At 37.6% G+C, this 72089-nt stretch overlaps 2 long non-coding RNA genes across 2 annotated transcripts; one reads left to right on the top strand and one right to left on the bottom strand.

Moving 5' to 3' along the window:
• The first annotated feature begins 45016 nt into the window (after positions 1-45016).
• On the top strand, positions 45017-46637 carry LOC141627430 (uncharacterized). Its single transcript, XR_012536996.1, has 4 exons — positions 45017-45136; positions 45707-45755; positions 46068-46179; positions 46287-46637. It is a non-coding gene; the product is annotated as an uncharacterized LOC141627430 (long non-coding RNA).
• Positions 46638-50204: 3567 nt separating this feature from the next.
• Positions 50205-52047, bottom strand: LOC141626995 (uncharacterized). Its single transcript, XR_012536556.1, has 3 exons — positions 51875-52047; positions 51121-51384; positions 50205-50507 (listed from the first exon to the last, which is right to left on the bottom strand). It is a non-coding gene; the product is annotated as an uncharacterized LOC141626995 (long non-coding RNA).
• Positions 52048-72089: the final 20042 nt, after the last annotated feature.

The raw sequence follows: 72089 nt of genomic DNA, 5'->3' as shown, positions 1-72089 counted from the left end.
TTACAGCCTTTTTGTTGTCCAATTTTGAAAATTGTCTCTCGTTTTCGTTGCCTAGTGACATGTTTGTTATCCTATTTTGAAAATTGGCTCTCGTTTTCGTTGCCTCGTGACATGTTCGTTTTCCAATTTCGAAAATTGTCTCTCTTTTTCGTTGCCTCGTGACATGTTCGTTATCCAAATTTGAAAATTGTCTCTCGTTTTCGTTGCCTCGTGACATGTTCGTTATCCAATTTTGAAAATTGTTTCTCGTTTTCGTTGTCCCGTGACATGTTTTTAGAATTAGTCCAGAAACATGACTTCATGTCTTACACGCCTTACATATTCCAAAATCTAATATGTACTCTCAAGACTTAGTGTACTACATATTCCAGAATAAACTCCACAAGAATCTAATATTCCAGGGTCTACTCCCTTTGTACATCCCTCGACCCAAGGAATCAAATCAAAAAATGGCAGTGTTTTGAATTTTTGATTAGGTCATCTGCCACTCCCTTTGCACATCCCTCAATCAAGTGTTTAGAAAATATCACCTAGTGATAATCCTACAAAAAAACGGGAGGGGGGGGGAATACTGTTACGTAAAAGTCACTCCGAGACAGAATCTAATGAAAAGAAGATTAAAATTAGGCAAAATTTAAATTAGGCATTCAAGGTTCTTTATATTTACCTTTCTCTTGTTTCGCTTCCATTTGATGAGACGTGCAATCATACTCGTACCATATTCATCCAAATCCTACGTAAAAATTTAATTTGACAACAAATATTGAAATGCTTGAAATAAAATATACTGAATAATGTTTACAAAAGTTTGTTGAAAAATTTATACCTCGTAAGAATGCTCATCACTCCATGATGCTTGATCACACAAATTTTCTAGCCACTTTAACAAATAAACTCCACAAGAATACCCATTCTTTTGTTGAGGCACTTGCACAACCTCCCACTGAAAAGTCTTGATCTCCAACAACCTTGTGTATCTTGGAGAGTCTCTTGTGATGATCTCCAAAGCAGGCAGGAGCTATACAAAAACAAGACAGTGAGTGATTGTGATTTTGGTATAAGGCTATTTAATGCACATGCAAGGGTATGTCATGCACATACAATGGGTATTTCATGCACATAAAGATCACCAACATTATTTTCATTCGACAATGCATTTTGGGCAGTCAAAACCTGTTGAGCAGCCTTCCGGATATAATAAGTGAGGAGTAACATGTTTTTGTGCAAAAATTAATAAATCATACCTGTTCAACTAAAAATTTTTGCCTGACTTCACGGCGCCTGGGCAGGTTGGAGTCGAGTATGAAGTTCATCCTTTTCCCAAAGTCAACAACGCATGCAAACCAATGTGATCTCTCCACACAATAAGGAAAGAAAGCCTGAAATATTACAAACTAGTCAAGTAGGATTTATCGACTTCAAATGAAAAAAAAAATGCATTGGAAAAAAATTGCATGGAAAAAAAAAGTAAGAGAATATTTATTTACCAGTTGGGTTGTGTTTAGATTGAGGGGCAAGTAGTCAAGTAGGACGTATTGACTTCGAAACCCCTTTTTACCGACAACTCCCTGAAATTTGAGAACATTTGTCAAAATTCTTTGTCATTTCAAAAACCAAAAACAAGCATTTGACACAATTAGGAATATGAATACCTTTATGATTGTCGGAAAATACACAACACTTGGGTTTTCGATTGTAGTACGAATACCAACAGCATCAATAACCATATCCATTACCCAATTTCCTGGCAGCAAGGTCTGCAACGCGTCTTGGGTAACTTGCAACCAATCGGTTTCTACAACGACCTCACTAATGATGCATATGTTGCAATTAGATTAGAAAACACGGAACAGCAGAGAGTGGACAAAAACTGAAGTTTTTAAAAAGTTGTATGGTCAGTTAGAACTTACTCCTTTTTCTTCTTATTATTCCGAATATAATTGATCAAGTGTGCATCTGTATATGATAAATCATCATGTGGCGCTTGATTACTCAGAAAAGGGGAAAATAAAAGCTCCTTTATTAACATGGAAAAACGGAAAAACGGAAAACAAAGCTACTTAAAATTTCGCATTACCGAATCTGAACGCCATTCTTGTAAGCCTTTGCTGCAGCCGTCACTTGAAGTTTATAAGAGTTGTATCGCCAAGTTAGAATTTCATTGCAAACCCTCACAACATAACGTGTAACATCAACTCTCTGAACAATAACAACAAAAGAAATCAACATCAGTGACTTCATATTTAATGCACATACAAGGAAAAGTTGAATTAAATAATACAGACTTACTCCCTTTACGACCCACCTTTGAACCTAAGCGTCCCTTATCCCCGTTGTACAACTCCATATGACGCATGAGGTAGATTCCAGTATCATGCTCGACATCAACAACAACGTGCGGAATATACAACTTAGGAATCAAAAGCCATGAAGACACCAAGTTTGGAATCTTACTTGAAAGCGTACCCAACAAGTTCTTATGATAAAGGTAAAACAATGACAAGTAAATAATCGCTCACAAAAATTAGACGAAAATCAGGCACTTTATTGCAAAAAGATCTGAAGATATACCACAGGTCTAACATGGCGAGAATAGTCAGTTGACGGAGGCATCAAGTGCATCACTTCTAACAGCTTCTTACTAACATGGTAACAGAAGACAAATGGCAAGGGTGTAACAATAGGAATGAAAACCTGTACGACATTGAAAACAAAGACAATAATGAAAAGAAAGACACTTAGTTGAGAACAGCCATGGAAATATGAAAATCTTGAAGGACTTACCAACTCCACGTCTGCAAATTTGACATCCAATGAGTCTATCTGTTCATTAAATTAGGTGACCCATATTAGAGAATAAAAAGATGCATGTTCAGTGATGTTTAATGCACGTAGATTGGTATTTCGTGCATCTACAAGATTATTTCAAGCATTCGAAAGTCTAATTCAGCCCAAGGTTGAGAACAACCATGGAACACTTACGTCAGTTGTCTCTGTGATAAATAGACGGCAAGGGCATTTACGATTTCTGAATTTGTTGCCCTCATTCAATTAATCACACCACACATAAATGACATCTGTATGAACTCGACGATCAAGAAGCAACCTCTTCATATGACTTCGTGTGAGAGTCTTGCCCGCACAGCTAAATAAAACCTCCCTATACAGTTATGATAACATGAAACTTAGTGTTATACAAAGAAAATATAATACATATATGCCGAATAAAATTAAAATATAGGAGAGTGATACATACTCTTCATCTATGTCCTCTGAAAATGCATAGTCTCCTACCAGTTTTTCCGATAGACTCAAGTCACGAACCATGTCCATGTTTCTGATAAACTAAGGTGACCGGTAAACATTCGCTACCTCAACACACCTCTTAGGGAGCACCCTTCTACCACCCACCTGCCTCTCAATGGCATAATCTGAGGGGGCAGTTGGAGAAGAGGGCTCAATTGGCGATTCATCCAATGATACTTGAGAGGAGATAACTACAGGCGATGGTTGGGATGAGATCAGAATTGGTGATATTGGCGATAAAGGACGAACTACTGGAACAGACGTCGTAGTTGTTGTGCTTGAATGAGGAACACTTGAAGCAGCATGCAACCTGGACTCAAGGAACTCTTGAGAGTTATATGGTGCATCATCACCACTAAAAAGGCTGAAAGACGGTCCTTCCAGAAGCGCCTTATCCCTCTTTTCCTTTTCCTTTTTTTCGTTCCACAAATTTTCATGATGTGAATCAAACACCTTGCCAACATGAGTGTATGCATTATTAAGGATCCCTTCTAATTCAGCCATGACAGTGGGATTGTCTAGAAACACATCATCTGCACAACTCATGTCAACCTCCTCCTTCTTCAACTCCTCCTCCTCCTCCACTTTACCCTCATCCTTCTTCAACTCCTTCTCCACTACCACCTCCTCCTTTCTCTCCTTCAATTCATTCTTATCTTTCTCATTGTCCTTTTCCACTTCATCATCCTCCATCTTCTCCATGGTAGCACCCTCCCTTTCACAATCAGCACCTTCCCTTTCACCTTCTTCTGTACTCTGTTGTGAAAGGGAAAATCTTTCAAATAAACAATCTGCCAACTTTGACATTTGCGTGACAGCCGGGAAAGCGGGAGCCTTACACTTAGCATTTCTAACTGCTTTGGTAAAGTCACTATAAATGTCTGCAAGTCGAATGGTTGTGCTTGCCAAAACCTTGATGGATTCTTTCCTCTCATCAACCCGTTCAGCTTCAAGTTCAGGTTCAGGTTGAGGTTCAGCTTGAGGTTGAGGTTCAATTTGAGGTTGAGGTTCAGGTTCAGGTAAACGTACAGGTTCACGTTCATATTGAGGTACAACATAAGCAAATATGGGTTCAACAGAGCCCTTGCCAAAGCCACCCCCCTTCTGCTTCTCCAACTTAACCCTTTCTCTAATTTTCTCATCCGTCCAATTCGCTAATAAGGGAAATGATCGACGCACCGTTCTCGTCATGAAAACACATCTATCCAAGTAGATAATATGGAAAATCAGAATCGGTCCCTTAAAATAAGTTTTAGGGGAATTAGCTATAGCCGCCTTCCACGACATGACATTGTTGATCATATGGGACCGTGCAAATTTTCACCAATTCATGTTAGGGACATCAGCGAGATTTGAAAGGGAGCTTAATATCCGAGGGCTAGGATGATCACCTACTACCCCCATCAAGAGAACATTGACGATATAGATGAGTAAATTTCTCTTGAAATCGTCTCCACCATCCCGTTGCTCCATCATCTTATCTAAGAGAATCTTTTTCGTAATATCTGTACCAAACCCCTTTTGGATTTGTCCATGCTGAACCGTCGAAGAATCTTATCAACATAAGACTCTTGACTTAGTGCCAATATCCTCTTGGATCTATCTCTATGGATCCGGATACCTAATATGCGTTGTGCCTCTCCTAAATCCTTCATTTGGAAGTGGTTACCTAACAACTTCTTAACAGAAGACAACATTGGAATATCATTTCCAATGAGTAGTATGTCATCGACATACAAGATTAGGAACATAACATTGCTCCCACTGAATTTCATGTATAAACATGGTTCCTCAACACTTCGAGTGAAACCATTTTCTTTTATAACATGATTGAATCGATGATTCCAACTTCTAGATGCTTGCTTAAGACCATAAATGGATCTCTTAAGCTTGCACACTTTGTTAGGATTTTTAGAATCAACAAAACATTCGGGTTGTATCATGTACACCTACTCTTCTAAATGCCCATTTAGAAAAGCGGGTTTGACATCCATTTGCCATATTTTATAATCATGAAATGCGGCGATCTCTAACAAAATCCGTATGGATCTTAGCATGGCTACGGGGGCGAATGTCTCATCATAATGGAGACCTTGGACTTGGGTAAATCCTTTTGCCACTAGCCTAGCTTTGTAGACATCGTCATGTCCTTCTATGCCATTCTTGACTTTGAATATCCATTTGCATTGAAGGGGTCTTGCCCCTTTAGGCAAATCTACCAAGTCCCAAACTTGGTTTTCATGCATAGAATCCATTTCGGACTTCATGGCTTCAAGCCATAAGGAGGAATTTGGACTAGAGATTGCGGCCTTGTAGGTGGCGGGCTCGTCACTTTCCATAAGCAACACATCGAGTGTTCCATCTTCCTCGATAAGTCCCACATATCGATCGGGATGGCGAATCGACTCGTTCTTCTAAGTGGAGGAGGGACAACCGCGTTAGACGACGAAGGAACATCTTCTTGCGTCTCTACCTCGGTTTGTGGCTCTTGAACTTCATCAAGTTCGAAATTTATCCCACTCTGTCTCTTAGAAATAAACTGGCTTTCTAAGAAGACAGCCTCAGAAGACACAAACACTTTGTTATCTTGAGGTTTGTAGAAGTAGTAACCTCGAGAGGTCAAAGGATAACCTACAAAGATGCATTTTTCGGATCTTGGGGCAAGCTTATTGTCGGGTTTAGCCTTGACGTAAGCATCACATCCCCAAATTTTCATGTAGGATAGATTAGGAACTCTTCCTTTCCATGTTTCAAATGGAGTCTTTTCGGTGGCTTTAGTGGGACTATTATTTAAAGATAGAATTGCGCTTTGGATTGCAAATCCCAAAACGAGTTCGGTAACTCGGTTTGACTCATCATGGATCGAACCATATCAAGTAGGGTTCGATTTCTCCTTTCGGCAACACCATTGAGTTGTGGTGTTTCGGGTGGAGAAAGTTGTGATATAATACCACAACCTTTCAAGTGTGAATCGAATTCAAGACTAAGGTATTCTCCACCACGATCGGATCGTAGTGCCTTAATCCTTTTGTTCAATTGGTTCTCTACTTCGTTTTGAAATTCCTTGAATTTCTCAAACGCTTCACTCTTATGTTTCATTAAATAAATATACCCATATCTACTTAAATCATCGGTGAAGGTTATGAAGTAGTCATAATTTCCACGAGCGGTGATAGTCATTGGTTCACACACATCGGTGTGTATGAGTCCCAATAGCTCACTAGCTCGTGTCCCTTTACCACTAAAAGGATTACGAGTCATTTTGCCAAGTAGGCAATATTCGCATGTACCATATGATTGATAATCAAATGGTGTAATCACATTAGTTGAAATTAATCTTTTGATGCGATTCTCGTTTATGTGACCTAATCGACAATGCCAAATGAACGCTTCACTTGGGTCACTTGATTTGAGTTTCTTTGATTGAATGTTATAGATATCATTAGTTGGATTTGAGGTCTCTAAAATGTAAATGCCATTGATAGAGGAAGCTTGGCCTATAACCAAGTCGTTCCTAGAAATAGTACAATGATTGTTCTTAATGACAAAACAAAAACCGTCCATGTCTAGCATAGCGATTGAAATAATGTTTTTAGAGATTGTAGGCACATAAAAACAATTATGTAAATACAACTCAAATCCATTAGGCAAAGCTAAAACATAAGTTCCTTTAGATTCGGCCGCTACCCGAGCTCCATTTCCAAGGCGTAGATCCACATCTCCCTTGCTAAGCCTCTCCACATCTCTTAAACCCTGTAAATGATTACAAAGGTGAGAACCACAACCGGTATCTAGTACCCATGTTGTAGTGGAAGTATAATTTATATCAATAACATAAATTTCTTTAGGAATTTTACCTTTTGGAACGATGATTCCTTCCCTTATATTTCGCAAATATACGGGACAATTCCTAAGCCAATGTCCCATGCCATAGCAATAATGGCACTCATCATTAACTTGCTTGAAGTTTTTGATTTTCTTTCCCTTCTTCTTGAACTTTTTGCCCTTTGAAGCAAGAACTTGATTGCTTGAGCTCCCACTAGTTTTGGCATCTTTATCTTCCAGAGACAAAGACCCTATAGATTGTATGAGGTAGTCTTCCTGAGACGGACTCACACGTGGTCTAGTAGTAGTGGGTGGTTTAGAAGAGGTGATGAAGTTAAGGTTTCCATCCGAACCTATCCCAAAATGAAGTTCTCTAGTGGTGTCGAAATCATTGTTGGAGCAAACGTCGTCAAGAACATTGTGGTAAGACTCAATAGTTATTGGTGCGGTAGCATTTGAAGGATTCATTGTAATGAACAACAAGTATGGAGGAAAAGGAAATATTAACATTTGTCTTTTTAAATCATACTTGCAAAATTTGACAAGATATGAACATTTAAATAGTGACCTCTACCCAACTATTGTAAATGATTCCAAGACCCAAATTCATATCAACTTAGGCACGGGGTAGCCGATGAAACCTTTATCAATATAACTCGGTGGATTAACCTTTTAATCGATTCTACTTTTAGAACTCTTGGTCGATAAAATTACTCTAATATTTATCTATAGCCCAAAACACATCAACAAGGGCACGGGGTAGCCGATGAAACCCTTATCAATAACTTTTATTGAGTTCAATCCAAATTTCGAATAAATGTGTCCATTATCCAAACCCACATTAACTTAGGCACGGGGTAGCCGATGAAACCCTCATCAACATGAATTCGGTGGATTAGACATTTATCACCCACTTCCCCTACGTAACAAGGTTTGTACCCCGGGGTAGCCGAGTGCACTCCCTCGCGAAATAGGTTTTCATGGTTTCTACTATTTGGTAAGGCTATGTCTCAATTGATTGTTTTAGCGAGAGGTCATGTCAATTTATTATCTATCACGTTTTAAGTGAACTAAAGCGGTGAACTACGATAATTTTAATTGACACGGTCGATTAACTCGATGAAAGAAGATGCATGTTTTAGTTATGGCGATTTAGCGATGCATGCGACATAAAATAAAATGCAAGCATAAAAATAAATAAATCCTAGTATGGCCTTTCCTAAAATAGAAAAACTATTTAACTATTACATATTCGGAAACCAACTCCATTGGTCCCTTGAACTTCGGTTGTGACACGCATCTCGAGGTAACACCGTCTTTATGTATCGCCATTCTTGAAGAAATCCATCTTTGGGAACTCCGGAATGAATAAAATTACATAACAAATTACATAATTTCCTATTATACATTTGTAACTAAAATAAAATAAATCTATTAAATTACAAAACGGTGATACGAGATCACAATAAAATTACAACCGAATCGATATTCCCATACATTTCGAGAAATACCAATTAAAATCTAAGGCCATACTAAGTAAAATTACATAATTCAAAAATTACATAAATTGAAATTATGACAATCATAAAGAAAATGCAGCATTATAATATGTATGAACATGCTCAATTTTATGCTAAATCCCCTTTAATGAGCCAATATCGTATATTACGCGGTTTTTACGGATTTGCGTGATTTCAACATTTTATAATCACAAAAATTACATAAATTCATATTTATGCATAAGTTAATTACCCTAACCTCTTAGGACTCAAAATTTAGTCTTCACAAATAATTTGACCATAATTAACTCATATTTATAAAATTGATCATTAATGGACCAAAAATTACAAAAATAAGCTATAAACTTCAAATAAATCACAAAATTTCAAATAAATTCAAAATTTGAAATTTAAACTCATGAACATTCTGGAAAAATACCATGACACTCATAATGTTCAAAACCTTAGGTCAAAAATTTCGAAATTTTTCCGGAAAAACAATGTTGCGGTTTATCGGTTTTTAATAAAATAATCATAAAAACATGAGAAAAATTTTATTCATAAACTTTTCAGTTCTAGATCTGAAAAAGATAATAAAATGCAACATTTTACGTTTTTCCTTAGTCATAGATTATGTTTTATTAATTTTCACTAATAATGTCACTATTTATGCTATTTTTCTTCAAAAATCCATAAATCATGCAAAAAGACTTCACTATAGCCCATTATACAACATATTAAATTTCTATGACCAGATTCGAAATTTAACTCATATTAACCTATTTTTCACCTAAATCCGAATTTAATAATGAAAAATCCATTTTTCGAGCATAACAAGTCCAAAAATTATAAAAATTTACAGGTTATCTCAAAATAATATATGTGACAATATATCCAAAAATCACTGGAAAATTCGAAGTATAGCTAATTTTATACCGAAAATGACATTTTTACTCATAAAATCACATTTAAATGCCATTATTGTATAATATGAACAATAAAAATCCGTAAATTTAACCAAAATATCCTAAAACATTTTAGGACCAGAAATTTTAACATGCATGAATTAATTTCGTGATATATCATAATAACACAAATTTTACAAGTTTTATATGTTATTCTTATAACTCGTAAAAACTTTTAACCGATTTGCATGCAAACAACCATGGCTCTTGATACCGATTGAAGAAAAAGTAGATCTATATACTTACATATTCATATATGTTTTTAAATTAATTTGTCATAAAATTAATAAAGGTCTTATGCATGCAAACTAATTAGCAAAATAAAGAAGAAATCATGTTCTTACATTGTGATTTCGGTTCATATGGGCACAAAAGAGATCTCCTTCTCTTTTGTTCTTGAGCTTTCCTTTTGGATGAACAAAGACCCAAGTGTAGGATCTCTCCCAAGGAATTATACCCAAAGCTTACTCTTAATTAAAATTAATATTATAAATACTAGTACAATATTAATTTTATAAGAAAAATGACCCAAAATGATTTTGGTTTTGTCGCCTAAAACCGGGTAGGAGAGGAGGAGAGGAAGAGTAATATTTTTATCTCTCTAAAAATATTTTTATGAAGTGAATGAATGAAAAATTATCACACACACATGCATATGGTGAATGATCAATTTTTAAGCAAAAGAACTTTGTTCTTTTCTATGGGAAACCGGGTAGGGGAAGAGGAGGGAAGAAGGAAGAGCCAATGCATGCTCTTGTTTATCTTCACCATGTAAAATAGGTTGCAAGGCTAGTCTATTATGTAAATGATTTTGTTTTCCACTAACTTAATCAAACCACAATATTTAGCCTAATCCTCCTCCTTATTTCGGCACATATGGATAATATGGATTCCATATTATTTTTGTCAATTATCAATATGTCACATGTCATATGTAACATAAATTTGTTATGTATTTTTAACATATTAAAAATCAACGTATTAATAAAAATACGTCATATACAAAAATTGACTTAGTAATTCATATTACTTGTGCCAAAATATTTTACCAATTTATAAATCGTATTTATAATAATTCATTCAAATTTAATTGTTTTCTTAAACAATAAGTTCATCTGAGCAATGATACAATTCGATTACTCAGATCGTATCTCATTTAATCAAATTTCAATGTGATACGTAAATTTTACTTCCAAAATCGTCCGTCAATTTTTCAAGTAATTTAATTAACTCGTAACATTATACGATTAATTAAATTGATCAATTAAGAGTGTTGCCCTATAGGTATTGCACTGAAACGGTGAGGTGGTCCATAATTGAAGCAAATATGGTAGGCCGACATTTTGTGTTAAAACAGCCAGTTTTCTCAAGAGAAATGAAGAGCACAATTGCAAGATTCCATGGACAAAATGACATCATATGGTCCCCTTTTTGTACAAGCAAAAGGCCAAAGCAATTGAAGAAGCAAAAACAACAAAATGGACAGCATTTTGTCACGCCTAAACAGGCTGCCAAGCTTGTTTATTTGGACCCATTTGTTGTGCTTTTTTGTGTAAAATATCTACTTGTACTTTTGTCCATTTATGCTTTCAATTGTAGCCTTTAGATTTACTTTTAGATGGATGGTTTAGATTCATTTTGAGCCTCTATTTAAAGAGCACCTATCCCATGTAAACATTCAGATTTGAAGTTTAAGAGAAATGAAAATGAGAGGTTTTGAAAACCCTTTGTTTAGTTCTTTGCTTAGTGCTAGAACAACCTCCTTTGCTTAGTGCTTGGAGATGACTCTTTCCATTTGCTTAGTGCTTTGGAAGAGTATTATCCTAGGCTTAAACATGCTTTGTGATCTTGTTTAAGTCATATCTTTCATTTTATATTTCAAATAAAACCTTACAAAACAACCCAAAACCGAGAGCAAGCAAACTCCCAAAAACAGCTGTTTTGTGTCTCTTAAACATCGGTTGGACTTGTTAATTCTCGTTTTATCCCTTTTTGTGTCGTTTAAACAGTCCTTCGGTCTGTTGTTTTCATGGTTATTTCAAGTTCTTGTAATGTTATTTTCTTGTTTTAAGTTGTTGAATGCAACGGTCCATTGCATTGTTGCATTCCGTGCGTTTTTAAACCTTGTTCTAGCTTGCTTTTTGTTGGTGTTCTTGCTGCGTTTTTGAAACTGTTTTGGGCTGATTATGGACCACCTCACCGTTTCAGTGCAAAGTGGTATCAGAGCTACGGCTCTTGCGTTTTCTTAAACCAAGACGATCTTGGGAAATGGTGGTCCTTGGTGTTTTAGGGTGTGACACCGCAAATCCGTGCGTGGCTTGATTTGTGGGTGTTGGCTTTGGTTCGAGCACTTGTGTGTTGCTCGGGTCGAGTTGGCTAACAAGAGGGTTCGGTCTTTGCTAAGTGCTTGACTAGAATGGGCTCTTGTTGTTTCCCTCTTTAACATCTATACTACATTTTTCTGAAATTGTATTTGTTTTTGAAATCGTCTTTTGTTATACCATGTTCTTAACCGCGAAAGTTTGAGGACAAACTTTTCTCAACAAAAGGAGTTTGAAGCAAATATGGTAGGCCGACATTTTGTGTTAAAACAAAAGCTTTTCTCAAGAGAAATGAAGAGCACAATTGCAATATTCCATGGACAAAATGACATCATATGGTCCCCTTTTTGTACAAGCAAAAGGCCAAAGCAATTGAAGAAGCAAAAACAACAAAATGGACAGCATTTTGTCACGCCTAAACAGGCTGCCAAGCTTGTTTATTTGGACCCATTTGTTGTGCTTTTTTGTGTAAAATATCTACTTGTACTTTTGTCCATTTATGCTTTCAATTGTAGCCTTTAGATTTACTTTTAGATGGATGGTTTAGATTCATTTTGAGCCTCTATTTAAAGAGCACCTATCCCATGTAAACATTCATATTTGAAGTTTAAGAGAAATGAAAATGAGAGGTTTTGAAAACCCTTTGTTTAGTTCTTTGCTTAGTGCTAGAACAACCTCCTTTGCTTAGTGCTTGGAGATGACTCTTTCCATTTGCTTAGTGCTTTGGAAGAGTATTATCCTAGGCTTAAACATGCTTTGTGATCTTGTTTAAGTCATATCTTTCATTTTATATTTCAAATAAAACCTTACAAAACAACCCAAAACCGAGAGCAAGCAAACTCCCAAAAACAGCTGTTTTGTGTCTCTTAAACAAATCCGTTGGACCGTTAATTCTCGTTTTTATCCCTTGTTGTGTCGTTTAAACAGTCCTTCGGTCTGTTGTTTTCATGGTTATTTCAAGTTCTTGTAATGTTATTTTCTTGTTTTAAGTTGTTGAATGCAACGGTCCATTGCATTGTTGCATTCCGTGCGTTTTTAAACCTTGTTCTAGCTTGCTTTTTGTTGGTGTTCTTGCTGCGTTTTTGAAACTGTTTTGGGCTGATTATGGACCACCTCACCGTTTCAGTGCAAAGTGGTATCGAGCTATGGCTCTTGCGTTTTCTTAAACCAAAACGATCTTGGGAAATGGTGGTCCTTGGTGTTTTAGGGTGTGACACCGCAAATCCGTGCGTGGCTTGATTTGTGGGTGTTGGCTTTGGTTCGAGCACTTGTGTGTTGCTCGGGTCGAGTTGGCTAACAAGAGGGTTCGGTCTTTGCTAAGTGCTTGACTAGAATGGGCTCTTGTTGTTTCCCTCTTTAACATCTATACTACATTTTTCTGAAATTGTATTTGTTTTTGAAATCGTCTTTTGTTATACCATGTTCTTAACCGCGAAAGTTTGAGGACAAACTTTTCTCAACAAAGGGAGTTTGAAGCAAATATGGTAGGCCGACATTTTGTGTTAAAACAGCCAGTTTTCTCAAGAGAAATGAAGAGCACAATTGCAAGATTCCATGGACAAAATGACATCATATGGTCCCCTTTTTGTACAAGCAAAAGGCCAAAGCAATTGAAGAAGCAAAAACAACAAAATGGACAGCATTTTGTCACGCCTAAACAGGCTGCCAAGCTTGTTTATTTGGACCCATTTGTTGTGCTTTTTTTGTGTAAAATATCTACTTGTACTTTTGTCCATTTATGCTTTCAATTGTAGCCTTTAGATTTACTTTTAGATGGATGGTTTAGATTCATTTTGAGCCTCTATTTAAAGAGCACCTATCCCATGTAAACATTCAGATTTGAAGTTTAAGAGAAATGAAAATGAGAGGTTTTGAAAACCCTTTGTTTAGTTCTTTGCTTAGTGCTAGAACAACCTCCTTTGCTTAGTGCTTGGAGATAACTCTTTCCATTTGCTTAGTGCTTTGGAAGAGTATTATCCTAGGCTTAAACATGCTTTGTGATCTTGTTTAAGTCATATCTTTCATTTTATATTTCAAATAAAACCTTACAAAACAACCCAAAACCGAGAGCAAGCAAACTCCCAAAAAAAAAATTGCTGTTTTGTGTCTCTTAAACAATCCGTTGGACCGTTAATTCTCGTTTTATCCCTTGTTGTGTCGTTTAAACAGTCCTTCGGTCTGTTGTTTTCATGGTTATTTCAAGTTCTTGTAATGTTATTTTCTTGTTTTAAGTTGTTTAATGCAACGGTCCATTGCATTGTTGCATTCCGTGCGTTTTTAAACCTTGTTCTAGCTTGCTTTTTGTTGGTGTTCTTGCTGCGTTTTTGAAACTGTTTTGGGCTGATTATGGACCACCTCACCGTTTCAGTGCAAAGTGGTATCAGAGCTACGGCTCTTGCGTTTTCTTAAACCAAGACGATCTTGGGAAATGGTGGTCCTTGGTGTTTTAGGGTGTGACACCGCAAATCCGTGCGTGGCTTGATTTGTGGGTGTTGGCTTTGGTTCGAGCACTTGTGTGTTGCTCGGGTCGAGTTGGCTAACAAGAGGGTTCGGTCTTTGCTAAGTGCTTGACTAGAATGGGCTCTTGTTGTTTCCCTCTTTAACATCTATACTACATTTTTCTGAAATTGTATTTGTTTTTGAAATCGTCTTTTGTTATACCATGTTCTTAACCGCGAAAGTTTGAGGACAAACTTTTCTCAACAAAAGGAGTTTGAAGCAAATATGGTAGGCCGACATTTTGTGTTAAAACGCCCGCTTTTTTCTCAAGAGAAATGAAGAGCACAATTGCAAGATTCCATGGACAAAATGACATCATATGGTCCCCTTTTTGTACAAGCAAAAGGCCAAAGCAATTGAAGAAGCAAAAACAACAAAATGGACAGCATTTTGTCACGCCTAAACAGGCTGCCAAGCTTGTTTATTTGGACCCATTTGTTGTGCTTTTTTGTGTAAAATATCTACTTGTACTTTTGTCCATTTATGCTTTCAATTGTAGCCTTTAGATTTACTTTTAGATGGATGATTTAGATTCATTTTTAGCCTCTATTTAAAGAGCACCTATCCCATGTAAACATTCAGATTTGAAGTTTAAGAGAAATGAAAATGAGAGGTTTTGAAAACCCTTTGTTTAGTTCTTTGCTTAGTGCTAGAACAACCTCCTTTGCTTAGTGCTTGGAGATGACTCTTTCCATTTGCTTAGTGCTTTGGAAGAGTATTATCCTAGGCTTAAACATGCTTTGTGATCTTGTTTAAGTCATATCTTTCATTTTATATTTCAAATAAAACCTTACAAAACAACCCAAAACCGAGAGCAAGCAAACTCCCAAAAACAGCTGTTTTGTGTCTTTAAACAATCCGTTGGACTGTTAATTCTCGTTTTTATCCCTTGTTGTGTCGTTTAAACAGTCCTTCGGTCTGTTGTTTTCATGGTTATTTCAAGTTCTTGTAATGTTATTTTGTTGTTTTAAGTTGTTGAATGCAACGGTCCATTGCATTGTTGCATTCCGTGCGTTTTTAAACCTTGTTCTAGCTTGCTTTTTGTTGGTGTTCTTGCTGCGTTTTTGAAACTGTTTTGGGCTGATTATGGACCACCTCACCGTTTCAGTGCAAAGTGGTATCAGAGCTTCGGCTCTTGCGTTTTCTTAAACCAAGACGATCTTGGGAAATGGTGGTCCTTGGTGTTCTAGGGTGTGACACCGCAAATCTGTGCGTGGCTTGATTTGTGGGTGTTGGCTTTGGTTCGAGCACTTGTGTGTTGCTCGGGTCGAGTTGGCTAACAAGAGGGTTCGGTCTTTGCTAAGTGCTTGACTAGAATGGGCTCTTGTTGTTTCCCTCTTTAACATCTATACTACATTTTTCTGAAATTGTATTTGTTTTTGAAATCGTCTTTTGTTATACCATGTTCTTAACCGCGAAAGTTTGAGGACAAACTTTTCTCAACAAAGGGAGTTTGAAGCAAATATGGTAGGCCGACATTTTGTGTTAAAACAGCCAGTTTTCTCAAGAGAAATGAAGAGCACAATTGCAAGATTCCATGGACAAAATGACATCATATGGTCCCCTTTTTGTACAAGCAAAAGGCCAAAGCAATTGAAGAAGCAAAAACAACAAAATGGACAGCATTTTGTCACGCCTAAACAGGCTGCCAAGCTTGTTTATTTGGACCCATTTGTTGTGCTTTTTTGTGTAAAATATCTACTTGTACTTTTGTCCATTTATGCTTTCAATTGTAGCCTTTAGATTTACTTTTAGATGGATGATTTAGATTCATTTTTAGCCTCTATTTAAAGAGCACCTATCCCATGTAAACATTCAGATTTGAAGTTTAAGAGAAATGAAAATGAGAGGTTTTGAAAACCCTTTGTTTAGTTCTTTGCTTAGTGCTAGAACAACCTCCTTTGCTTAGTGCTTGGAGATGACTCTTTCCATTTGCTTAGTGCTTTGGAAGAGTATTATCCTAGGCTTAAACATGCTTTGTGATCTTGTTTAAGTCATATCTTTCATTTTATATTTCAAATAAAACCTTACAAAACAACCCAAAACCGAGAGCAAGCAAACTCCCAAAAACAAATTGTTTGTCTCTTTAAACAAAGTCCGTTGGACCGTTAATTCTCGTTTTTATCCCTTGTTGTGTCGTTTAAACAGTCCTTCGGTCTGTTGTTTTCATGGTTATTTCAAGTTCTTGTAATGTTATTTTGTTGTTTTAAGTTGTTGAATGCAACGGTCCATTGCATTGTTGCATTCCGTGCGTTTTTAAACCTTGTTCTAGCTTGCTTTTTGTTGGTGTTCTTGCTGCGTTTTTGAAACCTGTTTTGGGCTGATTATGGACCACCTCACCGTTTCAAAAAAGTGGTATCGAGCTACGGCTCTTGCGTTTTCTTAAACCAAGACGATCTTGGGAAATGGTGGTCCTTGGTGTTCTAGGGTGTGACACCGCAAATCTGTGCGTGGCTTGATTTGTGGGTGTTGGCTTTGGTTCGAGCACTTGTGTGTTGCTCGGGTCGAGTTGGCTAACAAGAGGGTTCGGTCTTTGCTAAGTGCTTGACTAGAATGGGCTCTTGTTGTTTCCCTCTTTAACATCTATACTACATTTTTCTGAAATTGTATTTGTTTTTGAAATCGTCTTTTGTTATACCATGTTCTTAACCGCGAAAGTTTGAGGACAAGCTTTTCTCAACAAAGGGAGTTTGAAGCAAATATGGTAGGCCGACATTTTGTGTTAAAACAAATGGGTTTTCTCAAGAGAAATGAAGAGCACAATTGCAAGATTCCATGGACAAAATGACATCATATGGTCCCCTTTTTGTACAAGCAAAAGGCCAAAGCAATTGAAGAAGCAAAAACAACAAAATGGACAGCATTTTGTCACGCCTAAACAGGCTGCCAAGCTTGTTTATTTGGACCCATTTGTTGTGCTTTTTTGTGTAAAATATCTACTTGTACTTTTGTCGATTTATGCTTTCAATTGTAGCCTTTAGATTTACTTTTAGATGGATGGTTTAGATTCATTTTGAGCCTCTATTTAAAGAGCACCTATCCCATGTAAACATTCAGATTTGAAGTTTAAGAGAAATGAAAATGAGAGGTTTTGAAAACCCTTTGTTTAGTTCTTTGCTTAGTGCTAGAACAACCTCCTTTGCTTAGTGCTTGGAGATGACTCTTTCCATTTGCTTAGTGCTTTGGAAGAGTATTATCCTAGGCTTAAACATGCTTTGTGATCTTGTTTAAGTCATATCTTTCATTTTATATTTCAAATAAAACCTTACAAAACAACCCAAAACCGAGAGCAAGCAAACTCCCAAAAACAAAATGTTTTGTGTCTCTTAAACAAATCCGTTGGACGTTAATTCTCGTTTTTATCCCTTGTTGTGTCGTTTAAACAGTCCTTCGGTCTGTTGTTTTCATGGTTATTTCAAGTTCTTGTAATGTTATTTTCTTGTTTTAAGTTGTTGAATGCAACGGTCCATTGCATTGTTGCATTCCGTGCGTTTTTAAACCTTGTTCTAGCTTGCTTTTTGTTGGTGTTCTTGCTGCGTTTTTGAAACTGTTTTGGGCTGATTATGGACCACCTCACCGTTTCAGTGCAAAGTGGTATCAGAGCTACGGCTCTTGCGTTTTCTTAAACCAAGACGATCTTGGGAAATGGTGGTCCTTGGTGTTTTAGGGTGTGACACCGCAAATCCGTGCGTGGCTTGATTTGTGGGTGTTGGCTTTGGTTCGAGCACTTGTGTGTTGCTCGGGTCGAGTTGGCTAACAAGAGGGTTCGGTCTTTGCTAAGTGCTTGACTAGAATGGGCTCTTGTTGTTTCCCTCTTTAACATCTATACTACATTTTTCTGAAATTGTATTTGTTTTTGAAATCGTCTTTTGTTATACCATGTTCTTAACCGCGAAAGTTTGAGGACAAACTTTTCTCAACAAAGAGAGTTTGAAGCAAATATGGTAGGCCGACATTTTGTGTTAAAACAGCCAGTTTTCTCAAGAGAAATGAAGAGCACAATTGCAAGATTCCATGGACAAAATGACATCATATGGTCCCCTTTTTGTACAAGCAAAAGGCCAAAGCAATTGAAGAAGCAAAAACAACAAAATGGACAGCATTTTGTCACGCCTAAACAGGCTGCCAAGCTTGTTTATTTGGACCCATTTGTTGTGCTTTTTTGTGTAAAATATCTACTTGTACTTTTGTCCATTTATGCTTTCAATTGTAGCCTTTAGATTTACTTTTAGATGGATGATTTAGATTCATTTTGAGCCTCTATTTAAAGAGCACCTATCCCATGTAAACATTCAGATTTGAAGTTTAAGAGAAATGAAAATGAGAGGTTTTGAAAACCCTTTGTTTAGTTCTTTGCTTAGTGCTAGAACAACCTCCTTTGCTTAGTGCTTGGAGATGACTCTTTCCATTTGCTTAGTGCTTTGGAAGAGTATTATCCTAGGCTTAAACATGCTTTGTGATCTTGTTTAAGTCATATCTTTCATTTTATATTTCAAATAAAACCTTACAAAACAACCCAAAACCGAGAGCAAGCAAACTCCCAAAAACAAATTGTTTTGTGTCTCTTAAACAGTCCGTTGGACTTAATTTAATTCTCGTTTTTATCCCTTGTTGTGTCGTTTAAACAGTCCTTCGGTCTGTTGTTTTCATGGTTATTTCAAGTTCTTGTAATGTTATTTTCTTGTTTTAAGTTGTTGAATGCAACGGTCCATTGCATTGTTGCATTCCGTGCGTTTTTAAACCTTGTTCTAGCTTGCTTTTTGTTGGTGTTCTTGCTGCGTTTTTGAAACTGTTTTGGGCTGATTATGGACCACCTCACCGTTTCAGTGCAAAGTGGTATCAGAGCTTCGGCTCTTGCGTTTTCTTAAACCAAGACGATCTTGGGAAATGGTGGTCCTTGGTGTTTTAGGGTGTGACACCGCAAATCCGTGCGTGGCTTGATTTGTGGGTGTTGGCTTTGGTTCGAGCACTTGTGTGTTGCTCGGGTCGAGTTGGCTAACAAGAGGGTTCGGTCTTTGCTAAGTGCTTGACTAGAATGGGCTCTTGTTGTTTCCCTCTTTAACATCTATACTACATTTTTCCAAATTGTATTTGTTTTTGAAATCGTCTTTTGTTATACCATGTTCTTAACCGCGAAAGTTTGAGGACAAACTTTTCTCAACAAAGGGAGTTTGAAGCAAATATGGTAGGCCGACATTTTGTGTTAAAACAGCCAGTTTTCTCAAGAGAAATGAAGAGCACAATTGCAAGATTCCATGGACAAAATGACATCATATGGTCCCCTTTTTGTACAAGCAAAAGGCCAAAGCAATTGAAGAAGCAAAAACAACAAAATGGACAGCATTTTGTCACGCCTAAACAGGCTGCCAAGCTTGTTTATTTGGACCCATTTGTTGTGCTTTTTTGTGTAAAATATCTACTTGTACTTTTGTCCATTTATGCTTTCAATTGTAGCCTTTAGATTTACTTTTAGATGGATGGTTTAGATTCATTTTGAGCCTCTATTTAAAGAGCACCTATCCCATGTAAACATTCAGATTTGAAATTTAAGAGAAATGAAAATGAGAGGTTTTGAAAACCCTTTGTTTAGTTCTTTGCTTAGTGCTAGAACAACCTCCTTTGCTTAGTGCTTGGAGATGACTCTTTCCATTTGCTTAGTGCTTTGGAAGAGTATTATCCTAGGCTTAAACATGCTTTGTGATCTTGTTTAAGTCATATCTTTCATTTTATATTTCAAATAAAACCTTACAAAACAACCCAAAACCGAGAGCAAGCAAACTCCCAAAAAACAAATTGTTTTGTGTCTCTTAAACAATCCGTTGACCGTTAATTCTCGTTTTTATCCCTTGTTGTGTCGTTTAAACAGTCCTTCGGTCTGTTGTTTTCATGGTTATTTCAAGTTCTTGTAATGTTATTTTCTTGTTTTAAGTTGTTGAATGCAACGGTCCATTGCATTGTTGCATTCCGTGCGTTTTTAAACCTTGTTCTAGCTTGCTTTTTGTTGGTGTTCTTGCTGCGTTTTTGAAACTGTTTTGGGCTGATTATGGACCACCTCACCGTTTCAGTGCAAAGTGGTATCAGAGCTACGGCTCTTGCGTTTTCTTAAACCAAGACGATCTTGGGAAATGGTGGTCCTTGGTGTTCTAGGGTGTGACACCGCAAATCTGTGCGTGGCTTGATTTGTGGGTGTTGGCTTTGGTTCGAGCACTTGTGTGTTGCTCGGGTCGAGTTGGCTAACAAGAGGGTTCGGTCTTTGCTAAGTGCTTGACTAGAATGGGCTCTTGTTGTTTCCCTCTTTAACATCTATACTACATTTTTCTGAAATTGTATTTGTTTTTGAAATCGTCTTTTGTTATACCATGTTCTTAACCGCGAAAGTTTGAGGACAAACTTTTCTCAACAAAGGGAGTTTGAAGCAAATATGGTAGGCCGACATTTTGTGTTAAAAATGACCGTTTTCTCAAGAGAAATGAAGAGCACAATTGCAAGATTCCATGGACAAAATGACATCATATGGTCCCCTTTTTGTACAAGCAAAAGGCCAAAGCAATTGAAGAAGCAAAAACAACAAAATGGACAGCATTTTGTCACGCCTAAACAGGCTGCCAAGCTTGTTTATTTGGACCCATTTGTTGTGCTTTTTTGTGTAAAATATCTACTTGTACTTTTGTCCATTTATGCTTTCAATTGTAGCCTTTAGATTTACTTTTAGATGGATGGTTTAGATTCATTTTGAGCCTCTATTTAAAGAGCACCTATCCCATGTAAACATTCAGATTTGAAGTTTAAGAGAAATGAAAATGAGAGGTTTTGAAAACCCTTTGTTTAGTTCTTTGCTTAGTGCTAGAACAACCTCCTTTGCTTAGTGCTTGGAGATGACTCTTTCCATTTGCTTAGTGCTTTGGAAGAGTATTATCCTAGGCTTAAACATGCTTTGTGATCTTGTTTAAGTCATATCTTTCATTTTATATTTCAAATAAAACCTTACAAAACAACCCAAAACCGAGAGCAAGCAAACTCCCAAAAACAAATGTTTTGTGTCTCTTAAACAAATCCGTTGGACTCGTTAATTCTCGTTTTATCCCTTGTTGTGTCGTTTAAACAGTCCTTCGGTCTGTTGTTTTCATGGTTATTTCAAGTTCTTGTAATGTTATTTTCTTGTTTTAAGTTGTTGAATGCAACGGTCCATTGCATTGTTGCATTCCGTGCGTTTTTAAACCTTGTTCTAGCTTGCTTTTTGTTGGTGTTCTTGCTGCGTTTTTGAAACTGTTTTGGGCTGATTATGGACCACCTCACCGTTTCAGTGCAAAGTGGTATCAGAGCTACGGCTCTTGCGTTTTCTTAAACCAAGACGATCTTGGGAAATGGTGGTCCTTGGTGTTTTAGGGTGTGACACCGCAAATCCGTGCGTGGCTTGATTTGTGGGTGTTGGCTTTGGTTCGAGCACTTGTGTGTTGCTCGGGTCGAGTTGGCTAACAAGAGGGTTCGGTCTTTGCTAAGTGCTTGACTAGAATGGGCTCTTGTTGTTTCCCTCTTTAACATCTATACTACATTTTTCTGAAATTGTATTTGTTTTGAAATCGTCTTTTGTTATACCATGTTCTTAACATGAAAGTTTGAGGACAAACTTTTCTCAACAAAGGGAGTTTGAAGCAAATATGGTAGGCCGACATTTTGTGTTAAAACAGCCAGTTTTCTCAAGAGAAATGAAGAGCACAATTGCAAGATTCCATGGACAAAATGACATCATATGGTCCCCTTTTTGTACAAGCAAAAGGCCAAAGCAATTGAAGAAGCAAAAACAACAAAATGGACAGCATTTTGTCACGCCTAAATAGGCTGCCAAGCTTGTTTATTTGGACCCATTTGTTGTGCTTTTTTGTGTAAAATATCTACTTGTACTTTTGTCCATTTATGCTTTCAATTGTAGCCTTTAGATTTACTTTTAGATGGATGGTTTAGATTCATTTTGAGCCTCTATTTAAAGAGCACCTATCCCATGTAAACATTCAGATTTGAAGTTTAAGAGAAATGAAAATGAGAGGTTTTGAAAACCCTTTGTTTAGTTCTTTGCTTAGTGCTAGAACAACCTCCTTTGCTTAGTGCTTGGAGATGACTCTTTCCATTTGCTTAGTGCTTTGGAAGAGTATTATCCTAGGCTTAAACATGCTTTGTGATCTTGTTTAAGTCATATCTTTCATTTTATATTTCAAATAAAACCTTACAAAACAACCCAAAACCGAGAGCAAGCAAACTCCCAAAATAGCCTGTTTTGTGTCTCTTAAACAATCCGTTGGATTTGTTAATTCTCGTTTTTATCCCTTGTTGTGTCGTTTAAACAGTCCTTCGGTCTGTTGTTTTCATGGTTATTTCAAGTTCTTGTAATGTTATTTTCTTGTTTTAAGTTGTTGAATGCAACGGTCCATTGCATTGTTGCATTCCGTGCGTTTTTAAACCTTGTTCTAGCTTGCTTTTTGTTGGTGTTCTTGCTGCGTTTTTGAAACTGTTTTGGGCTGATTATGGACCACCTCACCGTTTCAGTGCAAAGTGGTATCAGAGCTACGGCTCTTGCGTTTTCTTAAACCAAGACGATCTTGGGAAATGGTGGTCCTTGGTGTTCTAGGGTGTGACACCGCAAATCTGTGCGTGGCTTGATTTGTGGGTGTTGGCTTTGGTTCGAGCACTTGTGTGTTGCTCGGGTCGAGTTGGCTAACAAGAGGGTTCGGTCTTTGCTAAGTGCTTGACTAGAATGGGCTCTTGTTGTTTCCCTCTTTAACATCTATACTACATTTTTCTGAAATTGTATTTGTTTTTGAAATCGTCTTTTGTTATACCATGTTCTTAATCGCGAAAGTTTGAGGACAAACTTTTCTCAACAAAGGGAGTTTGAAGCAAATATGGTAGGCCGACATTTTGTGTTAAAACAGCCAGTTTTCTCAAGAGAAATGAAGAGCACAATTGCAAGATTCCATGGACAAAATGACATCATATGGTCCCCTTTTTGTACAAGCAAAAGGCCAAAGCAATTGAAGAAGCAAAAACAACAAAATGGACAGCATTTTGTCACGCCTAAACAGGCTGCCAAGCTTGTTTATTTGGACCCATTTGTTGTGCTTTTTTGTGTAAAATATCTACTTGTACTTTTGTCCATTTATGCTTTCAATTGTAGCCTTTAGATTTACTTTTAGATGGATGGTTTAGATTCATTTTGAGCCTCTATTTAAAGAGCACCTATCCCATGTAAACATTCAGATTTGAAGTTTAAGAGAAATGAAAATGAGAGGTTTTGAAAACCCTTTGTTTAGTTCTTTGCTTAGTGCTAGAACAACCTCCTTTGCTTAGTGCTTGGAGATGACTCTTTCCATTTGCTTAGTGCTTTGGAAGAGTATTATCCTAGGCTTAAACATGCTTTGTGATCTTGTTTAAGTCATATCTTTCATTTTATATTTCAAATAAAACCTTACAAAACAACCCAAAACCGAGAGCAAGCAAACTCCCAAAAACAAATGCTTTTGTGTCTCTTAAACATCATTGACTGTTAATTCTCGTTTTTATCCCTTGTTGTGTCGTTTAAACAAATCCTTCGGTCTGTTGTTTTCATGGTTATTTCAAGTTCTTGTAATGTTATTTTCTTGTTTTAAGTTGTTGAATGCAACGGTCCATTGCATTGTTGCATTCCGTGCGTTTTTAAACCTTGTTCTAGCTTGCTTTTTGTTGGTGTTCTTGCTGCGTTTTTGAAACTGTTTTGGGCTGATTATGGACCACCTCACCGTTTCAGTGCAAAGTGGTATCAGAGCTACGGCTCTTGCGTTTTCTTAAACCAAGACGATCTTGGGAAATGGTGGTCCTTGGTGTTCTAGGGTGTGACACCGCAAATCTGTGCGTGGCTTGATTTGTGGGTGTTGGCTTTGGTTCGAGCACTTGTGTGTTGCTCGGGTCGAGTTGGCTAACAAGAGGGTTCGGTCTTTGCTAAGTGCTTGACTAGAATGGGCTCTTGTTGTTTCCCTCTTTAACATCTATACTACATTTTTCTGAAATTGTATTTGTTTTTGAAATCGTCTTTTGTTATACCATGTTCTTAACCGCGAAAGTTTGAGGACAAACTTTTCTCAACAAAGGGAGTTTGAAGCAAATATGGTAGGCCGACATTTTGTGTTAAAATGAGCCAGTTTTCTCAAGAGAAATGAAGAGCACAATTGCAAGATTCCATGGACAAAATGACATCATATGGTCCCCTTTTTGTACAAGCAAAAGGCCAAAGCAATTGAAGAAGCAAAAACAACAAAATGGACAGCATTTTGTCACGCCTAAACAGGCTGCCAAGCTTGTTTATTTGGACCCATTTGTTGTGCTTTTTTGTGTAAAATATCTACTTGTACTTTTGTCCATTTATGCTTTCAATTGTAGCCTTTAGATTTACTTTTAGATGGATGGTTTAGATTCATTTTGAGCCTCTATTTAAAGAGCACCTATCCCATGTAAACATTCAGATTTGAAGTTTAAGAGAAATGAAAATGAGAGGTTTTGAAAACCCTTTGTTTAGTTCTTTGCTTAGTGCTAGAACAACCTCCTTTGCTTAGTGCTTGGAGATGACTCTTTCCATTTGCTTAGTGCTTTGGAAGAGTATTATCCTAGGCTTAAACATGCTTTGTGATCTTGTTTAAGTCATATCTTTCATTTTATATTTCAAATAAAACCTTACAAAACAACCCAAAACCGAGAGCAAGCAAACTCCCAAAAGCACTGTTTTGTGTCTTTAAACAATCCGTTGGACTGTTAATTCTCGTTTTTATCCCTTGTTGTGTCGTTTAAACAGTCCTTCGGTCTGTTGTTTTCATGGTTATTTCAAGTTCTTGTAATGTTATTTTCTTGTTTTAAGTTGTTGAATGCAACGGTCCATTGCATTGTTGCATTCCGTGCGTTTTTAAACCTTGTTCTAGCTTGCTTTTTGTTGGTGTTCTTGCTGCGTTTTTGAAACTGTTTTGGGCTGATTATGGACCACCTCACCGTTTCAGTGCAAAGTGGTATCAGAGCTACGGCTCTTGCGTTTTCTTAAACCAAGACGATCTTGGGAAATGGTGGTCCTTGGTGTTCTAGGGTGTGACACCGCAAATCTGTGCGTGGCTTGATTTGTGGGTGTAGGCTTTGGTTCGAGCACTTGTGTGTTGCTCGGGTCGAGTTGGCTAACAAGAGGGTTCGGTCTTTGCTAAGTGCTTGACTAGAATGGGCTCTTGTTGTTTCCCTCTTTAACATCTATACTACATTTTTCTGAAATTGTATTTGTTTTTGAAATCGTCTTTTGTTATACCATGTTCTTAACCGCGAAAGTTTGAGGACAAACTTTTCTCAACAAAGGGAGTTTGAAGCAAATATGGTAGGCCGACATTTTGTGTTAAAATGTACCGCTTTCTCAAGAGAAATGAAGAGCACAATTGCAAGATTCCATGGACAAAATGACATCATATGGTCCCCTTTTTGTACAAGCAAAAGGCCAAAGCAATTGAAGAAGCAAAAACAACAAAATGGACAGCATTTTGTCACGCCTAAATAGGCTGCCAAGCTTGTTTATTTGGACCCATTTGTTGTGCTTTTTTGTGTAAAATATCTACTTGTACTTTTGTCCATTTATGCTTTCAATTGTAGCCTTTAGATTTACTTTTAGATGGATGGTTTAGATTCATTTTGAGCCTCTATTTAAAGAGCACCTATCCCATGTAAACATTCAGATTTGAAGTTTAAGAGAAATGAAAATGAGAGGTTTTGAAAACCCTTTGTTTAGTTCTTTGCTTAGTGCTAGAACAACCTCCTTTGCTTAGTGCTTGGAGATGACTCTTTCCATTTGCTTAGTGCTTTGGAAGAGTATTATCCTAGGCTTAAACATGCTTTGTGATCTTGTTTAAGTCATATCTTTCATTTTATATTTCAAATAAAACCTTACAAAACAACCCAAAACCGAGAGCAAGCAAACTCCCAAAAATAGCCTGTTTTGTGTCTCTTAAACAAATCCGTTGGACTTGTTAGTTCTCGTTTTTATCCCTTGTTGTGTCGTTTAAACAATTCCTTCGGTCTGTTGTTTTCATGGTTATTTCAAGTTCTTGTAATGTTATTTTCTTGTTTTAAGTTGTTGAATGCAATGGTCCATTGCATTGTTGCATTCCGTGCGTTTTTAAACCTTGTTCTAGCTTGCTTTTTGTTGGTGTTCTTGCTGCGTTTTTGAAACTGTTTTGGGCTGATTATGGACCACCTCACCGTTTCAAAGCAAAGTGGTATCAGAGCTACGGCTCTTGCGTTTTCTTAAACCAAGACGATCTTGGGAAATGGTGGTCCTTGGTGTTTTAGGGTGTGACACCGCAAATCCGTGCGTGGCTTGATTTGTGGGTGTTGGCTTTGGTTCGAGCACTTGTGTGTTGCTCGGGTCGAGTTGGCTAACAAGAGGGTTCGGTCTTTGCTAAGTGCTTGACTAGAATGGGCTCTTGTTGTTTCCCTCTTTAACATCTATACTACATTTTTCTGAAATTGTATTTGTTTTTGAAATCGTCTTTTGTTATACCATGTTCTTAACCGCGAAAGTTTGAGGACAAACTTTTCTCAACAAAAGGAGTTTGAAGCAAATATGGTAGGCCGACATTTTGTGTTAAAACAACCGGTTTTCTCAAGAGAAATGAAGAGCACAATTGCAAGATTCCATGGACAAAATGACATCATATGGTCCCCTTTTTGTACAAGCAAAAGGCCAAAGCAATTGAAGAAGCAAAAACAACAAAATGGACAGCATTTTGTCACGCCTAAACAGGCTGCCAAGCTTGTTTATTTGGACCCATTTGTTGTGCTTTTTTGTGTAAAATATCTACTTGTACTTTTGTCCATTTATGCTTTCAATTGTAGCCTTTAGATTTACTTTTAGATGGATGGTTTAGATTCATTTTGAGCCTCTATTTAAAGAGCACCTATCCCATGTAAACATTCAGATTTGAAGTTTAAGAGAAATGAAAATGAGAGGTTTTGAAAACCCTTTGTTTAGTTCTTGCTTAGTGCTAGAACAACCTCCTTTGCTTAGTGCTTGGAGATGACTCTTTCCATTTGCTTAGTGCTTTGGAAGAGTATTATCCTAGGCTTAAACATGCTTTGTGATCTTGTTTAAGTCATATCTTTCATTTTATATTTCAAATAAAACCTTACAAAACAACCCAAAACCGAGAGCAAGCAAACTCCTAAAAACAAAATGTTTTGTGTCTCTTAAACAGTCGGTTGACTGTTAATTCTCGTTTTATCCCTTGTTGTGTCGTTTAAACAAATCCTCCTCGGTCTGTTGTTTTCATGGTTATTTCAAGTTCTTGTAATGTTATTTTCTTGTTTTAAGTTGTTGAATGCAACGGTCCATTGCATTGTTGCATTCCGTGCGTTTTTAAACCTTGTTCTAGCTTGCTTTTTGTTGGTGTTCTTGCTGCGTTTTTGAAACTGTTTTGGGCTGATTATGGACCACCTCACCGTTTCAGTGCAAAGTGGTATCAGAGCTACGGCTCTTGCGTTTTCTTAAACCAAGACGATCTTGGGAAATGGTGGTCCTTGGTGTTCTAGGGTGTGACACCGCAAATCTGTGCGTGGCTTGATTTGTGGGTGTTGGCTTTGGTTCGAGCACTTGTGTGTTGCTCGGGTCGAGTTGGCTAACAAGAGGGTTCGGTCTTTGCTAAGTGCTTGACTAGAATGGGCTCTTGTTGTTTCCCTCTTTAACATCTATACTACATTTTTCTGAAATTGTATTTGTTTTTGAAATCGTCTTTTGTTATACCATGTTCTTAACCGCGAAAGTTTGAGGACAAACTTTTCTCAACAAAGGGAGTTTGAAGCAAATATGGTGGGCCGACATTTTGTGTTAAAATGCCAGTTTTCTCAAGAGAAATGAAGAGCACAATTGCAAGATTCCATGGACAAAATGACATCATATGGTCCCCTTTTTGTACAAGCAAAAGGCCAAAGCAATTGAAGAAGCAAAAACAACAAAATGGACAGCATTTTGTCACGCCTAAACAAAGTTGCCAAGCTTGTTTATTTGGACCCATTTGTTGTGCTTTTTTGTGTAAAATATCTACTTGTACTTTTGTCCATTTATGCTTTCAATTGTAGCCTTTAGATTTACTTTTAGATGGATGGTTTAGATTCATTTTGAGCCTCTATTTAAAGAGCACCTATCCCATGTAAACATTCAGATTTGAAGTTTAAGAGAAATGAAAATGAGAGGTTTTGAAAACCCTTTGTTTAGTTCTTTGCTTAGTGCTAGAACAACCTCCTTTGCTTAGTGCTTGGAGATGACTCTTTCCATTTGCTTAGTGCTTTGGAAGAGTATTATCCTAGGCTTAAACATGCTTTGTGATCTTGTTTAAGTCATATCTTTCATTTTATATTTCAAATAAAACCTTACAAAACAACCCAAAACCGAGAGCAAGCAAACTCCCAAAAACAAATTGTTTTGTGTCTCTTAAACATCTGTTGGACCGTTAATTCTCGTTTTTATCCCTTGTTGTGTCGTTTAAACAGTCCTTCGGTCTGTTGTTTTCATGGTTATTTCAAGTTCTTGTAATGTTATTTTCTTGTTTTAAGTTGTTGAATGCAACGGTCCATTGCATTGTTGCATTCCGTGCGTTTTTAAACCTTGTTCTAGCTTGCTTTTTGTTGGTGTTCTTGCTGCGTTTTTGAAACTGTTTTGGGCTGATTATGGACCACCTCACCGTTTCAGTGCAAAGTGGTATCAGAGCTACGGCTCTTGCGTTTTCTTAAACCAAGACGATCTTGGGAAATGGTGGTCCTTGGTGTTCTAGGGTGTGACACCGCAAATCTGTGCGTGGCTTGATTTGTGGGTGTTGGCTTTGGTTCGAGCACTTGTGTGTTGCTCGGGTCGAGTTGGCTAACAAGAGGGTTCGGTCTTTGCTAAGTGCTTGACTAGAATGGGCTCTTGTTGTTTCCCTCTTTAACATCTATACTACATTTTTCTGAAATTGTATTTGTTTTTGAAATCGTCTTTTGTTATACCATGTTCTTAACCGCGAAAGTTTGAGGACAAACTTTTCTCAACAAAGGGAGTTTGAAGCAAATATGGTAGGCCGACATTTTGTGTTAAAACAGCCAGTTTTCTCAAGAGAAATGAAGAGCACAATTGCAAGATTCCATGGACAAAATGACATCATATGGTCCCCTTTTTGTACAAGCAAAAGGCCAAAGCAATTGAAGAAGCAAAAACAACAAAATGGACAGCATTTTGTCACGCCTAAACAGGCTGCCAAGCTTGTTTATTTGGACCCATTTGTTGTGCTTTTTTGTGTAAAATATCTACTTGTACTTTTGTCCATTTATGCTTTCAATTGTAGCCTTTAGATTTACTTTTAGATGGATGGTTTAGATTCATTTTGAGCCTCTATTTAAAGAGCACCTATCCCATGTAAACATTCAGATTTGAAGTTTAAGAGAAATGAAAATGAGAGGTTTTGAAAACCCTTTGTTTAGTTCTTTGCTTAGTGCTAGAACAACCTCCTTTGCTTAGTGCTTGGAGATGACTCTTTCCATTTGCTTAGTGCTTTGGAAGAGTATTATCCTAGGCTTAAACATGCTTTGTGATCTTGTTTAAGTCATATCTTTCATTTTATATTTCAAATAAAACCTTACAAAACAACCCAAAACCGAGAGCAAGCAAACTCCCAAAAACAAATGTTTTGTGTCTCTTAAACAGTCTGTTGGACTGTTAATTCTCGTTTTTATCCCTTGTTGTGTCGTTTAAACAGTCCTTCGGTCTGTTGTTTTCATGGTTATTTCAAGTTCTTGTAATGTTATTTTCTTGTTTTAAGTTGTTGAATGCAACGGTCCATTGCATTGTTGCATTCCGTGCGTTTTTAAACCTTGTTCTAGCTTGCTTTTTGTTGGTGTTCTTGCTGCGTTTTTGAAACTGTTTTGGGCTGATTATGGACCACCTCACCGTTTCAGTGCAAAGTGGTATCAGAGCTACGGCTCTTGCGTTTTCTTAAACCAAGACGATCTTGGGAAATGGTGGTCCTTGGTGTTCTAGGGTGTGACACCGCAAATCTGTGCGTGGCTTGATTTGTGGGTGTTGGCTTTGGTTCGAGCACTTGTGTGTTGCTCGGGTCGAGTTGGCTAACAAGAGGGTTCGGTCTTTGCTAAGTGCTTGACTAGAATGGGCTCTTGTTGTTTCCCTCTTTAACATCTATACTACATTTTTCTGAAATTGTATTTGTTTTTGAAATCGTCTTTTGTTATACCATGTTCTTAACCGCAAAAGTTTGAGGACAAACTTTTCTCAACAAAAGGAGTTTGAAGCAAATATGGTAGGCCGACATTTTGTGTTAAAACAAACAGTTTTTCAAGAGAAATGAAGAGCACAATTGCAAGATTCCATGGACAAAATGACATCATATGGTCCCCTTTTTGTACAAGCAAAAGGCCAAAGCAATTGAAGAAGCAAAAACAACAAAATGGACAGCATTTTGTCACGCCTAAACAGGCTGCCAAGCTTGTTTATTTGGACCCATTTGTTGTGCTTTTTTGTGTAAAATATCTACTTGTACTTTTGTCCATTTATGCTTTCAATTGTAGCCTTTAGATTTACTTTTAGATGGATGGTTTAGATTCATTTTGAGCCTCTATTTAAAGAGCACCTATCCCATGTAAACATTCAGATTTGAAGTTTAAGAGAAATGAAAATGAGAGGTTTTGAAAACCCTTTGTTTAGTTCTTTGCTTAGTGCTAGAACAACCTCCTTTGCTTAGTGCTTGGAGATGACTCTTTCCATTTGCTTAGTGCTTTGGAAGAGTATTATCCTAGGCTTAAACATGCTTTGTGATCTTGTTTAAGTCATATCTTTCATTTTATATTTCAAATAAAACCTTACAAAACAACCCAAAACCGAGAGCAAGCAAACTCCCAAAAACAAACTGTTTTGTGTCTCTTAAACAGTCTGTTGGATCACAATTCTCGTTTTTATCCCTTGTTGTGTCGTTTAAACAGTCCTTCGGTCTGTTGTTTTCATGGTTATTTCAAGTTCTTGTAATGTTATTTTGTTGTTTTAAGTTGTTGAATGCAACGGTCCATTGCATTGTTGTATTCCGTGCGTTTTTAAACCTTGTTCTAGCTTGCTTTTTGTTGGTGTTCTTGCTGCGTTTTTGAAACTGTTTTGGGCTGATTATGGACCACCTCACCGTTTCAGTGCAAAGTGGTATCAGAGCTACGGCTCTTGCGTTTTCTTAAACCAAGACGATCTTGGGAAATGGTGGTCCTTGGTGTTCTAGGGTGTGACACCGCAAATCTATGCGTGGCTTGATTTGTGGGTGTTGGCTTTGGTTCGAGCACCCGTGTGTTGCTCGGGTCGAGTTGGCTAACAAGAGGGTTCGGTCTTTGCTAAGTGCTTGACTAGAATGGGCTCTTGTTGTTTCCCTCTTTAACATCTATACTACATTTTTCTGAAATTGTATTTGTTTTTGAAATCGTCTTTTGTTATACCATGTTCTTAACCGCGAAAGTTTGAGGACAAACTTTTCTCAACAAAGGGAGTTTGAAGCAAATATGGTAGGCCGACATTTTGTGTTAAAACAGCCAGTTTTCTCAAGAGAAATGAAGAGCACAATTGCAAGATTCCATGGACAAAATGACATCATATGGTCCCCTTTTTGTACAAGCAAAAGGCCAAAGCAATTGAAGAAGCAAAAACAACAAAATGGACAGCATTTTGTCACGCCTAAACAGTTTGCCAAGCTTGTTTATTTGGACCCATTTGTTGTGCTTTTTTGTGTAAAATATCTACTTGTACTTTTGTCCATTTATGCTTTCAATTGTAGCCTTTAGATTTACTTTTAGATGGATGGTTTAGATTCATTTTGAGCCTCTATTTAAAGAGCACCTATCCCATGTAAACATTCAGATTTGAAGTTTAAGAGAAATGAAAATGAGAGGTTTTGAAAACCCTTTGTTTAGTTCTTTGCTTAGTGCTAGAACAACCTCCTTTGCTTAGTGCTTGGAGATGACTCTTTCCATTTGCTTAGTGCTTTGGAAGAGTATTATCCTAAGCTTAAACATGCTTTGTGATCTTGTTTAAGTCATATCTTTCATTTTATATTTCAAATAAAACCTTACAAAACAACCCAAAACCGAGAGCAAGCAAACTCCCAAAAACAAATTGTTTTGTGTCTTTTAAACAAATCAGTTGGACTGTTAATTCTCGTTTTTATCCCTTGTTGTGTCGTTTAAACAGTCCTTCGGTCTGTTGTTTTCATGGTTATTTCAAGTTCTTGTAATGTTATTTTGTTGTTTTAAGTTGTTGAATGCAACGGTCCATTGCATTGTTGTATTCCGTGCGTTTTTAAACCTTGTTCTAGCTTGCTTTTTGTTGGTGTTCTTGCTGCGTTTTGAAACTGCTGTTTTGGGCTGATTATGGACCACCTCACCGTTTCAGTGCAAAGTGGTATCAGAGCTTCGGCTCTTGCGTTTTCTTAAACCAAGACGATCTTGGGAAATGGTGGTCCTTGGTGTTCTAGGGTGTGACACCGCAAATCTGTGCGTGGCTTGATTTGTGGGTGTTGGCTTTGGTTCGAGCACTTGTGTGTTGCTCGGGTCGAGTTGGCTAACAAGAGGGTTCGGTCTTTGCTAAGTGCTTGACTAGAATGGGCTCTTGTTGTTTCCCTCTTTAACATCTATACTACATTTTTCTGAAATTGTATTTGTTTTTGAAATCGTCTTTTGTTATACCATGTTCTTAACACGAAAGTTTGAGGACAAACTTTTCTCAACAAAGGGAGTTTGAAGCAAATATGGTAGGCCGACATTTTGTGTTAAAACAGCCAGTTTTCTCAAGAGAAATGAAGAGCACAATTGCAAGATTCCATGGACAAAATGACATCATATGGTCCCCTTTTTGTACAAGCAAAAGGCCAAAGCAATTGAAGAAGCAAAAACAACAAAATGGACAGCATTTTGTCACGCCTAAACAGTCAAGCTTGTTTATTTGGACCCATTTGTTGTGCTTTTTTGTGTAAAATATCTACTTGTACTTTTGTCCATTTATGCTTTCAATTGTAGCCTTTAGATTTACTTTTAGATGGATGGTTTAGATTCATTTTGAGCCTCTATTTAAAGAGCACCTATCCCATGTAAACATTCAGATTTGAAGTTTAAGAGAAATGAAAATGAGAGGTTTTGAAAACCCTTTGTTTAGTTCTTTGCTTAGTGCTAGAACAACCTCCTTTGCTTAGTGCTTGGAGATGACTCTTTCCATTTGCTTAGTGCTTTGGAAGAGTATTATCCTAGGCTTAAACATGCTTTGTGATCTTGTTTAAGTCATATCTTTCATTTTATATTTCAAATAAAACCTTACAAAACAACCCAAAACCGAGAGCAAGCAAACTCCCAAAAACAGCCTGTTTTGTGTCTCTTAAACAGTCCGTTGGACTGTTAATTCTCGTTTTTATCCCTTGTTGTGTGGAGTGAAACGTCTCACTCGATAATTTAAGCGGAAAACTAAAGTAACGAGCCTAAGTTTGCATGAAACAAACCCTTTCTTTAGGCGTGTCCTTAGAGGACGATTTGGATATGACTAGACCCGAACACAAAGCAATAGGACTAGCCTCGATAATTCAAAGCACACAAGCAAATGAATTACCAACCCCAAGCACAAAGCAATGGAGCTCTTCAAGCACAAAGCAAAGAAGAGATTTTTGTGAAGAAAACACTTCGTTTCTTACTCAGTTTTTAACTCAATCAAATCTGGATATTACACTTGGGAACTTGGTTTATTTATAGCCCAAGTCCTTCTAATCTTAACCATCCAAATTACATCTAATGGCTAACATTAAACAAGCAAGAAAACAAGAAAAAGTTGCTGAAATCTCCTCCTAGGCAGCCGTGAGCCTCACCCCAACAAGAACAAGCCAAATGGTCTTCTCAATGTCTTACAACAAAAGGGACATAAGAGCTAACCTAGGAACACACAATTGGAGGCTTCCTTAGTTAAATATTCAGCTGATATAGCCCCTTGAGAGCAGCCCCCAAAGCTCTTACACAAGCCTTACACAAATGTAAGAGTGAAAGCGACATTTGGACCTTTCTTGAAAGCGACATTTGAGCTCATTCTTCAAAATAAAGAAAACAGCCTCCTAGGACTGTTTTGGTCGGTCCAAGCAGCTGGAATTCATCCTAGGATGGTCTTCATTTGATTAATAAAAAGATGGGACCGATTGGAAGCAAACTAAGCTCGATTGTTGAAAACCGATAAACTCGTTACTCGGTTTTGTCTTGCGAATTCATCTCAGCTTGGATCCTTATTTAAATAAAAGTCCCTACACAAAAAGTCTCAAAATTCATTATAGAGTTGAGACATGACAAAAATTACCATGGTTTCCTAGACGGATTTTGAGTTTGACCCCAAAACAGAAGACGAGCCAAAACCGGGTTGTAGAACATCTCAGGAACTCAGTCGCATTTTGTAAGAGGCATATCTCTTAGCTCAGGATGAATATCAGGGCACATGATAGCTCATTTGAAAGCTAAGGGAGTTAGCTTTCACCTCCAAAAAGAATCAACCTTATATGTTGAGTAAATCTTGAGTTATTGAACTGTTAGTGCACGTAGGTCATGGGCTGTCCAGTAATGCGCAGTCTGTTTGCATCGACCATAACTCAAGATATAAAATAGCTATGATGGTAATTCCAAATCCCTGATTTAGATAAGACCTTAAGCTTTCCAAAGGCATAGGAATCATATGAATTGAACGGTTAGAACTTGAGATATAGAGATTGGAAGTCAGGCCTGCCGGAATAATACTTCAAAAAGCGATGAAACACTTTCAATTGTTAACCATTCCTTGGACTGTTTCTTTTGGCCTTGAAATGAATCAAAATGAAACAATATTGAAACAATTTTGTTTCATTGTGTCGTTTAAACAGTCCTTCGGTCTGTTGTTTTCATGGTTATTTCAAGTTCTTGTAATGTTATTTTCTTGTTTTAAGTTGTTGAATGCAACGGTCCATTGCATTGTTGCATTCCGTGCGTTTTTAAACCTTGTTCTAGCTTGCTTTTTGTTGGTGTTCTTGCTGCGTTTTTGAAACTGTTTTGGGCTGATTATGGACCACCTCACCGTTTCAGTGCAAAGTGGTATCAGAGCTTCGGCTCTTGCGTTTTCTTAAACCAAGACGATCTTGGGAAATGGTGGTCCTTGGTGTTCTAGGGTGTGACACCGCAAATCTGTGCGTGGCTTGATTTGTGGGTGTTGGCTTTGGTTCGAGCACTTGTGTGTTGCTCGGGTCGAGTTGGCTAACAAGAGGGTTCGGTCTTTGCTAAGTGCTTGACTAGAATGGGCTCTTGTTGTTTCCCTCTTTAACATCTATACTACATTTTTCTGAAATTGTATTTGTTTTTGAAATCGTCTTTTGTTATACCATGTTCTTAACCGCGAAAGTTTGAGGACAAACTTTTCTCAACAAAAGGAGTTTGAAGCAAATATGGTAGGCCGACATTTTGTGTTAAAATGACCGGTTTTCTCAAGAGAAATGAAGAGCACAATTGCAAGATTCCATGGACAAAATGACATCATATGGTCCCCTTTTTGTACAAGCAAAAGGCCAAAGCAATTGAAGAAGCAAAAACAACAAAATGGACAGCATTTTGTCACGCCTAAACAGTTTGCCAAGCTTGTTTATTTGGACCCATTTGTTGTGCTTTTTTGTGTAAAATATCTACTTGTACTTTTGTCCATTTATGCTTTCAATTGTAGCCTTTAGATTTACTTTTAGATGGATGGTTTAGATTCATTTTGAGCCTCTATTTAAAGAGCACCTATCCCATGTAAACATTCAGATTTGAAGTTTAAGAGAAATGAAAATGAGAGGTTTTGAAAACCCTTTGTTTAGTTCTTTGCTTAGTGCTAGAACAACCTCCTTTGCTTAGTGCTTGGAGATGACTCTTTCCATTTGCTTAGTGCTTTGGAAGAGTATTATCCTAGGCTTAAACATGCTTTGTGATCTTGTTTAAGTCATATCTTTCATTTTATATTTCAAATAAAACCTTACAAAACAACCCAAAACCGAGAGCAAGCAAACTCCCAAAAACATTGTTTTTGTCTCTTAAACAATCCGTTGGACTTTACACTCGTTTTATCCCTTGTTGTGTCGTTTAAACAGTCCTTCGGTCTGTTGTTTTCATGGTTATTTCAAGTTCTTGTAATGTTATTTTGTTGTTTTAAGTTGTTGAATGCAACGGTCCATTGCATTGTTGCATTCCGTGCGTTTTTAAACCTTGTTCTAGCTTGCTTTTTGTTGGTGTTCTTGCTGCGTTTTTGAAACTGTTTTGGGCTGATTATGGACCACCTCACCGTTTCAGTGCAAAGTGGTATCAGAGCTTCGGCTCTTGCGTTTTCTTAAACCAAGACGATCTTGAGAAATGGTGGTCCTTGGTGTTCTAGGGTGTGACACCGCAAATCTGTGCGTGGCTTGATTTGTGGGTGTTGGCTTTGGTTCGAGCACTTGTGTGTTGCTCGGGTCGAGTTGGCTAACAAGAGGGTTCGGTCTTTGCTAAGTGCTTGACTAGAATGGGCTCTTGTTGTTTCCCTCTTTAACATCTATACTACATTTTTCTGAAATTGTATTTGTTTTTGAAATCGTCTTTTGTTATACCATGTTCTTAACCGTGAAAGTTTGAGGACAAACTTTTCTCAACAAAGGGAGTTTGAAGCAAATATGGTAGGCCGACATTTTGTGTTAAAACAGCCAGTTTTCTCAAGAGAAATGAAGAGCACAATTGCAAGATTCCATGGACAAAATGACATCATATGGTCCCCTTTTTGTACAAGCAAAAGGCCAAAGCAATTGAAGAAGCAAAAACAACAAAATGGACAGCATTTTGTCACGCCTAAACAGGCTGCCAAGCTTGTTTATTTGGACCCATTTGTTGTGCTTTTTTTGTGTAAAATATCTACTTGTACTTTTGTCCATTTATGCTTTCAATTGTAGCCTTTAGATTTACTTTTAGATGGATGGTTTAGATTCATTTTGAGCCTCTATTTAAAGAGCACCTATCCCATGTAAACATTCAGATTTGAAGTTTAAGAGAAATGAAAATGAGAGGTTTTGAAAACCCTTTGTTTAGTTCTTTGCTTAGTGCTAGAACAACCTCCTTTGCTTAGTGCTTGGAGATGACTCTTTCCATTTGCTTAGTGCTTTGGAAGAGTATTATCCTAGGCTTAAACATGCTTTGTGATCTTGTTTAAGTCATATCTTTCATTTTATATTTCAAATAAAACCTTACAAAACAACCCAAAACCGAGAGCAAGCAAACTCCCAAAAACAAATGTTTTGTGTCTTAAAACAATCCGTTGGACTGTTAATTCTCGTTTTTATCCCTTGTTGTGTCGTTTAAACAGTCCTTCGGTCTGTTGTTTTCATGGTTATTTCAAGTTCTTGTAATGTTATTTTGTTGTTTTAAGTTGTTGAATGCAACGGTCCATTGCATTGTTGCATTCCGTGCGTTTTTAAACCTTGTTCTAGCTTGCTTTTTGTTGGTGTTCTTGCTGCGTTTTTGAAACTGTTTTGGGCTGATTATGGACCACCTCACCGTTTCAGTGCAAAGTGGTATCAGAGCTTCGGCTCTTGCGTTTTCTTAAACCAAGACGATCTTGGGAAATGGTGGTCCTTGGTGTTCTAGGGTGTGACACCGCAAATCTGTGCGTGGCTTGATTTGTGGGTGTTGGCTTTGGTTCGAGCACTTGTGTGTTGCTCGGGTCGAGTTGGCTAACAAGAGGGTTCGGTCTTTGCTAAGTGCTTGACTAGAATGGGCTCTTGTTGTTTCCCTCTTTAACATCTATACTAAATTTTTCTGAAATTGTATTTGTTTTTGAAATCGTCTTTTGTTATACCATGTTCTTAACACGAAAGTTTGAGGACAAACTTTTCTCAACAAAAGGAGTTTGAAGCAAATATGGTAGGCCGACATTTTGTGTTAAAACGAAAGTTTTCTCAAGAGAAATGAAGAGCACAATTGCAAGATTCCATGGACAAAATGACATCATATGGTCCCCTTTTTGTACAAGCAAAAGGCCAAAGCAATTGAAGAAGCAAAAACAACAAAATGGACAGCATTTTGTCACGCCTAAACAGGCTGCCAAGCTTGTTTATTTGGACCCATTTGTTGTGCTTTTTTGTGTAAAATATCTACTTGTACTTTTGTCCATTTATGCTTTCAATTGTAGCCTTTAGATTTACTTTTAGATGGATGGTTTAGATTCATTTTGAGCCTCTATTTAAAGAGCACCTATCCCATGTAAACATTCAGATTTGAAGTTTAAGAGAAATGAAAATGAGAGGTTTTGAAAACCCTTTGTTTAGTTCTTTGCTTAGTGCTAGAACAACCTCCTTTGCTTAGTGCTTGGAGATGACTCTTTCCATTTGCTTAGTGCTTTGGAAGAGTATTATCCTAGGCTTAAACATGCTTTGTGATCTTGTTTAAGTCATATCTTTCATTTTATATTTCAAATAAAACCTTACAAAACAACCCAAAACCGAGAGCAAGCAAACTCCCAAAAACAGACTGTTTTGTGTCTCTTAAACAGTCCGTTGGACTGTTAATTCTCGTTTTTATCCCTTGTTGTGTTGTTTAAACAGTCCTTCGGTCTGTTCTTTTCATGGTTATTTCAAGTTCTTGTAATGTTATTTTCTTGTTTTAAGTTGTTGAATGCAACGGTCCATTGCATTGTTGCATTCCGTGCGTTTTTAAACCTTGTTCTAGCTTGCTTTTTGTTGGTGTTCTTGCTGCGTTTTTGAAATTGTTTTGGGCTGATTATGGACCACCTCACCGTTTCAGTGCAAAGTGGTATCAGAGCTTCGGCTCTTGCGTTTTCTTAAACCAAGACGATCTTGGGAAATGGTGGTCCTTGGTGTTCTAGGGTGTGACACCGCAAATCTATGCGTGGCTTGATTTGTGGGTGTTGGCTTTGGTTCGAGCACCCGTGTGTTGCTCGGGTCGAGTTGGCTAACAAGAGGGTTCGGTCTTTGCTAAGTGCTTGACTAGAATGGGCTCTTGTTGTTTCCCTCTTTAATATCTATACTACATTTTTTTGAAATTGTATTTGTTTTTGAAATCGTCTTTTGTTATACCATGTTCTTAACCGCGAAAGTTTGAGGACAAACTTTTCTCAACAAAGGGAGTTTGAAGCAAATATGGTAGGCCGACATTTTGTGTTAAAACAAAATGCCCGGTTTTCTCAAGAGAAATGAAGAGCACAATTGCAAGATTCCATGGACAAATTGACATCATATGGTCCCCTTTTTGTACAAGCAAAAGGCCAAAGCAATTGAAGAAGCAAAAACAACAAAATGGACAGCATTTTGTCACGCCTAAACAAAGCCGCCAAGCTTGTTTATTTGGACCCATTTGTTGTGCTTTTTTGTGTAAAATATCTACTTGTACTTTTGTCCATTTATGCTTTCAATTGTAGCCTTTAGATTTACTTTTAGATGGATGGTTTAGATTCATTTTGAGCCTCTATTTAAAGAGCACCTATCCCATGTAAACATTCAGATTTGAAGTTTAAGAGAAATGAAAATGAGAGGTTTTGAAAACCCTTTGTTTAGTTCTTTGCTTAGTACTAGAACAACCTCCTTTGCTTAGTGCTTGGAGATGACTCTTTCCATTTGCTTAGTGCTTTGGAAGAGTATTATCCTAGGCTTAAACATGCTTTGTGATCTTGTTTAAGTCATATCTTTCATTTTATATTTCAAATAAAACCTTACAAAACAACCCAAAACCGAGAGCAAGCAAACTCCCAAAAACAACTGTTTTGTGTCTCTTAAACAGTCCGTTGACCGTTAATTCTCGTTTTTATCCCTTGTTGTGTCGTTTAAACAGTCCTTCGGTCTGTTGTTTTCATGGTTATTTCAAGTTCTTGTAATGTTATTTTCTTGGTTTAAGTTGTTGAATGCAACGGTCCATTGCATTGTTGCATTCCGTGCGTTTTTAAACCTTGTTCTAGCTTGCTTTTTGTTGGTGTTCTTGCTGCGTTTTTGAAACTGTTTTGGGCTGATTATGGACCACCTCACCTCGTGTTCGCCGTTAACGCTTTAATCATCGACTGTTGTCTCCGTGCAAGGTAGACTCTTTCCATCCGTTTTAATTTCGAAATTTCCTCCGTGTGTTAATTAACTAGTTTTCTTGCCCGTGCGTTGCACGGATATTAAAATAATGTGTGATAAATTTCACAATAATATGGAATATAGACATATAGTACATCGTTAATGTCTAAGTTTTTATGTATGCCGCATGACCAACAAATAATTCCTGTTAACATAATATTGACATAAGAATAAAATTAAAGAATGTTTGATTAAAAAAATACTTTTTTGTAGGAAAATAAAACCAATATGAAGTTTATATATATATGATACTTGGACTGACAGTTTTTAGAAATTGTTCACTAATACCTGTTTGTTTTTCAATTGGTCAAGGAAAACAATAATATCTACTTTGCATAATCAACTCAATAATGCAACAAATCTCCTTCTTTAGAATAACAACCATAATTTAATTATTGTTGGGTCAAATGGTAGTTACGTAAAAACATTTATAGGTAGTTAAATATTATATCTCTCGGTCAAACTATAGACGTACCTTTGAATGTGAACCAAATTCTAACGCAATACTACATGGCTGGGGCTACTTATGAAACCCCCTCATAATAATAGTCTTGCCCCCCCCCCATCTTCTCATTTGAAAGAAAATCCTTCACGAAGACGCCTATTTTTCTTCCCTATTCACACACATGTTCTAAAACAATCTCATCCCTTGAAAGATCGATCCTCATCTTCGAAACTTCTCTCAAATTTATCCAACAAAGTGAAAAACTAAACCCCTACTTCTGGAAAAATCCACAATCCAATGGAAACTAACCCTTTCTCTCGAAAATGTTGTTAGAATTAAGATTTTACTTTAATTTGGATTGATGGGGTCAAGATTAAGTTTATCAGTATGATCTTTTGAGGTTTCTTCTTATTATTCATGTTACCTATATGTTTTAATGCAAGTGATATTTTGCTGATAAATAACCTTATTTATGATCACTATCGTCGTTAAACTCATCACCCTCCACAAATGCACCCTCCCTCCACCCCACTAATTTACCCGCAAAATAAAACATCATCCACTATGATTAGTTCTCACTACTTGAAACAACCTTCAATCCACTATCACTATCACTACCTTTCTGCCACGTTTTACATCTAAGAAGTCATAAATCACATTCATCTCCATGAAACACCAATCTTACTCTAGATGATATGGATCCTTGTCTCTCTTATCGAAGACAATTTATTTCTCCTTCAACAAAGAAAAGTTTAAGAAACAATCTTCCCTCTTATCTCTCTCCCTTTCCCTTCCTAGTCTTTTTCTCGTCCTCTCCCTTACCTCCATTCCAGATAATAAAACAAAATGTTTGTGTACTATGTTTGTAAACTGGATAAGTTTGAATAATATATATATATATATCCACGAACTTTGCTATTTATTTCATTTTGCATAAATAAATCTTACTACCTCCATCTCATTTTTATTGTCCTTTTTTCTTCAAATTTTATTATCTCATATTTGTTATCCCCTTTCTAGATCTAGTAGGAAAAACTTTACTCAACCAACTCGTCGTAATCAACCGCATTCCCACTCGAAACAACCTTTAGCCCACTACTTAATCCCTTCGGTCCACACATAAAACGGTCTAAAATGCAAGGCTTTCACATCACTCTTGAAAAGTTCATCTAACTAACAGAAAACTAACCGCTACTTTCAGAACTTCATCATTTTCACATCCCGTAAAGATTAAGTTGAACATGACAAAAAAAATGCAGAAACTTGGGTTTTATTTGATAACGACAGATTGAACATTTTTTGTAGCATTTTGAGAGTTTTTACACTATTTAAATAACAAATGTGCTATTTTGAGTGTTGATCAACATATTGAAATAGTAGATTGTGGTGTAATTTCCTGTTTTACATTATGACCTTCAATTAGTATATTATAAGAAAATAAAAGTTGAGGTTTTTTTATCTCTGAGGAAATTAAAGATCAAACTTTATCTTTATCATATTTATAATTAATATTCTTCACTTAAAATATATAAATTTAAGCAAGTTCAAATAAGTTAGCTAAAAGTTATAAATCAAAAATTGTACGAAGCAGTATAATCATTTTTTTATTAATATAAAATAAATGTCATAAACTTCATGAGGATATTAATGCAGTAGAGAACTATAGAAGAGTTGGCAAGTACGTGACCCCCTTTTAGGTTTAAATATTTTCATTTATTTTTATATTTTTGCCTAAAGGTGGTTAAAGCATCGTATTATGCATGACGAATATGAACCCTTCTCCAATTCGTATCTCTCCCCAAATTATAGTGATGATGTGCTCAATTTACACACACAAAAATATAGCATCAACAATAATGAGTTTGCTCCATATAATTGAATAGTACCATTTTTTATGCATGTAAATTTGTCAAAAGAAAAGCTTGAGAGAGACGGTCTTCACTATGTTAGGGAAAGACTACTCTTACCCTTTTATGTCTTTTTCATGAGTTTTCTTTTAATGTTGATTGTTGCTTGAATTGAATTTTAACTTTATACATATTTCTATAATAAGTGTATCTAATTTACCTTCAAGCCTCATTCAAATCTATATTATTACTCGTGGTACCATTTTTACTTTAAATTGTAAAACAATCGCACAATAAAGTTTTTCAAAATATTTACTCATTTGTCATAATATGATATTTCGATTCGCAAATTAGCAGCAACTTTCTTTATCTTTTAATACTCCTTGAAAAATAGATATCAAACTTTGTACTTATCAATAATTAGTGAATATCTTATTTAAATTTTGATTAATATATTTTTATATAATGATAAATGAATGTAAATAATATAATAATAAATTATCAATAGAAGTTGAAGTGTTTTGTGAGGAAAATAACTTTAAAATTAATAGGAGAAATACATATGACAATTGAAAAATAAACTTCGTATTATGTATAATTAAATATGACATTAGCAATAACAAAAGACGTATGTATTATGCATGCACATTTGGCCCAACCCAGTTCGCCCTAGGGCCTTTTAGCCTCATAATACCTCATTTTTTTAATCAGAAGTTGTTATAAAATTGGATATTATAAATATATCGAAGGTTTATTTCCTTCTAATTTAATAAAAAGTGAACAAATACTAATGAATAATTTTTTAATATTAATAAATTGTAGATAATTAATTTATTTCATGTTTTTAATAATAAAATTGTAAAATAATTAATTAATTCTCATTTCTAATAGGAAAATCATATTCCTAATTATAATAGAAAATTTTTAAATAATTATTATCTCCTAATTCTAATAGTATAATTGGAAAAAAAAAACCTTAATAAATTGTTAATTTATTTCCTATTTCTAATAGGAAAATGGTAAAATAATTAATTAATTCTCATTTCTAATAGAAAAATTATATTCCTAATTATAATAGAAAAATTATAAATAATTAATTATCTCCTACTTCTAAATAATTAATAGTATAATTAGAAAAAAAAAACCTCCTTTAGTTATATATATTGATTGATTGATTGATTGATTCAGATTTCGATTTCTAATTGTTTTTTTTCTTAATTGAAGTTGATGTTCATTTATCATTATGAATAGTCGGGTAGTTTAATAATCAATTGAGTAAAATTTGCATCATCTTTAATTAGGGTTTTGTTAATTTAGCGCCTTATTGTTGGATTTCAAAATTCGTATTTATTTCGGGCATTTCTGTAGACTTTTGTGATTATATGTCATTCTGAATAATGGTAATTTGATTGAAAGAACACAATTTTGGGTCCCTGTGTGTAATATTGAAGTTGTGGCTACCATTTATTTTTCTTTTTGTATTAGCATTTGGTTAATCGTACTCTATGGTGCTATTAATGTTAAGTTGATGACTACATTGAGTTGGTTTTACCCTCGTCTTGTTGTCCCTTCGAGATATTTACATGGTCAGGTTTCTTTAAACCACTACTACAATTTAAGGCTACGAGAACGCCTCTAAGAGAACGGTTGATAGCGGAACCGGTCTCTTTGTTATAAATTAACAAAGATAACGGTTGTTTCTTCCAACCGTGCTCGTAAATTAACAAAGAGAACGGTTAGGTTTGACCAACCGTCTTAAAAGAAATAAGAGACCGGTTAATATTTAGAACCGTTCTCCTTTAAAAACAAAGAGCACGGTCCCTCCTTATCAACCGTTCTATTTGTTAATTTGTGAATCCTAAATAATATCGAACTTCACCGCACATACAACTTCCATTGCTTCTTTCGAACACCAACAATCCAACCTTCTTCTCTTCATTACCCAAACCTGGTGAACACCAATCTCATCCACGCAAACACCACCCATTATTGCTCCTCGCCTCGGCGAGTCTCGATCAGACTCCATCGCGACACCCCATCCACCTCGACGAACCCTTCAATCGCACAAGTTCGAAAAGCACGGGTTTTCGGATTATCGCCATTGAAGTCGCCACCGAAATGGATGCGAGGTTATTTTTGTTTCCTCTTAATCGTTCATAATGAGTCTCATCTTAAATCATGGGTACTAATACTACTTGTTATCAAAATCGCCAGTTTCCGACTTTCCATTTGCTATCAAAATCGATTTGGGAATTCAGGTATATTTCATCATCTAGGTATTCGATTTTCAGTTTTGGATATATATTTGAGGTCTAATTGAATTATATGTTGGCCGTCACACGCCAACAACGGCGAGACAACAATGACGAAGCAACATCTCTTTCTCCCAATTTAGATCTATTTTTATCTGCTTTTAGTATTGTTATTGTTATTTTATTTTAAATTCTTAGATTTAAGTGTAGAATTTGTTAGATTTTATTTTAAAATCTTACTTTAGTTGATTTTATATAGGATTGTTGCATAGTTCCGTAGTTGTATTTTTGGTTTAATGCGAGAGGATGGATCGTGAACTGTGAAAGGCTTCACCGGATCTTGTATGCTTGTTATTATTACAATAGTTGTAGCATTAGTATCTGAATATGATCAGTTTACATTTTCAATTGGTTACTCCAATAAGATTTTTGCTCTTCCATTCACATTCTGCTACCAAATTTTCCTTATAAATGCGAAAACTCAATCTTCGTGAATTCTTACAGAGTTGCCATTGTGCATCGTTACTCTCTGAAGTTTAACGTATATAATTGAATTTGTTATTGATTTGCCTACAGGAGTTGCCATTGTGGTATGCTAAGAAGGCATCTGCCAAAAAGAAAGAGAGTGAGTTTCTTCTTTATTACGAAGTCTACTTTTTTGGATAAAATCGTAATGTATCTATATTATGCGTGAAGTTGTTTGCCAAAGAGTTGGGAATAATTTATGCTCTAGAAGGCTATATTTTTGAGGTGTATGTGCAAGAATATGATTAAAGAAAGATTTTCATATTTTATGTATCTTAGCGAAAACAATTGGTAAGTTAGTGGTAATGTTAAAAAATTTCACTTATTTCTTTGTGGTATGTGGTATGCTCATTGTAAATTTATATAGTCGTATAGGAACTTGTATGTCATGACTACCTTTCATGTGGTTTAGGATCCAAAGATGCTCAAAATAAAAAATTGAAGCCAATGAATTAGTTGAAGCTGACCAGAGCAATGCAAGGGAGTTTATGGGCTGAGATCTAGAAGCTAGGAGAATCCTCAAAGTATGTATTTGTTTTCTTGTAGCGCCGAACCTTTTCTGGTATATCTAGTATTTGAATGATGATTAATCTACATATGGCATCATCTCTAAGTTTTGAGTGTTGTTCAGGGAGAAAGGACATTAAAGCCGAGTTCAATGTGATGGCCTCTGCTCTATCGAAAGAAATGGGAATGGTGGAGGCTCATTTAAGTCGTTGGAAATATATTGCTCAAGAGTCCCTGTCTTTATGTGAACAAACAGTTTCTCATAAAGCATTACTGAGTGAGAGAAGGTATTGTTTGGCTTAGGTTTATTAGAGAATCCCAGTAGCTGTCTAGCCGATGTTCTTATGGTGCTTTGCTCCTTGGTTTTCATGCAAACATATGTTGGTAGTAACAAGTTTAATTCAATAGGAAGGTTTGTATTTTGTATTTTTTTTTTTCAATAGGATTTGTCCTAATGGTTCAAATTAAATCGGAAGGTTTTTGTGTAAAAATTGCTGGAGTTTTTGAATTGTAACAGGTTTAATTCTTATGAGCTATACAATTCAATCATGTAGGGTTACGATAAAAATAGAATTTTTTTTTTTAAAAACAAAATTAACAACCAGGACGGTTAGTACCATCACAACTGTTCTCTTTGAAAAGGTAGAAATAAGGCGGCAAAAAATATAAAATTCTAACAAAGAGAACGGCCTTATCAAAGAGACCGGTTCTTATATGCAACCGTTCTGCGTGTTATATCAAAGAGAACGGTTGTGGAGCTCGGCCGTTCTGATTGTTGTTACAAAGAGACCGGGTTGACTTGATTTTAACCGTTCTCTTATATCAAAGAGAACGCTTGGCCACAGGACGGTCCAAAGTGCCTATAAGAACGGTTAGAGACCGTTCTCTTTGATCATTTTTGTAGTAGTGAACTTGTTAACGTAGTTGTTATAATCCCTCTATTCCTTTCATTTTCTTACCTTTTACCTTTTATATTCTTTATGTTATGAGGGGTACTTTAATCAAAGGCAAACTAATGATTGGGACGAAAAGAGTATAAAGTTTGTCAACTCGACTCACGTAAGAAGAGCACATACGTACACAGTAAGTCTTGTTTAAGACGGGCACTATCTGTCTTAAGCTTAAGATGGGTTAAATATTGTATTTGACCCGTGTTAAGCTCAAGACGGATAATGCCCATCTTAAATGAGAATTTAGGATACACCAAATAACCAATGTATACAAATAACCAATGGAGGGAGTACTATATTTCTCAATTTTTGAGCCTTAATTCATGAGTTGTGTGTTTTTATTTTCTAAGATACTCCTTTGTTGCATTATTATCATTATAAGTACTTCGTATAAGGTTATTTAAGATGAGAGAACTCAAAAAGAAAATCCATTTTCTACCTCGGGGGAAGGTTATGGATCCGAGGGGAGAAAAAAAAAGAACATAAGCATGACACTTATAATTGATATTTGTCAAATTTCTGATTTTGTTTTAGGTAATCGGGAATCGGGAATCGGGCTCATTTTGACTATTCGACGTCACGGCGCGCTAAATATTTCGGTAAGATAATGTCTACCACATTGAAATTTTGAAGGATGTACTTATTCACTATGTTTATATTAGCGATGCATAAGTATATATTTGGTAGTCATTGACGGTCTTATTGATAATAATCTGATTATTGTAGATTGTGTGGAACAGGTAGGCGTAATACTGAACATACGCTAGGACCCTTGGAGTATTAGTACTTTTGTGTTCTATATTAAGAGCTAGACTGCTGATAGCTGGCACTCCATAGTTTAATGAATTTTTACAGATGTGAATACCAACCGAGTGTTGGTATTTCAGCAAAGAACATCATCAAGATTTATTGTGGTAAACAAACCGACTTATTTTCCTTTTCTGGCACATCTGTGCTTTAGCATGCCCAACTATTATTGTTGGATGGATCACTCAAAGTGCAAGGTACATACAATTTCATACTTTTATTCATTCAATTTGAGTATACATCAATCTTGGTAACCCCCTTAACTGAACTGAAATGGACTTTGGTGTATCTATGTTACTTCTAAAAAAGAAAACTTCAGTGAAGTACTTTCTGGATTATTAAATATGTTCTACAAACATTAGTGGACGTCTTTTGAGCATCGTCTTTCTTCCCTTAAAGCTCACATTACTGATTTGTTTTGTAATTTGGGATGATGGAATTGGATTTCAGAGTGGGTAGTGGTCAAACTGATACAATTTGGTGGGTATGTTTACTTCTCTCACCATATCTGGTACAAATCTTGTACCATACCCGTCACTGTTTTCCCCTAATTGACTTTATTGTTTCTTTTACTCAATTTAGCTTCTAAGATAAAAGAGTATTATAAGAATTGCACGCTTCTTTTTTTATTGAACATTTGAATGATCCATACTTATTATTTCTTCTGATAAATTTAACTTTGATTGTGTTAAAGGAAGACTCGCAGAAAGTTAGAAATTGGTAGAAATGGGTCTACCAAAAGATTATGTTTGTATATGATGTATTTAGGGTGTTGATAATATTAATCATCTCGTTTCTTTTTTTTTATTGCAGCATGAAGTGTTTGGCTTTGGTCAATGACTTTAGGAGTCAGGTTCTTATACTTGTACTCTAGTTGTGCTCCGTAGGACTCTTGTAAAAGAAAGAGCTTCAGATCTATATCAAAAGGAAAGGTGTTCACTACAGTTCTGATGGTTCTGGTGTATTAAAGACGAATGTAGGATGGTGAGCTTGTTGGATAGGCCATAGATGCTCAATACAAGGATTGAGCTAAAAATTAAGGCGCGCCTTGGAATCTTCACTTTTTAAGGTTGCGAGTTGTAATTTAATGCTATTACAAATGTTAGTTTAAATAATACAAGCTTCTTAAAAAACGGTGTATTTACGGTTCCTTTTTAATGAAATTATTGGCTTTTATAAAAATGTTGCATCGTCTATACAAAAAATGTTGCATAATCGATAGCAAAGGTGTTGCATTTATTTGGCAAAAGTGTTGCTTTATTTAATGACAAAAATGTTACAAATGGTTAAGAAAGTGTTGCTATCTAAACAACAATAGTGTTGCAATTGCTTGTAGAAGTGTTGCCTTTTAAACAACATAAGTGTTGCAATTGCTTATAATAGTGTTGCTGGAAAAAAGTGTTATACTAAAACAAAGTGCAACACTTTGTTAAATTGTTACTTTTGATGATAAAGTGTTGCAATAAGTGTTGCATTGAGCTATTGCAACATTTTCATGGTGTTGCTATAAATTCATTTTGTAGTAGTGGATGCAATCCTAAAACAGATGAAGTTGTTGGATGAATGTGGGATGTTGAAAGGTATAGTGTCTGGTAAGGGAAAGAGGAAGATAGGTGGGGCTAGTAGTACAGTTCCTTATTTTGCAGAAGAGGTTCATACTGATCTAAAGGGTAAGGGTGTTCATCTGATTCATGAACAAAATCTTCTTGATGGAATTAAAGCAATCATTGATACTAAGCTTGATGCCTTTGAGGGGCATATACTTGAGAAGATGGATGAGAAGTTGGCTATTGGAAGTTCTGTTGAGGGAGCTCTAAGTAACACTGATATGATGAAAGGGATCAACGACATAATGAGATGGATGCTGTTAATCAGTCGTAAGCTTGACAAAGTGCTGCCTAAAGCTCCGTTGCAATAGCTCAATGTAACACTTATTGCAACACTTTATCATCAAAAGTAACACTTTAACAAAGTGTTGCACTTTGTTTTAATATGCAACACTTTTTTCCAGCAACACTATTATAAGCAATTGCAACACTTATGTTATTTAAAAGGCAACACTTCTACAAGCAATTGCAACACTATTGTTGTTTAAATAGCAACACTTTCTTAACCATTTGTAACATTTTTGTCATTAATTAAAGCAACACTTTTGCCAAATAAATGCAACGCCTTTGCTATCGATTATGCAACATTTTTTGTATAGACGATGCAACATTTTTATAAAAGACCAATAATTTCATTAAAAAGGAATCGTAAATACGCCAATTTTTAAGAAGCCTGTATTATTTAAACTAACATTTGTAATTGCATTAAATTATAACTTGCAACCTTAAAAAGTGAAGAGTCTAAGGCGCGCCTTAATTTTTAGCTTAATCCTCGTATTAAGCATCTATGGCCTATCCAACAAGGTCACCATCCTACATTCGTCTTTAATACACCGGAACCATCACAACTGTAGTGAACACCTTTCCTTTTAATATTAATATGAAGCTCTTTCTATTACAGGAGTCCCATGAAGCACAACTAGAGTACAAGTATAAGAACCCGACCTCCTAAAGTCATTGACCAAAGCCAAACACTTCATGCTGCAATAAAAAAAAGAAACGAGATGATTAATATTATCAACAACCTACATACATCATATACAAACATAATCTTTTGGTAGACCCATTTCTACCAGTTTCTAACTGTCTACGAGTCTTCCTTTAATACAATCAAAGTTAAATTTATCAGAAGAAACAATAAATATGGATCATTCAAATGTTCAAAAAGAAAAGAAGTGTGCAATTCTTATAATACTCTTTTATTTTAGAAGCTAAATTGAGTAAAAGAAACAATAAAGTCAATTGAGGGAAAACAGTGACGGGTATGGTACAAGATTTGTACCAGATATGGCGAGAGAAGTAAAAATACCCACCAAACTGTGGCAATTTGACCACTACCCACTCCGAAATCCAATTCCATCATCCAAAATTACAAAAACAATCAGTAATGTGAGCTTTAAGGGAAGAAAGATGATGCTCAAAAAATGTCCACTAATGTTTGTAGAACATATTTAATAATCCAGAAAGTACTTCACTGAAGTTTTCTTTTTTAGAAGTAACATAGATACACTAAAGTCCATTTCAGTTCAGTTAGGGGTTACCAAGATTGATGTATACTCAAATTGAATGAATAAAAGTATGAAATTGTATGTACCTTGCACTTTGAGTGATTCATCCAACAATAATAGTTGGGCATGCTAAAGCACAGATGTGCCAGAAAAGTAAAATAAGTCGGTTTGTTTACCACAATAAATTTTGATCATGTTCTTTACTGAAATACCAACACTCGGTTGGTATTCACATCAGTAAAAATTCATTAAACTATGGAGTGCCAGCTATCAGCAGTCTAGCTCTTAATATAGAACACAAAAGTACTAAGGCTCTAAGGCTCTTAGCGTATGTTCAGTATTACGCCTACCTGTTCCACACAATCCACAATAATCAGATTATTATCAATAAGACCGTCCATGACTACCAAATATATACTTATGCATCACTAATATAAACATAGTAAGTAAGTACATCCTTCAAAATTTCAATGTGGTAGACATTATATTACCGAAATATTTAGCGCGCCGTGACGTCGAATAGTCAAAATGAGCCCGATTCCCGATTGTTCTTTCAATCAAATTACCATTATTCCGAATGACATATAATCACAAAAGTCTACATAAATGCCCGAAATAAATACGAATTTTGAAATCCAACAATAAGGCCCCAAATTATAAAAACCCTAATTAAAGATGATGCAAATTTTACTCAATTGATTATTAAACTACCCGACTATTCATAATGATAAATGAACATCAACTTCAATTAATAAAAAAGCAATTAGAAATCGAAATCTGAATTAATTAACACACGGAGGAAATTTCGAAATTAAAACGGATGGAAAGAGTCGAACTTACATGGAGACAACAGTCAATGATTAAAGCGTTAACAGCGAACACGAGAGATGAGGCTGACGGTCGATATGTGCACTCTATATACACGCTAGGTGATTGAAGAGGAAGTCGAAGTTGGAGAAAATTAGAAATTTAGAGTATTTGTTAACTGACAGCAAGTATGGTAAGGCTTTCGTTTTCTGGATGATAACCAATTAATCGGTGTTAACAATAAATATTGGGTTCAAGTTATATTGGATTCGGGTCAAACTTGAGTTTTGAGTTCGGGTGTTGGGTTGAGTATGGGTACTAGTCGGATCGCGTCATTTTTACCAAGTCTAGTCAAACCTATAATAAAAGTTATTCTGCATATCAGTCAGAACTCCCTTTTTTCGTTAAAAATAAAACATTCAATTTAATTGGTAGTTGAGACTTGAGATTAGAGCTGGCAAGTCTGATCCGACCTGGCAGAACCGAGAATATTGTGAACCAAAACCGACTCGATAACGACCCATAACCCGACACGACATGATAATCAGTAACCCGAACCCGACCCCATCCGATATGAACACGACCATGTATTGGCCTGCTTAAATTGATGACCCGATATTTATTAAGGTTAATATTGATGAAATTGAAAGCGATTTAGTCTAGTTTGATACCTTTGACTTATTAATGAAGTAATTAAACCAAATAGTGGTTGAAAAACTAATTTTAGTGGTCAAAAATTGAAGTATGCGATAAAATCGCTAGACTCGACAGTGACCCGACCCGATATATCATTTGACCCGAACCAAACCCGACTCGACCCGATAGGGTATGCTAACCTAATATGACCCGACCAGACTTGACCCAGCCAAATTGACTCGATTGCCACCTATACTTGAGATTAGGTAGTGTTTTAAAGGTTTGAAATAGCAACATTTAAAGAATGTTTATGAATAATTTATGTTTTATAGCTTTGAAATAACAACATTTAAATAAAAATGTTGCAAAAGCATGCTAATTATGCAACATTTTATAAAAAGTGTTGCATTTTTTGCCCAAATATGCAACATTTATGCTAAAATGTTGGAATTGACTATATTTTTAACATTTTTAGAAAAGTGTTGCAATCAAGAACCGTTTTATCTAAAATACAATAGTTTTAAAAAATGTTGCAGGTAAAATGTTGCAATAACTTCTTTTAGTAATAGTGATCAGACATGTAATCCTCACAAACAACTGGTTTGACCAATTTTCTAATCACACCCTTTTATTTCATAATAGATGACAACCACATGTAATACGGTATAATAATTGTCCCATCCACAGTAGGTTTAGAGACATGATTAAGTACATATTCAATATGATCAAAAATCAAGAATAGAACATTTACCTTGTCCACATTGAGAATATGATAGAGCAGCCGAATCTCATGATTGTGCACCTTGCTCTTCCCCTTCTTTCGTGGTAGAAGAGATTTTTGAATCACATTCAACCATAGTTTAGCGATTGAAGAAAGAGAGGAAGGTGCTACCTGAGAGCTAAGTACTGCATTCTCATCAAAGAACCGCTTATAACGCAATTTCGCCTCCTCATAAACCGACTTCCACCCATCCCAAGCCTGAATTTCAATTTTTTCAAGACTAAGACCCATCACATTATCAAGATCTTCCATAGTTACCTTGACAAATTTCACACCAAAATTTGCAGTCAAGGTCTTCTTGTCAACCTTCAACGTTCCCCAGAACTGAGCAAGCTGTACAGGGAAAATATCATGGGGAGTAGCAAGAAGTTTACCCCAATCTTGAAATTCCAGATCATCTTTAAAACCTCATAGAGCAGGAGAATCGCTATACCAATTGGTCTTAAAGAGACGACCATAGAACAGAGGATAGCGTGATACTTTACGGACCTGTTTTAACTCGTTCTTAGTGAGTCTAATATCATCGAAGGCTTGATATACGGTCTGGTTTTCAAACAAAATAGCACTTGTTTCTGAGTCCCCTTCTTCAATCCTTTCAACCTTTGGTTTCTTGCCAATAGAGAGATGTGACAGATCCAGAGATGATTCAGAGTGAGTTGACTCGGTGTCAGAAACATGAATAGAAGAGCGAGTACGAATGTTGCTTTTAGGTGTTTAGGTTTCTTTCTTGGGTGCCATGGTTGTTGGTGTGGGTGTTATCGGTGTTTGAACGGAGAGAGGATGTAAATTATGACGGTTTAATGGTTAAAGGTGAAAGGTTTTATAGGGAGTGGTGAGAGGGTTATGGGAAGTTGTGCTTTGGTAAAAAGGAAAGTGATGTGACGTGAAGAAGGTAAAAGATAGAGAAGGATTTTAAAAATTAAGTTTTGGTAGATAAGTTGTACCGCAAAATATTTTTCACATTCTTTTCCTACGTACAATTCCATAACATAAGAGCTTTCCTAAAATGATGAGAAGATATTTTGTGACGGAATATTTTGTGAGAGACTTAAAGACACAAAACACTGACAAATTGTGACACCCCCACATACCAAGGTGCATTACCAGGGCCACCCTAACATGAGAGACCGTCACCATCTCGGTTTCCCGAGGCTAGTATATCAAAGTTACCATTCCAAAACAACATTTATTAAAGTATAAAGAATTAACGGTTACATGTTCCAAAACCAAATCCAAAACAATGTTCACTAGTACTCAAACAACTGAAACTAAAACGATAAATCTCATGACAGCGGAAGCTAGACTCGAAGTGATGACTCGCATCTCGTCCCCAAAGCTAAAGACAATCATCTCCTGTCACAATCTGCTCACCATCCTCGAATGGATCACCATAGATTTACAAACCAACAACGGGGTCAGTTTACTGCGTAATCAAAATTAGACAAGTACGATAAGATAAACAGATGTTCACAAACCACCTTCAACTCCCAATGTCATCACGTAACTGACTACATACTAAAGTGTTTAGCCTTGCTAATAGGGGACCGCAGCCGTACCCACCTAAGCCCCACTCATTAACGAGCGATAACCCTGTTCATTAATGTGCACATCCCCTCCTGTGGCAGGTTCCACAGAGTGCAAAACTAGGGCGTGAAGCCACTCCCACAAGTTACTCCACTCAGCCGAGGACGCACATCGCGAACATCATCATCAACCATCACAACACCAACACCAAACTCCAATCTAACAACAGCTAATAATCACAATATCAAACGTACAAACAATTACAACACAATCTTAAATAAATTAAACAGTAAACCGAGTAGGGAAACCCTACCTTCTCGCAATCTGTTATGCCGTAGCCAATCATACAAATGCACAACGAGTAACACATCATCACCTACAATAATGATAATCAACAATCAACAACACATACGATGACCAAATCCTAAACCCCCAAATTAACCCACACTAGGGTTTGCTAACTTATAAGAACAACAATATATCGACAAATATAAGACACTTACTACGGCGATTGACACGGAATAAGATGCCAGAACCCACAATCGATGACCTTTGCCTTGGAATTGATGGAGATGATTAGAGGAGAATGAAATGTAGTTTAGGTTTTGGAAGAAATGATTTTAGAAACTGACAAATGACTTATATATAATCTCTAATCATTTTAATCAAAACCGCAAAAATAACCCGTAACAGACCAGGCACTAGGCCGAGTACCTGACGTACTCGACCGAGTACGACCTACTCGACCGAGTACCAACATGCTCGGTCGAGTGGTGACATTCCAGAACCCAAACTCACGACACCAGAACACATACACGGCCGAGTAACCCTACTCGACCGAGTCCCCTATGATCCAAAACCTGTGGTATTACATAAATATCTTGTAAGAATATATCATACTACATATGAGAAACTATTTCATTACGAGTAATATTTTTATACTAAAAATATCGAGAGTATTTGGAAGAAATTCAAAAATACGAGAAATAATAAAATATTGAATCATATGATATAAGATCTATTTTATAAACATATTTCTACTTCTTGAATAAACACAAATCGACTAAGATTTTAATACCAATGTACACGTACAAATTATGCATCAAATATGTATTCACCTTACATAATACGAACATAGTTCAACTTTGTCCAGAACTCGTCAATCATTGACGGAAAGTAAACATTCAGATGTCAACTATCATTAATTAAGCCAATTTCTAGATGTAGTTTAGCCAAACGTTCACTAGCTAAAGGCTTAATAAAAATATCGGCCTTTTGATTGTCAGTAGGACAAAAGATTAACTCAATGTTTCCATTTTCGACATGGTCTCTAAGAAAATGATGACGAATATCTATATGTTTAGTTCTAGAATGTTGGGCAGGATTTTTGGAAATAGCAATTGTGCTAATATTTTCACAATAAATCGGTATGCATGCAAAAATCACCCCATAATCACGTAATTGTTGTTTAAGCCAAAGTAATTGAGAACATACCAGTGATGACGCAGTGTACTCACTTTCAGTTGTAGATAATGCAACCGTGGCTTGTTTCTTAGATCCCCATGTGATTATGCTAGAATCAAGGAACGTTGCTATTCTAGATGTACTTTTTCTAACTATATAACATCCTCCGAAATCAGCATCTAAATATCCTTTATGATCAAAACTATCGAACATAGGATAAAATAGATAAAGTTTACTTGTTTCGACAAGATATCGTAATATACGCGATGCGTATATTTTATATATGATTTTTACCCTATATTTACACGCATTTCTGTGTTATTTATGTAGTGATTAGCTACAATTGCCCCCGAATAGTCTACTTTGGTTTGTCCTATATTAATTGCAGGCATGAACCGGAAAGGAGTGAAATTGAGCCTGAACCTGTCCCAATCGAACGCATTTTGAAGAAAGAAGAATCGGAGCTTGGAATCTGTCACTTATAGATGCGTGAAGTGGCTTAGGAAGGTGTTCAAGAATTTATCTGTGCCAATACAGCTCGATCGACTAAGTTGGCTGCTGAAACTGGTCGATCGAATGCTTTATCATGCTAAAGATCCTCGATCGAGTTGTTCCTGTACTCGATCGAGATGGGGTGTTTTATGGTTCCTCGATCGAACACTTAATGTTCTCGATCGAGATGTTTGGTCTGGAGTTCCCCCGATCGAGTGGTTTTATTCTGCTCGATCGAGTAGGTTCAGCCATAAGGAGTATTTTACGCAAAGATATTTTATTTCCTATCTTTAGAATAAATAGGATGACGACAGTAGAACAAACTATCACTTCTTTTACCTTTAATTTCTAGATCTAAAAACTTCCTCTTCTTACCTTTTCTCTCATTCCTTCTTTATACTTTAGACCTAATTACTCAATTGCTACTCTTTTGTATCGGTAAACTCGAATCTTTAGTTTAATTATTCATTATTGCAATTATTGTTCTTGCTCTTTTCATACTTTTCCCCCTTTTATTCTTTCTCTTTATTTTACCTAGCAATTATCCATGCTTAATTCTTTTATTTCATTTATTGTTATTGATTCTTTAATGATTATGCTTAGCTATCTCTATGCTAGGACATAGGGGACCCATGGTAACTAGGGAATCATGAATAGGTGATTAGGATTTGGTGTAATTTTAGTGTTTGTTGTTAATCATTGCAATTAACTGTAATTAGCTGCTTGAGTCGACGCATTTAGCTAGTTAATTTCGTTATGCCCTAACCTAGATCGAGAGATTGGAAGGGATAGGACCTGTAATGAATATTAGGGCATGTCAGTGAGGGTAAAAGCTAAGCTAGTAATGTTTTAGGGCGAATAGCGGACCGAGAGGACCTTTTCATTACCCTGCAGACCAAACTTATGCTGACCTGTGACCCTAGATTGGATTCCTGGAAAACTATGGTGAACCGACTGTCCTAGTTATCTCTCTTTATCTGCCAATTTCTCTACATTTTAATCCTTGTCTCTTCTCTACTCTCTTCCCTTACAACTTTGTAGTTAGGAACTCAAACAATCAAAACCCCAAGAAACGGTTACTTAGACAGACTTAGTTTAGCATACATTTTCCCATCTCCCTGTGGATTCGATACCCGACTGCCTCTACTACATTTTATAGGGACCAGTTGGTTTTATTATTGATAGGGTTGCGACAGCCGTGTCAAATTTTGGCGCCGTTGTCGGGGAGGTGGCGTAATTTTTTTGCTTTATTCTAAGTTTGTCTGTCATCTCAAGGAATTTATTCCTTGAGACTGATCTCATATTTTTCTCTAGTGCTTTAACTGTGCTGCAGGAAATCTGTCCTAGAAGAGGACATTACCATACCTGCTGTTCTTTTAACTTTATTGCTAAAATGCCGAACATCGCCAGTCACTCAAAACCTACGGTGGATTCTCTACCTAAAGGTTTCCTGCTTCCTACTACAGACGTGGGCACCTTTGGAATTCATCCATCCTACTGGTGAGGATCCATGTAAGCATATAGAGCTGTTTACGGAGTATTGCTCTACTATTCCTTTAGCTGCTGGGGTGACACAGGATAGGGTCAAGGGAGTCCTTTTTCCTTTTTCTTTGACTGATGACGCCCGGGAATGGTTAAGAGACTTGGATAGGGAAGCTGCTGGTGTTACTGACTGGAATTCCTTAGCCTTAGCCTTCTACAGAAGGTATTTTTCACCAGTGCACTAAAGCGCTGAGAGTCCAAATCACCACTTTTACACAATTGGCCACCGAAGATTTGAATAAATCTTGGACTAGGTACAAGAAGTTAGTTCGCTCTGTGCCTCATCATGGTTTCCAACGATGGTTCCTATGCACCCAATTTTACAATGGGTTGTATGCTGATCAAAGGGTCGTGTTTGATAATGCAGCCAAAGGGAGATTTCAGAAAAATGTTGAAGATGACAAGGGATGGCGTCTTATTGAAGAAATGGCCATTCATGTAGCTGACTATGGGAATCCCAGAGAGGGTAGATGAGTGAATGAAAGAGCTTGCGAATCTCTAGTGGCTGAAGTGGACAGTCTTAGTGGAAGATTTGATAATTTTGATATTCTACAAACTTCAAGTGGACATGAGCAAGTTCATGCTATGATTGAGCAAGAGGTGATTTGTGGCCAATGCGGTACCTAAGGACACGATCCTATTACTTGTATGGCGGATGTGGAGCGATTTTGTGCATACCAACAATACAAGCACGAAGTTCCGTTCTCCAAACTTTATGAAGATTTAATCAAGCCAAGTACTTCTAGCCCTCTTACTCCAATGCCACAACGAGTCAATTTACCTTCTACAAATGTAGAATTTGTGGAGCTGAAGTCTTTGGTGCTATCCCTAGCACTTCAACTCGAGCGAAATTCCGACAGAGCTGAAAATTGTCTAGAAAAGTTGCAAGACCAAGTCGCGCAACTTACTTCCGAGCAATTAAATTAAGTGAATCGCTCATCTCTTTGCGACTTGCTTAATGCAATCAATCTCCGAAGTGGTCTTACTTATGATGGACTGAAAATGCTGATAAACTTGTTGATGAAACTCCGGAAACTATTTTGGAAGAACATATTGACGACGTCCCTGCTGAACATCGTCCAAATGCTCGATCGAGTGAATCTGGTACTCGATCGAGTAGTTTCTCCTCTAAAATTCCTTGATCGAGTGATGTAAGATCTTGATCGAGGAGTGCTTAAATAGAAGAACTCAATTGAGAGGTCTATGCTCCTCGATCGAGTGGAAATTGTACTCGATCAAGTACAAGTAGCAGCGAAGATGCTGTTTTGACGTCTAAACTTGCTGATGTGTCGTCTTCCCCTGCTCCAGAGATGCCATGTTTAGACAAAGGTAATGAGTAAGTGTACTACCCAGGATATTCAAGGACTCTGTTGACCGACCATGTTGACCAAGACAGACAGTAAGGATGAATGGGTGAGGGATCAGGCTTATAACATGAGATTTATAGGATTGCTTACTCGACTTATTAGAGGCTACTCGGCCGAGTGTCACCTATACTCGACCGAGTAGAGCCTACTCGGCTGAGTACTCCAGTACTCGACCGAGTATGGCTGCTTTCTACGCGATAATATAAAACGCAAGTTCGCGAGATTCATTTCATTTCCCATTTCCTCGACACTTCCTCTTTCTCTAACCCTAGCCTACCTCCCTCTCCTATCACCCCATCTCTACACACTCTCATGTATATAGCCTAAACCTCCACCATGGGAAGGACAGGATTTTCTTGGGAAGGATGGCATGCGTGGTTGTCGTCTATGTCACCGTCGATGCGCGTTGTTAGGTAAGTCTCTACCTTGTGTCTCTTTTGGCTAGTTTATTGAGGATAGTTGTGTAATAGGAAGTGATTATCATTGTAGGATGCATATTGGAGTCCTACTTGGCTGTGTATGGATGTCTTTCATGGTTTGTGACGAGGTAGGGTTTCCTTACTCGGTACTGTTAATTGATTGAGATTATTATTGTTTCATAATTATTGTTATCTGCTGATCATCGGTGTCCGGGTGTTGTTGTGACGGTGTTGGTGTGGAGATGTTGTGACAACTATGATGCTGTGTGTGTTGTGTTTGTGGTGGAGTCACTTGCGGGAGTGGCTTCACACCCTAGTTCGCCCTCCATGGAACTCGCCACGGGAGGGGATGTGCACATTAAGGGACAGGGATTGTTAGTCGCTCATTGATGAGCTGGACTAGGTGGGATGGGCTGCGGTGACCCACTGGCGGCGAGGATTACTTGTTGCGATGGGTAATCTGGCAGGGCTACACACTTCAGTGTGTAGTCGGTTAATGTGCGAGATCGGGAGACTGGGTTAAAGGATGATCAGCTGGTTACATTGTTTATTTGCTTTACGTTTGATTGGTCGTTACTGACCCCGTGTTGTTTTGTGGTATCTGCGGTGATCCATTCGGGGATGGTGAGCAGCTGGCTTAGCAGGTACTGTTGCTTGTGGCTGCTAGGATTGAAGGGATCGAGTCATCACGCTACTGGTCTAGAAGTGTTGTAACACGAGTGTAGTAGTTCTTATCTTTTTTATAGAGGGATGTATACGTAGTTATGTTGTATAAACACATTAATGCAATGTAAATGTTCTTTTGTTGTCCTATTTGATCTACTTCCTCGGGAAACCGAGATGGTGACACCTTCAGACACGGGGATGGTCCTTGGTAAGGCATTCTGGTGTACGGGGGTGTTACAAAGTGGTATCAGAGCCGCCCATTTTGAAACCTGAACCAATGAATCTAATGAATGTAGGGTATCAATTAAAATGAACCTGGTGTATGTGCGTTGGGAGCCCCAGCCGATGCTAGATTTTGGGTGTGTAGGCGCTCTCATTTCAAAATCATGGCCCCATCGAACTTAAGCCAGACACGGGCAAAAGGGGTAGCAAGTAAGAGTCGTTGATTGATTAGTGATGGTTGTCGTGTGCATATGTGTTTATGATGTGTGTCAAGGTGTGTGTGGAAAAGTTTAGAATGGGTGATTGGATTGATGCAATGTGTGACCAAAGGTAAGTCAATTAATTTGTTTGACGATGGTTGCGTTGTGTGATGATTGCTGTCTTGTAAATGTGGTTAAGGTGTATACCTTGTGATTAGCGGGATGTGTGATGATGTAGTATAGGAGCTAAACCTTTCAGGTACAGTAATTAAATTGCTACATATGATTAAAGGTGTAATGTAATCGTTTCATAGCAAAGTGAGGAATGAAGGTAGAAATGATGATCGAATTGGTAATGTATGTACAAAATTCGTGTGGATGTGTGTTTATGTGGTAGGATAAGCTCTAACAGTGATGAGCCGATTGCACGGAACTCCGAACTATGCTATTTATTTTGCAGGAACAAAGAAAATTCAATTCCATCTTCATTTTTTTGAAAACTCGACCGAGTAGAAATTTGTACTCGACCAACTAGACGATACTCGGCCGAGTATGAAGGTGCTCGACTGAGTGTCTATTTTGTGACAATTAAAATCGCTACTGCCCTTGAAAACTCGACCGTGTAGTCGACACTCGGCCGAGTATTCCCAATACTCGACCGAGTACTGCTTTATCGGGACTTAAGCGGGTTATACAAAAACCCTATTTTCGTCCCATTCTTCCTTATTTCCGCCTCCCATCTTCTCATCTCCTTCTCTCTAAAACTCTATACCCTTTCTTTCTCAAGCTTTTGGGTGAATTCTTGGTAGTCTACTTGTCCTCATTTGCCATAAACCAATTTAAGGTATGGTTTTGACTCAATTTCCTTCCTTTGTTTTCAAAGTTATGTATGGTTTTGTCAATAATTCGAATTTTCATCATAAGAAACTGAAATTGGGCCTTCACCTTGTTGTTTCTCGGATTTAATTGTATATAAACCTCGAGTATGCCATTGTTTAAGAAATTTCATAGTTTAAAATTGGATTGTGAAATCTAGGGTTTGCTAAAAATGAAATACCCTCTGTTTTGTTGATTAACATTTGGTTTAAGACAACTTGAAGCTGGTCCCGATGTAATGAGTAAAGTATTTGGTAAATTTTCTGATAAAATTTGTCGTAAAAGTTCGTCACAAAATTTGTTTACCATTGAAAAACAGTCCGTCTTTTGCGGTAAGTGTTGGTGTGTCAATCTCTTTGTTAAATCTTATTTCCTTGCAGCATGGTGAAAACCAGAGGCCTACTCAACAAGAGGACCCGTCCTAATGTCCAACTTGAGACGGGTCAGTCAAGCAGTGGACTTGTAGTTCCACCGGTGGAGGCATATCCATCGGTAGTTTTCTCTGATTTCAAGCAGCGCAAGGCCTTTGTAGCCTTGATGAAGCGTCCTTTCCGACCTACTCGGTGTGTGAACCCCGAGATATTAGAGACCTTGGGGATTAGGGGAGATATAATTCATATATTTGAGATTTTGGGAATTGAGGGGTTATATCACTTAAGGAAGAAGTCCTACCCCCATCTGACGTTAGAATTCCTGAGCTCGTATGAGTATGATAAGAAGGAGAAGACCGTCTCCTTCCGCCTCATGAATGAGGATCACGAGCTGACTTTGGATGAGCTTGCGGGCCATCTGGGTTTGGAGGAGGAGGGGACGGGATACCTGAGTGATGTTGCTAAGAATAGTGGTGCTCCTCTTTACCTTCCTTTCTTGACTGGCCGACCTGCCCCTAGTGTCAGTGTTATGCTGATTAATGATGTGCAGCATGTTTCCCTTCGTATGTTCCTGAGGATGATGACTTGTTTGTTGTATGCGAGAGATGATATGAGTAAGCTTAATTCTCATGAGGTCATGTTACTTATGTCTTACCTTAACTTGCACCGTAGGAAGCCGGTTTATTATAGTGCTCCAGGGATAGTGTGCTCTAGTCTGGAGCGTATGTTACAGTCTGAGACCCGACACATTGCTTGCGGGGCCATAGTGACCCGCCTAGCTCAGCGACTGGCTGATTTTGAGGCCCCACCTCCTGAGGGGGATGAGTATGTGGAGAGTGTTCCTACCATGGACGCCCAGTATTGGCGTCAGAATAGGTGGTTGAGGAAGTTGGATGACGGGTCTTATGCCTGGAGGGTGAGGGGATCTATGTGGATGGTACTTTCTGACCCTGCCCGTCTCCCTATTGTTGACCATTTGGCTGAGTGGGAACCCTGTGATATACCTAGGCCTAAGCCCCAGACCTATCTGATTGATCCTACCATTCTTTTGGACCTACCTGAGCCGGTCACCGTGCCTGAGAGACAGCAGCAGGCATCTCCCCCACCTCGAGAACGTCGTAGGATCAGGCAGTCTAAGACAGACCCGGTCGTACCTGAGACCTCTTACTCCGCCCCTGATTTCTACCCTTACCAGTACGCGCCCTACCCCATAGTGCATGACCCCAGGATGCAGCCGAGTGACTTGGCTGAGCGGATCTCCACTACTTTGGTGCTCTGCAACATGCATGAGATGGCCCATAACCAGGGCATAGGGACACAACTAGCACAGCCTATCTGGTGGAGAGGACCTGGAGTGGACACGGGAGTCTTCCACAGCTACGGAGTTGATCCTGGTTACTGGAGGCCATTGGAGGAGACAGAGTTTGGCTGCCTCGCGGGACCATGGGGAGCTAACTACGGCAGCCAGCTAGGAGGGGATTACTCAGCAGGAGCGGGTAGTTCAGGTGCAGATACTTCTGGTGCAGGTGGTGACGATAACATGGAGGAGGGTCCTGGCTTTTGATCCTTTTGTTGTATTGTCTGGTTTGGTTTCCTTGTGTTGGATGTGTATTTTGCTGGATTTATTTCTTACTGTTGGATGACTATACTCGGCCATAAGGCCGTTACTTACTTTAGCTTATCGTGTGGAGACGTGTTGGATTTCCTTGTTATTGGTAATATTGTAGGGAGTTTGGTTGCACGATAAGTCGTGAATGCATTGTGTGAACTGCGTTAAATGCTCTCTGCCTGTTACAACTCGACCGAGTATAGACACTACTCGACCGAGTAGAGCTTACTCGGCCGAGTATACAATTATACTCGACCGAGTAGAGCTTACTCGACCGAGTAGCCACTCATACTCGGCCGAGTATTACTGTTACAGGGACATTATGTGTTTGATAATTATGAATTGTAAGGGTTATGTGAACATTTGTATGACAAAGTGTGTGGGTGCTTCATAGTGTAGCTTAGTGTAATCAATTGTCCAAAAGATGGACTAAGATCACGTCATAGGTATGCAATTGCTTGGATAGCGTATCAATTTATGAATGTTTAGTCATATGGTAGTGGTTGACATCAAAGAACTTAAATTGTTCAAGGTGATGCATGAGTCTTTAAATAATATGGAAAGGTAACGCAATAACAAGAAAATGTTGTAGCTGCCATGAGTCTTATCTGTATATATGTTGGTTACAGTGATAACAGGTCCAACTGGATGAGCAAAACTGGTGGTCAGTATGTAACTAAAATAACAGATAATGCATAAAGCTGCTATCATTTGATAACATCATCTTTAGATGTATATAGACTACTTAATTTCCGTCACTTTCTGTTGCTATGGATCACAATGGTGTAATGTCATAGATTAAGTTTCGCAACATGATTTAAAGTCATTACAGTCTGTGAGTAATGTCACAGTTAGGATATATGTGTTAATTGTGGGTATGGGAAGTGGTTAGTGGTGAACTTCGGGGACGAAGTTCCTTTAAGAGGGGAAGAGTAATGTCGCAGAAACAAATGTTTAATTATGCCTATAATACATGGAATCACATATATGTATGTATGTTAGTATTCGGAATTACATTCATGTTACAGGTTATTGTAGTTACACTTACATTTCCTTGAAGTTGTATCTATGTTACAGTCAAGTGATATGAATGTGCGTTGAACCACTCTGTATGGGTGTGCGGGATGTGTACTTTTGTGACGTGTACTGTTGTGGTTGGGTATTTTTTTGTAGTTGTGTATTGTTGCTAGTCGTTATGTTGCTTTTAACAAGAGGGTGCATATGAATTCATTATTTCCCGTAAGTTTTGTGTGTGATAGTTGATGGCCGGTAATACTTGGAAGAATAGTTGTGATGGATGATTGTTGTTTGAGTAATGTGATGTGGCGGTAATGTCAGGATGGTCTGAGTTCGTACGCCTTTATGTAGGTGGATAGTGTCACAGTGCGTAACCCTGTGGTGAGTGGCGTGTGGGCTGAACTTCAGGGACGAAGTTCTTTTAAGGGGGGAAGACTGTAATATCCAGGATATTCAAGGACTCTGTTGACCGACCGTGTTGACCAAGGCAGACAGTAGGGATGAATGGGTGAGGGATCAGGCTTATAACATGAGCTTTATAGGATTGCTTACTCGACCTATTAGAGGCTACTCGGCCGAGTATCACCTATACTTGACCGAGTAGAGCCTACTCGGCCGAGTACTCCAGTACTCGACCGAGTATGGCTGCTGTCGACGCGATAATATAAAACGCAAGTTCGCGAGATTCATTTCATTTCCCATTTCCTCGACAGTTCCTCTTTCTCTAACCCTAGCCTACCTCCCTCTCCTATCACCCCATCTCTACACACTCTCATGTATATAGCCTAAACCTCCACCATGGGAAGGACGGGATTCGCTTAGGAAGGATAGCGTGCGTGGTTGTCGTCTATGTCACCGTCGATGCGCGTTGTTAGGTAAGTCTCTGCCTTGTGTCTCTTTTGGTTAGTTTCTTGAGGATAGTTGTGTAATAAGAAGTGATTATCGTTGTAGGATGCATATTGGAGTCCTGCTTGGCTGTGTATGGATGTATTTCATGATTTGTGACGAGGTAGGGTTTCCCTACTTAGTACTGTTAATTGATTGAGATTATTATTGTTTCATAATTATTGTTATCTGTTGATCATCGGTGTCCGGGTGTTGTTGTGACGGTGTTGGTGTGGAGATGTTGTGATAGCTGTGATGCTGTGTGTGTTGTGTTTGTGGTGGAGTCACTTGCGGGAGTGGTTTCACACCTTAGTTCACCCTCCGTGGAACCCGCCACGGGAGGGGATGTGCACATTAAGGGACAGAGATTGTTAGTCGCTCGTTGATGAGCTGGACTAGGTGGGATGGGCTGCGGTCACCCACTGGCGGCGAGGATTACCTGTTGCGATGGGTAATCTGGCAGGGCTACAGTGTGTAGTTGGTTACTCTGCGAGATCGGGAGACTGGGTTAAAGGATGATCAATTGATTACATTGTTTATTTGCATTACGTTTGATTAGTCGGTACTGACCCCATATTGTTTTGTGGTATTTGCGGTGATCCATTCGGGGATGGTGAGCAGCAAGCTTAGTAGGTACTGTTGCTTGTGGCTGCTAGGATTGGAGGGATCGAGTCATCACGCTACTGGTCTAGAAGTGTTGTAACACGAGTGTAGTAGTTCTTATCTTTATACAGGGATGTATACAGAGTTATGTTATATAAACACATTAATGCAATGTAAATGTTCTTTTATTGTCATATTTGATCTACTTCCTCGGGAAACCGAGATGGTGACACCTTCAGACACGGGGATGGTCCTTGGTAAGGCATTCTGGTGTACGGGGGTGTTACAGTAAGTCGCAGATCCGCTTATTGTTACCAGACTTCCTTATCCAGGACGTCTGAAAGATGCTAAGGTCGAGCGACAGTACGGTAAATTTGTGGATGTGGTCAAGAATCTTCAGGTGACCGTTTCTTTTACCGAGCTAATTACCCAAGTACCATCTTATGCAAAATTCATGAACGATATTTTGACGCATAAGAGAGAGCTGAGTGAATTCAAGACTGTTGCATTTATGGAAGACTCTAGTAATTTAATTCTCAATAAAGCTCTACCTAAAATGAAATACCCGGGTAATTTCTCTATTACCTGTACCATAGGAAATAAAGTGATAGATAAGGCTCTCTGTGATTTAGGAGCCAGTGTTTGTGTCATTCCCTACTCCGTCTGCAAGAAACTTAATATGGGTCACCTTAAAATGACTAATATCACCCTCTAGATGGCTGATAGATCGGTTAGACGACCCTTAGGTATCCTAGAAGACGTGCCTGTCAAAGTAGGCAAGTTCTTTATACCAGTAAACTTCATTGTCTTGGACATAGCTGAGGATACTCGAACCCCAATTATCCTAGGAAGACCATTCTTATGTACAACTGGGGCTATTATTGATGTCAAACAAGGGCGTTTGACTCTTGTAGTGGGGGATGACGCCATCACTTTTAGTTTGCCAGGTACACTTGCTAGACCAATGATAGAGGATACTTGTTATTCAGTTGATATCGTTGATGAGTCTGTTTATGATAGAGGCTTTGACGTTGCTAGATGAGTGTACAGATAACCAGGAAAACAATGACGTTGTGTTGGATTTGTTTGAAGCTGCAATAGATGAGCGTGAACTCACCGACGCTGAAGGAGAGAGGGTAGAACAATTGGTAAATACTCTTTGCGCTATGGAGGTAAAGGTACCCGAGCGTAAGCCTCTTTCTTCCCATCTTAAATATGCATTCTTAGATGATATAGAGAAATATCCAGTCATTGTTAGTGCTAAATTAGATGATAAACAGCTGACCGCTTTGTTAGCTATTTTTAAGAAAAACATGAAAGCGATGGGTTATTCATTGGATGATATTAAGGGCATCAGCCCTGATATCTGTATGCACAAGATTGAGCTAGAGGAGGATCACAAACCATGCAGACAGGGTCAGCGCAGGTTGAATCAGAAGATGCAGGATGTTGTGATGGCTGAGGTAATAAAGCTACTTGATGCAGGTATTATCTACTCTATTGGTCATTCTAAATGGGTGAGTCCAGTTCAGGTGGTTCCTAAGAAAGGAGGAACTACTGTGTTTAAGAATGATAAATATGAATTAATACCCACTCGAGTAGTAACTGGTTGGCGGATGAGCATAAACTACAGACAACTGAATGCCGCCACAAAGAAAGATCATTTTCCCCTTCCTTTCATTGATAAGATGGTAGAAAGGTTAGCCTCTCATAAGTTTTTCTGTTATTTAGATGGATATTCAGGGTTCTTTCAGATCCCTATTCATCCGGATGATAAGGAAAACACTACTTTTACTTGTCCTTAGGGTGTTTTTGCTTATCGTAGAATGCCTTTTGGTTTATGTAATGCCCCTTCCACCTTTCAAAGGTGCATGATGGGGATATTTTTTGAGTATATAGAGTCTATTATGGAGGTCTTTATGGACGATTTTAGCGTCTATGGAAGTGATTTTGATAATTGTCTGTCTAACCTTGATAAAGTGTTGCAGCGCTGCATTAAGGTTAATCTTGTGCTTAACTGGGAGAAGTGCCACTTTATGGTCAATGAGGGAGTTGTCTTAGGGCACTTGGTTTCTGATAAGGGCATCAAGGTGGATAAAGCAAAGGTGCAAGTGATTAAGCAATTGCCTCCTACTGTTAATGTTAAAGGAGTGAGGAGTTTCCTTTGTCATGCTGCCTTTTATCGCCGGTTCATCAAGGATTTTTCAAAAATTGCTAAACCACTTACATAGCTATTGCTTAAGGATGCCCCATTTGTATTTAATGATGAGTGTCTTTCTGCCTTTAACAGGTTAAAGCAGGCCTTGATTTCAGCAACGATTATCTAGCCTCCCAACTGGGAGTTGCCATTTGAGATTATGTGCGATGCTAGTGATTATGCACTAGGAGCGGTGTTAGGCCAGTGGAAAGACAAAGCTTTAAATGCGATCTACTATGTGAGCTGAACTCTGGATGAGGCTCAAGTGAAGTACACCACTCTGAAAAGGAGTTGTTAGCTGTGGTTTATGCGCTGGAGAAATTTCGCTCTTATTTGATAGGGGAAGAAGCTATCGTTTTTACTGACCATGCAGCGTTGAGACACCTTCTTGCTAAGAAGGAAGCTAAACCAAGATTATTGAGATGGATACTCCTTCTTCAGGAGTTTGATCTGACAATCAAAGATAAGACGGGCGCAGAGAATGTAGTAGCTGATCATCTGTCGCGATTATCGTAGCAGGAGGGAGAGGATCCTCTACCTATTAATGATTCTTTTCCCGATGATTCCTTATTTGCTGTTTTTACTAACACTAACCATGATCCATGGTATGCACATTTGGCTAACTATGTTGTCCGTGGCGAGCTGCCACATGACCTGTCTTATCAGCAGAGGAAGCGTTTTCTTTATAATGCTAAGCAATACTTCTGGGATGATCCTTATTTGTTTAAGGAGTGTGCAGACGGTCTCTACAGACGGTGTATTCCGAAGTGGGAGACCAAGGCAATCTTAGAAGGCTGTCATTCATCCTCTTATGGTGGTCACCACGGTCCGTCGCGAACCGTGGCTAAGGTACTTCAATGTGGTTTTTATTGGCCTACTTTATTTGCGGATGCTAAAGTGTTTGTTTTAGCTTGTGATCCTTGCCAACGCTTTGGCAATATATCTAAGAGACATGAGATGCCACAAAATGGTATTCTAGAGGTCGAGGTTTTTTATGTCTGGGGCATTGATTTCCAAGGACCATTCCCATCTAGTAAAGGTAACAGGTATATATTGGTAGCTGTGGATTATATGTCTAAATGGGTGGATGCTATTGCTTCACCTAACTGTGATGCCAAGACCGTGATTAAAATGTTTAAAAATATTATTTTTCCCCGATTTGGTGTCCCTAGGGTCGTCATAAGTGATGGGGGAATTCACTTTAAATAAAAGAAACTTACATCTATATTGTCTAAAGTCGGTGTCCAACATCGTCGTGGTTTGGGGTATCATCCCCAAACTAAAAGAGATTTTAGCTAAGGTAGTTTCTAAATCACGGAAGGATTGGAGTCTAAAATTAGATGACACATTATCGGCATATCGGACTGCCTTTAAAACACCGATTTGCATCACCATATCGGTTGGTTTATGGAAAATCTTGCCATTTACCTATTGAGTTAGAGTGTAAGGCTTGGTGGAATATTCATGAACTAAACAATGATCCTAAGTTGTGTTGTCAAAACTGTTTATTGCAGCTAGACGAGCTGGAGGAGTTTAGGCTAAATGCCTATGATAGCTCACGCATCTACAAAAAGAAAATGAAGAGATGGCACGATAAAAGGATCATACCCTCGAGAATTCCATGTCGGGCAGAAGGTGTTATTGTTCAATGCCCAACTGCGCTTGTTTCCTGGTAAGCTGAAGTCCAGGTGGAGTGGCCCTTATACAGTGACTGTTATCACTAAGTTTTGGTCCGTTGAATTAGAGAATTGTGAGGGAGAAAGATTTAAAGAGAATGGCCAATATGTGAAGCATTACTATGATGCAAATGACGTGGTTGGCAAGGTCGAGGTTCTGTACTTCGACAATCCAGATGAGCCAGATAAATGAAGTCAGAAAGGTCCTGCGGGACCTCTTAAACCTGCGCTATCCGGGAGGTAACCCAGCCTGTAATTTGTTGTTATTTTGTTCAAACTTTTTAATCTGTTTTTTGTGCTTTAGATGCTAGTTTCTGCGAACAATAGGCTGAACATTTAAGCTATTTTGTCAAACCCGTAGAATTTTTGTTGTGTTTTTGCAGGAATCTAACATAGGCTATTCGATCGAGTCCTTATTGTCCTTGATCGAACGCTTTTGCTGCTCAATATACTCGATCGAACATCCCTTCCTCTCGATCGAGTACTTACAAAAGAGGATATCTCGATCGAGAGCTTTACTTCCTCGATCGAGCAGATTTGATGCCCATTTTACTCGATCGGACACTGTGTCCTTTAGATCAATTCTGTCTTCTTTGATTCGCGTGCTGCGATGTTAATGGGCTATTTTTGACCTCCCATGTTGCTGGTCGGTTTGGGGAGGTCCCCGCTTCACGATTATCTTGTAAGTTTTCCGAGCTTACCCTCTTCTTTTCTTGTCAGTTTGCATTTTCTTTCCCTGTTTTTGATACAATGAGGGCATTGTACGGTTTGGTTTTGGGAGGTATGCATCCATATCTGTGTCTGCATGTTGTTTTTGTTGCATTTCAGTTTGCACGTCTATTTATTTTCGCAAGCATTGTTGCTTTAATTCAAAAAAAACTCATCAAATTCAAAAAAATTCACGTTTATTTTTGCAATTAGGTTGAGTCGGAACGTTGAACTTTTATGCTACTTTGAGTCTTTTACCCTTGCCTTGCACATTCTTAACATTTTGTTGGCATGGTAATGTGCATAATCTACGAATTTTTGGTTTAAATTTATTTGAATGAATAGAGTTGACTCTCTTATTGTACATTCTAAGATCTAGAGCTTGATAAACTGGTGACATTCATGACCAGTTGCATATAGGATGTGAGTAGTACTCTCTATAAGACATGTAACATCATTTTGCACGTGCATGATGCCCTTTTCTTGGTACCTGTATGCATTTGGTTTGCGGTGGTGACACACGTGGCGAGGTAACTTACAACCCTTCTTTCATTACTACCCATTAACTTCACACTAGCCAAATTTGCCTTTTGACCCCCTTAACTACATCCAAACTTAGCTTGCCCTATCAACCTAGTTCAGTGGTTTTTGCGAGTATGTTGTTATCCATGTCTATTTGGCTCGCTTTGAAAGACCTGAAGTAGGTGGTATGAATTGAAGAAGTGAATTGGAAAAATGGAATGAATAAGTTTGAAAAAGAAATATGAAAGAAAGAAAAATGACGAAGGAAAAAAAACATATGAAAAAGATCGTTGAATAATACTCCCATGCTTATCATTACTTTTTTATGGGGAGTCCTTTGTTGATGTGAGTGATGTTTTGCCACAATGGCACTGTTCTACGTTTTGTATTGAGTAGCAAAGCGGAATTCATTGATTATTTGGTTATAGTTGTACTAGCTTGACCTTACCTCCACTTATCCAAATTTATTTT

The sequence above is a fragment of the Silene latifolia genome, chromosome Y (assembly GCF_048544455.1).
Source record: "Silene latifolia isolate original U9 population chromosome Y, ASM4854445v1, whole genome shotgun sequence".
NCBI lineage: Eukaryota > Viridiplantae > Streptophyta > Magnoliopsida > Caryophyllales > Caryophyllaceae > Silene > Silene latifolia.
Note: the sequence above shows the minus strand (reverse complement) of the source record. Positions and strands in the feature narration are given on the sequence as shown.